Genomic DNA, 59,526 nt, shown 5'->3' with positions numbered 1-59,526 from the left:
CTTCGTGCCAATCGGATACTGTCTCAGCCACCCGGCTCTGTGTGCGTCCTTTGGCGATGCTACAACACTAAGTGATACATGTTGTGAATTACTATGATAAACAAGAAAACAAACAGATGGGTCAAAGAGCAGTCTTGAATGTAACTTGTAATTATGACTAATACATTAAAATACGTTTGTAGATAAATCTGAAATGTAATCAGATTAGTGGGTAACAAGTGGACCAAGATTGATTTTCTTACTTCATTGCATTTGATATGAAAGACTGAGCCGACGATCTAACAGTAGATGCTTAGTCGACTTCATACACACGTAATAACAACTCGGATGGGCGTAGTGAAGCCTGCGAAGCGTGGAAGTACTAGGGACAGCTTGGCCTTCATCCTGCAGTACATGAGGAAAATGATGGTGACTTTACCTGTGTTAATGAAGCAAAAAAGTAATTATTACAGCGCAGTCCCATTCCCTAGAAGAGATTTCCAGATTGAAAAAAAAATATAGCTTAAGTTAATTTTGAACACAGCTCGAAAGCAATCTTACCCCCTTCACGAAGTGGAAGAAATGTATGAAAAATAAAGAGATGGACGATTGTATGCTTGTGCATGAATATATTTCCAACCACAATAAAGCGTCAGCGCACCGTAATGGTTTTAAGAAATAATTTTATGTAAACAGTGTGTTAATAAGTAAATGAACCACACAATGTATCGATAACATTACGTCGCTACAGCATAGTCGAGGCTCACGAGAAAGACTGGCGGTGGCGCTTACGTCACAGCACGTGACACTGCAGCCGTCTCCGGCGCGGAGCGAGTAACTCTTTCAGACGAGTTTAATTTCTTGCCTGGGTGTTTAAATGCATGCCAGTTCTCGATAGCATACGACAAAATTAAGACCTTTATTGGGTACCTTTTCAATCAAATATTGATTTCCCATAGGCCCCGCACGAAGCCGAGCGCTCAGGAAGTATGGCGGACATGCCGCCTAGTGTGACGCCACACATTCTTGCAGAGCCCTTGAGCCTCGTTAGATCCACGAGCGGAGTTCGAAATCCCAGTCATGATATAAATAAATGAGATTTCATCATCACAGTCGTTGTGCTCGTTGCTGAGCATCACAAGTACTTTGCGACTGCTGGTCTGAACATAGTGACGAATAAGTACTATTGGAGGCCCCTGGAGGAAAAGATGTGGTTTTAAAAATCATTTCACATAAAATTTTACATTCGGTTGTGGCAGGGTGGTACAGCAACCGGTTTTAAATTATTTCAGAATAAAAACAGCCTTCGTCGCAAAGTTATATCAACAGCGCGTTTCACCCTTTTGGGGCATCATCAGATTGTCTACAAACCACGAAACCAATCAATTAGACTGCTCAAGTAAAATAAACTAAAAGAAAAAGAAGATTACGGAAATGTAGTTGGATATGTAAACCACCTAGCATAAAGCCATATAAAATAGAAACCGTACTAAAAAGTAAATACACCGAGCGAGGTGGCGCAGTGGGTACCACACTGGACTTGCTTTCGAGAGGGCGACGGTTCAAACCCCCGTCCGGCCATCCTGATATAGGTTTTCCGTGGTTTCCCTAAACCGCTTCAAGCAAATGCTGGGATGGTTCCTATGAAAGGGCATGGCCAAGTTCCTTACCCATCCTTCCCTAATCCGATGGGACCGATGGCCTCGGTTTTTGGTATCCTCCCCCAAAAAAGCGAACCAACCAAAGGAACAGTAAATATATGTAACCCATCCACCATAAAAACACGTAAAGTGGGAATGGGTCTAGTTAAGAGAGAAAGAAAACCGCCAGTGTATCATCAAGAAGGTACAAGACGTTGGAGGAAAAATTTTAACGGCTATCGCACGTTACCTTAAGCACACGGGGTGACTTTGCCATAGCAGCAAAGACTAGGGCCAAACTTAGAAAATAAACACATTTACGAAATACAAAAACTATGTAGTACAAAGAAATTAAGATGCATGTATGCAAAGAATTGCAATCACGTAAACCAAAAGTATATTAAGAGAACCCTATATAAGGCAGAAAAATAGTTAAAATAATATGGAAGCAGCGGTTCAAAATATGTCATCAAACCTCTGTCAAACCGAGTAAAACGGATAAATTTTAATGCACAGCGTATGCGATCAAGATCAGAAAACCCAAACATCAAGGTATCGGGATCATGGGAAGTCCTAAATTTTGTAAACTACAGACAAACAGCAATTTTTAGTAATTCAAATAAAGAAATGTCATACATAGGCCAGACTCTCTGAATGTTAGAGAATGGATTCAGTCAGCACATTCTTACTGGTAAACAACAGGTTCAACAGAATTACGCGTCTGCTGAGCGTCTAAAGTCAAGCGGGCACCAGTCTCCCACACTAGAACACTTGAGAATACTACACCTTTCTCGGGAAGGAAAAAACCTGAATCTGCTCGAGGAGTTGAAAATTGTTAAACATATATGTTGATAAAGACGAGGTGCAAAACTATATGATTAGCACAAATCATGTTTAGAATGTTACTGCGATGACACCTTTCATTCGATGTCGACAGTATTATTTTTTAACTTGTTCGTTCTGTTGTGAGGGAAGTTAGCAGAATTATTTTTGGATAGGGGCTTCTAAATGGAGTTATTTTGTTACAGACGATTTCACTTTTTTATAGTCTATAGCTGAAATGTATTTTAATAACTAAAAATAGTTCTTTGTCTCTAGTTTGCAATATTTACGACTCCCCTGATCCTAATACCTTGACACTTGGGTTTGTTGATCTTGAATTCAAACGCTGTGCATGCAGTTTAAAATTTAGTTATCTTGCTCCGTACGACAGAAGTTTGATAACATTCTTTGAATCTATCTTTTTCATATCATTTTACCTATTTCTCTGCTCCTTAGAGGGGTATTTTAGTGTACATTTAGTTTTATGTGATTGGAATGGTTTGCGTACGTGCATCTTACGTAAACGTGCCTTACGCCGGTCTTTCACGCCACCTGTGCACCTGATGCCGCACTCTACGGGCTCTTTTCTTCCTGATATGCAATGTTGGTGTGCGCACCAAATGGGCATTGTGCTATACGCGGTTCATATCGCGTTTATTTTGTGAGGGTGGTCATATTCTGTGCTGCTATGGCGAAGTCAGCTCGCCTACTTAAGAAATTTTTCCGCCAACGTCTTCACCTACTTGAGGATACACGGGTGGTTTTATTTTCTTTTAACCGGGTCCACTTTCCATTTTAAGTGGACCATGCCCTTCATTGTTTCACTTTTTTTGCGCTATTCTAAAAGCTAGTCTACCCTGTGACATTCTGGTCGCCTCTGCATATATATACACACTTGAAGCTCTTAATCTTAGCCGAGCCTTGGTCTCGTTCTTCAGTTTTTTTACTCCCTACGATTTCCTGCACTGCCTTATTAGCTACTATCGACGCCTTACGATATGTCCTATCAATCTACCTTCTTTTAGTCAAACTGTGCCACAAATTTCTTTTCTCCTCCTTCGATTTAGTACCTCTTCGTTAGTTAGCCGACCTATCCATCTTATGTGCAGCGTTCTCCTTTGACGTCACATATCAAAAGCTTCCATTCTCGTTTTGTCTGTACTGTTCGTCGTTCACGTTTAACTTGCACACTGAAACCAATATCTGACGTTATCAAATTTCCCTTTTTAAAAAACGCTTCAGTTTCTCTTGCTAGTCTCCATTTCACATCCTCTTTGCTTTTGTGATCGCCAGTTACTTTGCCGCCAGAACAGCAAAACGCATCCACTTTGTTCAATGTCCCATTTCCTAATCTAATTCCCGAAACGTCATATGTATGAAATCCACTTCACCCCATTGTCTTTATTTTCCTTTCTCCAGGCGCTATCCATTCCGATCAAATGATCTTTTTTTACTGTCTCTATAACATGTAAAATCCTATAGCATGCTCGCCAGGCTACCTTTCCTAATCGCTGGTGACACTTTAATTGTTTAAAAAAGAAATTAATTCGAGATACTATAGCTGCTATTGGCAGCTGCTGTTTCGGACTTTTCAGTTAATTGTTGAAACGAAATTTAAGTACTCATTTAATTAAACATCAAGGTACAACACCTTTCATGATAATCTCAGCGATGTTTTGTGCGTTGCTTTCATTATTTTTTGTTCCTTGATGGATGTCAAAGTTCCTTTCATTCTCGAGATCATCATGTCAGGCATACATCGCAAATATTGTTGAGCTGATACTGAAAATGATGATGATATTTGGTTTGTGGGGCGCTGAACTGTGTAGTTATCCGAGTCCGTAAAAATCCCCAACTTTTCACTGTCCCGCCTCACCACTTTCACTAATGATGACGAAATGATGAGGACAGCACAAACACTTGCCGCGTTGTTTGAGGCGAAATGTCGCGGATTGCACGGCCCCTCCCGCCGTAGGGTCGAGTCCTCCCTCGGACATGGGTGTGTCTGTTGTTCTTAGCATAAGTTAGTTTAAGTAGTGTGTAAGTTTAGGGACCGATGACTTAAGCAGTTCGGTCCCTCAGGAATTTACACACGAGTGTGTATATACACTTACTATTGTGATACATAAACAGAAAAATATTTTAAGGTGCACTACGGTTTAAAATGTAATGTAATTCAATAAAACGCAGTAGCTAGATACGTAGTCGGTTCGATACGTGGATGGAAGAGGAAAAACAGAGCAATATTGTTCCACTGGCTTTTGTGGATGAAGTGTCATGAAGAGGAATAGATTGTCTCGTTACGTCTCATTGACTTCTAGATTGACTTCAAAGTATCGGTAGCAGGTGCAAACAGTTTCTGTAAAGAAGGCTGCTAAGAACTATACGGGTGAGTAAGGGAAGGAGTAAAGAAGAGCTATGAGGAATTGGAAATGAAAAGTCATGAGATACTTAACAAGAAGAAGCGACTTGCCCATCCTCGAGACTTTCATAAAAGTATCGCCTGTTAATGTGGCTATGGCGTAGCAAACCAGGACAAACTATGATTTTCTTCTGGATTACATTAAATGATTCAAATGGCTCTAAGCACTATGGAACTTAACAGCTGAGGTCGTCAGTCCCCTAGACTTAGAACTACTTAAACCTAACTAACATAAGGATGTCACACACATCTACGCCCGAGGCAGGATTTGAACCTGCGACCTAAGCAGCAGCGTTGTTCGGGACTGAAGCGTCTAGAACCGCTCGGCCATAGCAGCCTGCAGGATTACATTAGACTAGGAACATAAACACGATTTTGTTACAAAGAGAACTTCGAGAAGTGGTAGAGAAAAAGAGAATTTCCCTTTCTCCTGTCCTTGATATTTATAGTTTTATTAACCGTCCAAGAGAAAATTTGCTATGGCACGTCAACAGACATTAAGGACAAACAGACTGACAGTTGGAGAATTAGTGCAGTTTCTTCGATTCCATAAATAGATGCACTGTGTCTAAGGTAGCGCAGCAGATAGGTAAGAATGTAACACCGTGGACAATTTAAGGAAGAATCATGTACCCATATTCAATAGATGTGAGTTATACGCCTTTGAAGAAAGTGCCTACTAGATATTCAAGGAAGAAAAAGCTTCCAAGAACATTTACTTCGGAGGTAGTAACAAACTAGCAAACGCCTGTAGGAAATTTCCTTAAACGAAACTGTGCAATCTGGTACCGCACGAAGTACGTCTGTTCCTCCTCAACCATCCTCTGAAATACGCTCACACTCTCTAAGATGACTCGGAGACGAAACTAGAACAGGAACAACAGTAGCAACTGGGGTGTTCCGGTTCCACCGCTTTCTGATGCCATCACGCTTTCACTTCGTGGGTTAGCAGACTGTTTGTCTACGTTTGTGTCACTTGCAGCCCAGGCAAGAGCACATAGGAGCAGGTGGGGAGGCGTATAAAAGCTCCATCATAGTCGTAGCTCAGTATACCTGTTACTGCCTTAGAGGTGGACAACTGTACCATCATCTCGCTGGTAAGTTTAAGACGTGTTATTCTAAAGCTAAGCCCCTCTGGTCTGTACTCGGGACTGCTGGATAAGGGCGAAGTCTGTGGTTTCCCGGTGCTGCCTTTCTGCCAACTCTCGACGGACCGGACACCGAGATTTCACTTGCCCTCAATGAGCAACGTCTTAACGGCACAGGGCCACCGGAAGCATCAGTCGGCTATTTCTGCGTGCGTGCCCTATAGCCGAATACGTTGATTACTTGTTATACATATGTTTTTCGCAGGTAGCAACCACGCACAGTAATGCTTTCATGTTTGAGCCAGACTGTGTATGCGTTTGTGTGTCGTATCAGACATCGTAGTTTTCTTTTATTATTGCTGGATACGTAATGTGGCGACGACAAATGTAAAATATATCGCACTGACAATTAGTTTCTGTTTTTGGCCCTTTATAGTTCGAAGATATCGGTATGTGATACGCCTGTCCGAGTATTGAAATAGTTCTCGATTAAACATTGTGGACTCACAGAGGAACCCGCAAGTGATAGTTGCTTTAGGATACCGGTACTGTCAAAAATCACTCGGATTTTTCTTACGTCTTTTACGAGATAGTGCAATGCATTCTAGTAGTACTTAAAAAAAAGTTAGAACTATCGTCAACTCTGAATGCTATTACGAAAGTGATAGGATTAGAATCTTAACTCCAGAAAAGGACATTTACTTTTTTAATGCGCGGATAGCAGCCCGAAAATTATATTTGCTTCAGAGAAATCGCAGTCAGTTACACAAAAAGGAATACTATTATTATTATTATATAAAACATTCTATTGTTATCATCAAATTTCTTTTGTATCTGATTACTTATTGGTGATGTTGCTTGATATTTTGTATTCATTTAAATATATGTTTCCTGGCGAAATACTACGACATTAAAATTGCATTCGTGGTAATAATCATAAATTTATGTAGCTACAGACATTGTACACGGTATATTAGACCGTCATTGATTTATTCATCAGAATTAGTTCTTAGGTTGGTGTGGTGTTGAATCAAAAAATAATCTTATAATCAGACTAATTCTCTTGCATTTCCTGCTTATGCTCCCTACACGTAAAGTACAAAACAAAAATTGGAGAAAATCCAACACAACTCTGCCACATTCACATCTTAAATAAAAGTTCCCATTTCAGGCGTTGCTTCGACCCTGCATTCAGCTCTCTTCGTTTTTTTAACATCATCAATCCTCTGACAGGTTTGATACAGCCAGACACGAATTCCTCCACTGCGCCAACCTTTCATATCAAACAGCACCTGCACGCTACGTCCTCTACTATTTGCTAGATGTGTGCCTATTTCTTTCTTTCCTACAGTGTTTAACCTCTACAGCTCCCTCTAGTACCATGTAGGTTATTCGCCGATGCCTCAACACACGTCCAGTGGTTCTGTCCCTTCTTCTTGTCGGTGTTTCCCACGTGTTCCTTCTTAGACGAGTCTGCAGAGATCCCCTCATCCCTTACCCTATCAGCTCATTTGATCTTTAACATTTTTCTGTAGTACCATATCTCAAACATTTCAATCTCTTTTGTTCTGATTTTCCCATTCTCCTTGATTCACTACTATATAATGCTGCGCTCAAAACGTACATTCTTAGAAAATTTTTCCTCGGATTAAGAGCTATTTTTGACATGTCCCCCTTGTTTCGTCCGTCATGGGTTATTTTGCTTCCAAGGTAGCAGAATTCTTAAATTTGTCTACTTCATGATCATCACTTCTTATGTTAACGTCCTCATTATTCCCTTTTCTACTACTTATCATTACTTTTATAATTTTATGGTTTACTCTCAATCCATATTCTGTACTCATTTGACTGTTCATTCCATTGAACAGCTCTTGTATTTATTCTTCACTTTCACTGAAGACAGCAATGTTAGAACAGAATTAAATCAGTGATATCCTTCCACCCTGAATTTCTATGCCACTCTTCGACCTTTCTTTGGTTTCCGTTTTTGCTTCTTCGATGCATAGATTAATCCGAGCACTTCGTTCTTGGTTTTGTTTCCTCTTGGTTCCTGTACATACTGCATGTCACCCATCTTCCGCTCTAGCTTAGTCCGATTTTTCTCATAATTTCCCACACCTTGCACCGTTTCACTCCGTCAAACAGTTTTTCTGGAGAGAAAAATCATATGTGCGTGTCTTGATTTTTCTTCAGTCTTGCGTCGAAAATAAAGCGCAGTGCTAGAACTGCTTCTCTAGTTCCTTTACCTTTCCTAAAGCCAAACCGATCGGCATCTAACAGCACCTCAACTGCTTCCCTATCCCTCTGTATGTTATTCCTGGCAGCAGCTGGGATGCATGAGATGTTCAGCTGACTGTGTGATAACTCTCGCACTCAACTGCGCTTGCTATCATGGGAATTTTGTACGATATTTTTCGGAAAGTCTCATGTTACGTCGCCAGTATTATACAACATACACATTAAGTTGAATAATCATTTGGATGCCACTTCCCCCAACGATTTTACAAATTCCGATGGAATGTTACCCATCCCTTCTGCCTTATTGGATCTCGAGTCTTCCAGAGCCCTTTTACATTCTGACTCTAATTCTGTGTCATGGTGTTTTCCTTGCCGACTCAGTTTCTCCTCATATCACGTCGTGAGACAAGTGCTGCCCCATATAGAGGCCTTCAATGTACTCTTTCCACCTATCCGTTCGCTTCCCAGGGTTTAACAGTTGAATTCCCTTTGCGCTCTTAATATTACCACCATCGATTTTACTTTAACAGAAAGTTTTTTTTTAATTTTCTCTATGATGAATCAGACCTACCAACGGTCATTTCTTTTTAGATTTCTTCGCTTTTCCCTGGAGCATTTTCGCTTTTGCTGCCCTTCGCTACTTGCAATTTATTTCATTCTTAAGTGATTTACAAAGCAATATTCCTATCTTTTCCTGAACAAACAACTTAAGTCGGCTGCTCAGATTGTCTCCCAAATCGTTTATGTAGATAAGGAACAGCAAAGGGCCTTTAACACTACCTTGGGGAACGCCAGAAATCAGTTCTGTTTTACTCGATGACTTTCCATCAATTACTACAAACTGTGACCTCTCTGACAGGAATCACGAATCCAGTCACATAACTGAGACGATATTCCATAGCCACGCAATTTCACTACAAGCCGCTTACATGGTGCATTGTCAAAAACCTTCCGGAGATCCAGAAATATGCAATCAATTTGAAATCCCTTGTCGACACCAGTCAACACTTCGTGCGAGTAAAGAACTAGTTGTGTTTCACAAGAACGATGTTTTCTAAATCCTTGTTAACCGTTTTATTCAAGATAATTCACAATGTTCGAACTCAATGTATGTTCCAAAGTCCTGCTGCAAATCGACGTTAATGATATGGGCCTGTAATTTAGTGAATTACTGCTTCTACCTTTTTTGAGTATTGCCGTGACCTGTGAAACTTTGCATTCTTTGGGCACGGATCTTTTGTCGAGCGAACGGTTGTATATGATAGTTAAGTATGAAACTATGGCATCAGCATACACTGAAAGGAACCTAATTGGTGTACAGACTGGGCCTTATCATACCAAAAACACGATAACATTATAAAAGTATGTAGCACTAGCTAGCCCCGCTATTTGCAAAGAAAACATTAACTCAGAAAGTATACGAGAGTCACTCCAAAAGAAGTGCACCAAGTTTTTTAAAACATCCAATTTATTTTCCGTACCTTCGATATTTTTTCACTATGTTGATACACTCTTGAGAGACAAAATTTCATTTTTCCACATAAACTCCCTCGCTATCAACTGCCTTCGCACCGTAGAACTAAGACATGCATATATGCAAGGTAGGAGCCAGGACCAATACGTTTGCGCCACTGTTTAGGAGTCTTCACAGGGGAGGCATCATCTTGAAGTCTCGTTCTGCGAGGATTCATCCAATTTGCCGTACAGGTGGTAATCACGGGATGCTAGATCAAATCTGTAGTGCGGGAGTATAAATGTTTCTAGGGATCAGTCACATTATCACAAATCAAACAGGCACAAACCTTTTTTTTACGTTCAACTGTCTCAGTATTCTGCACAGACTAACTCCTCCGCTTCTCCTACTCCCACTAGGATTGCCAGTTTGTTCACAGTTAATACAGCTGACACTCACATTCAGGTTGTCAATACCCTGCACATTGTCAGCAGTCTATGCAGTTTTCGGCGTGCGGCTCCGGGGAAGGTCCCGAGTATTGGCGTGTCCACTTTCACTAGACAGTCTGTTTGCCCAACGACTAACTGTACTCCGACCAACAGCGTCAGCGTCATACACCTACCACAATCTCTCGCGGATGTTTGCCACGGCTTCGTCCTCACGGTAAAATCTTATAAAACAATGCTGCTTCCGACGAACATCAAGCGCAGCAATCTTCTTGACGGAGTGCTACGAAAGCACAACTTCCGGAATGAGATTGAACTAACTTTTAGCACAAGCGGGAAGAATGCTTCTATGATCTCCGGGCATAGCAAAGACGTGCAACGAAAACTGGATTTTTTAAAATACTTTTGTGCATTTCTTTGGGGGTCACCCTCGTATACACCAAGCAAACAAGTATTTTCTCTATATTTATCTTCCAAATACGAAAATTCAAATGAAAGGACTTCTGAGACTGAACAATAAGTACTGAAAGAAAGTACAAAGTACTTGAAACAGTACTTATCTATCGGCAACCGTCAGTGACAGCCCGCCCTGTCCTACAGGTTGAAGTACACAAACAGACGCATTTATACGTATTCCTACCTCTCAGCAGTCGTGAATTGTGTTAAAATAGATTACCGCAATATTCGTAATATCAATGTCATACAGAAAGTGTTAAAGATAGACAAACAAAATATCACAATTAAAACAATAGCGGCGTTCTCAACAGTGAGCACACCATAGTCAAGACGACAGTTTCCTTCATCCTTTTCAGTCAGCAGAAAAGCTGCTGAAATATTTAATTATTTGATTGGTGCACGTCTACCTAAAAACATTCTCTTGCTGGAATAATATTGGAATTTCTCTCTTTTGGGGCAGATTTGGAGAGAGTTCAGTCACATTAATTTCGAATACGTGGTTATGCAACAGATAAGCTCTCCAGTGTAAATATTGTCCATGAATTTACTAACTTGCACCACACATGAATACTGAGTGTACCAAGAAAAAGGAAGCTCCTAATGAATTCATTTTTAATTCTTAATGTTCGTCGTTGATCTTCTTCTAGGAGATAACTACTCAATTATCTCCTGGGGATTAATTTATCATTCATTTAACGTTCAAATTTTTCTACGAATTAATCACACAATTAACAAAAACACGCAGACACGTCACGTATCTTTATTTCGTAAGGTGTTGGGAAAATTTTATTCTGAGGTTATTATTAAGATGAGTTTCGGAGATACCTTCGTAATATCTAATGTTTATTTCAACACTTTAACGTGTACAATAATACAGACAAAAATCTTTGTTCCAGCAACGCTTCTCAAGAGGTCATGAGTATCTTCCTGAGGCTGTGCTTTGTGCTGTTCGTGTTGTCAACTGTTGCTGCAAATTGTGGCGAAGTAATAGACCTATCACATCTGGTGAGAACAACGATTGGCTTCGTGCCAAAATTATATTCGCTAAAACTCAATAATTCTTTATGTATTTGTTTATTTAACATGGCAAGGTTAGGACCACACTCACCCTACATTAATTCATCAACACAAGCATCGTGTAAGTTACATCGGAATCCAATATTTCTGAGACATAAGTAGTGCAGAGAAAAAGAGTGTATATTCCTTCATTACAGGGGAAAAAGAGAAATTACGTGCAGATGGATCTAAGCAGTGAACTCTGGCAGCGATGGATGTGAGAGAAGAGAGCAGAACGTGATAAAGAACAAGTCGTGCAAAAAGGAGATAAGTGATGTGACTGGTTGAGAAATAAAAAGAGAGGAGCGAACTCTGAGAAGGTGGAAGTAATATTTGCTTTGTTTGACAAAGGGAAAAACCGCTCACATATGTTGACTGTTGGTGAAATGTAATGAAGTTGACAGTGGCAGTGAATATTGTGTAAAGTGCAGCGTAGCAGCAAAATGGTTCAAATGGCTCTGAGCACTAGGTCATCTGTCCCCTAGAATTTAGAACTACATAAACCTAACTAACCTAAGGACATCACACACATCCATGACCGAGGCAGGATTCGAACCTGCGACCGCAGCAGGCATGCGGTTCCGGACTGAAGCACCTAGAACCGCTCGGCCACAGCGGCCGGCGCGGACAACAGCAGCAGAAAAGCAGTCTGCCAATAGTTTTTGTTTGTGGATAGGCACGGGTAGGATACTAGACAAGGGAGGCCGTGTGTTTACTTTGGGATGGCGAATGCTTAACCCTAGAAAGGACGGGCGAAAAAAAGTAACACAAACGGACGGGCTGTGTCTGACAAACCCACCGTTCTGTTTACGTTCCATAAGAAGTAAGACTTAAATTTTCAACACCAATGCTACTATACTTCTTTTACTGTTTATTAATATTTAAAATTTACCATACTTTTCTTTGAAAATAACGTTGTATTTCTCCGAAAATCTGAAAGTAAAAGTATTCAGTATTTAAAAACGTTCTTCAACATTTAAAACAGTTTTATTTTATTTTTGACAGTTCACTTCCTCAGAAGTTACGAAATTAAGATTCTGAAGCACGCTGTTACAGAATATTATACATTTTAGTGCATAGCATAATCTAATAAAAATGGTTTCTGTTGTTACGATATACATATTACTGATCTGCATTTTATACACAGTCTTCACATAACTTTACAGAATGGGAGAGACACAGCCACTTTCCACAACTTTTGCAAAAATATTTTGTTTTATTGTCTTTGCATTTATAACAACGACCTCGTTTTATTTCTGGAACAACTTCCTTGTCAATGGTAATCCCAGATAGACGTGGTGCCAGCTGTCGAATGTTGCTCGGGAGATTCTTCTGGTTAGCTCTCTGTGCCATGTGTAGTTTTATGAATCCCAAACTGAGTTACTTGAGAAATATCTTTCTTGAAATACCAGCAATGTTCAAAATGGCATAAAATATGCACAATGGCCAGCGTCTTGTTTGCCTTCCGACGTTATATTCTGAACACATGGCATCAACCATGTCCACTCCACTCTTTGTTGAATTGTAGAATGTAATAATTTCTGGCTTCTTCATATTACCAGTTTCTTCATTGATTTTATTATTTGTATGCATTGAAGACAGCAAAAATAACACATTTATTTTTCTTTGGCACATATGACACCAATGTGAAATTCTTGCAAAATGCGAATATGGACGAATGTGTTTCTGTTTTCTTGTGAGGCAACAATTCCAATGGTATTTCTCTTTTATTTTTGCGCAGTGTTCCGACGAGTTTAAGGTTACAGTCTGTGAGCAGTTTTCTTGCGAGTGTGCAGCTTGTGAACCAGTTGTCAAGGGTAATATTCCTTCCTGTTGCCTTCACTGGCTCCACAAGTCTGAGCACAACATCGTCAGCTGCGTTACTCACATGGAAGAAACCTGGAGGTTGAATCCCTACATACACTTCCAAGTTTTCTGCCAAGATAAATATTTTGATCACATACTTTCCGGGTTTTGAAGGAATGTACATTCTGAAAGAACAACGTCCCAGAAAAGATAGTAACATCTCTTCCACTGTAAGGTATTCACTTGTTGTGTAATGCCTTGTGCAGTCTTTTTGTGAATCCTTTGATAACATCAGGTACAGGGGCCACTTTATCGCTTTTTTATGTCATCTCAGAAGAAAACGAAATTTTCGCAGTGACATACTTGAAGGGAAGATTTCTGTCCCTGTGCCACAAGTGTCCCAAAATTCTTCCGTATCCATTTTGCCTCCATGAAGAACGCCAGAAATGTACAAAAGACCCAAAAATGCCTGGAACTCCTCTTTGTTTCAAGTTCTTTACAGTATTTGGGTCACTTTTATAAAGTAGTTTTACGTGATCTATGTAAGTATTTGTGCCAAATCGAGCAGATCGTCGTCAATGAACAGCTTCCAGGCCTCGACAATGTTGTTAGTATTTCTGGCTTCCCCTCTGACTCCAGGCAAATGCGTAGTTGCATTGTGTGATCTGGTACGTACATTTTTGTTGGGAATCTTTTCTGCCATTTAGTTCATCCATCTCTCGACAAATAGTAAGGTGATGATTAACTGGAAGAGGAACCGGGACCAACCACACTAATTGATTCAGAATCTCGAGATGTCTTAGAGAGTGTACTCACGTTTCTCGCAGGAATAACGACGTTATCTTCGCTGTCCAGCTGTTCGTCGCTCATTTCACTTTCTGTGTTGTGATCACTTTCGGGAATAAAATCAGGATCTACATCCGAATCATCATTATCAATTTCTAATAACAGTTTTTTTCGGTTTATTCATCACTCAGAGGACGCTGCCAGGCCATTTTCGATCAGTTTTATTGCTCGCAGTCAGTATAACAAGAAGTGTGCATAAGCAGAAAAAGCTAACGCAATCGGACGGGCTGGGTCTCTCCAACCCGCAACTCGCTTCCCTTCACGTCAAAAATCAACAAGCGAACAAAGCAAAATGATGACACAAGTAGCGCTCCCTAGGAACACTAACTGAAAGCTACAGTGGATGGCTGACTCGCAAGCGGTGCAGTCTTGTATCAACTGGCGACCAAAGCAAAATGATGACACAAGTAGCGCTCCCTAGGAACAGTAACTGAAAGCTACAATGGATGGCTGACTCGCAAGTGGTGCAGTCTTGTTGATACCCGCTTGGGTCTGAGAGAGACCGCCCTTCCGGCCCAGGGCCAATCGCTGATGCGAGGTGTTGGGGTTCATGAGCACCGAGGAGCCGCTGAAGTACACATAGCATGTGGCAGTTACGTATGTTGTCTTGCCGCAATCATCCTAACTGGACGTATGAAGCACCCACGTGCTCGCATATACGGATGTTGCAGGTGTAACGCCAATGATGGCAGGCGTGTCGAAAATATAACCTAAATCTGAATATTTGTGACACTTACTTGTTGAATAAAATCTGTGCACGTCGCAATTTGTAACTATTTTACATTTCCTTTTCATACAGTTCAATAATTTTACTCTGTACGTTCCTCCTACGTACGTGAGCAGGCTGCAAGTAATTGCTCCGAATTTTTATGTGAAAACTTCTAAAACGTTTTTTTTAAATAACCTCATTTATTTCTAAATAATTACTCTGACGACGAACACGTTTCTCCCAACTAGAGACCAGTTCGTTGATGCCATCACTGTAGAATCTTTAACTTTGACAGAGGTGCAACCTTACCTCTTCTTGTAACGCTTCATCGCTATTAAAGTTCCCAAAGCTGTTCTTTAAGTTTTGGAAGGACATGGACGTCGGTTGTGGCCAAGCCGGTACTGTAAAGAGGATGAACCCAGGGCGTCGGACTGTTGCAGACGTCGCAGAGCTGGTGTGTGGTCCGGCAGTGTCATGATGAACGAGACGGTGCTCCATCTGTGGACGAACTGTTAGAAGTCAAACCTCGATAACAGCACGCTGCTTGTCACTCACCGCTTACACTCCCACATGTTACACGCTACAATTCCGAGCCCTCTAGCGGCAAAGGGCTGCAAATGTGTAGACACGAAGAATAAAGATATAGATTGTTGAAAACCTTTGTTTTAGTTTAAAAGCTTTGAGTTTTCATCTAAAAAATTTGGATATATTACTTTTGAGAACGCCCACATATATCTCGCGAAAGGACATGAAGAGGAAGTAAGAGAGATTGATGCCCATATGCAGGCTTACCGGAGAACTATTCGTGACTGGAACAGGAAAGAGAGAGAGAGAGAGAGGGGGAGGGGGGAGTGACAGTGGTACGCAAAGTACCCTCTACCACTCACCGCAAGTTGGCTGACGGAGTACAGATACAGATGTAGATGCGTATCTGTCTCCATACGCGCGTTAGACGCAGACTGATTCACACCTGTGGCCTGGACTGTGCTGGCCATCATCGGCTTGTCTTTCAGTGTTTCGTCCTACTGTCAAAGGATAAGGCAAACTGTTGGAGATGTCCAAATGTTCCACTTCTGCACTGACGTTTACAGGGCCCTTACAAAGCTCGAAATCCTCCACCTGATGTTAATTTAAATTGACGAATAACTATGGGACAAATTTCTAAGCACTTTTTAGCTATCACGGCTTTCGCTGAAACTGATAATGCTTGAAATCTTACTCTTTCTCTTGCCCTGCGCATGCCTTGAGATGAGTGCAACGGATATGCAAGACTCGAGAATACAGCACTTCCCCCAATACACGCAGCCGACATTATTTCCGTCCTTAATGAAAATCTCTCCCGAACACTGGTACGACCACCGTCTCGCACTAAAGATACATTGTTTCGAATTAAGTTTCGCCTTCTCATTCTCTTTCGTCTCACGATCACGCGCCATGATCCAGCGGTGGGCGACTGAGCGGCATTTGGGTAAGGAGCATCTGCTGCTCGGGCCATTCGAGCATGAGACGCTCAAATGAGAATGGAGAAGTCGACGGCAGTTGCTCTAAGCATCCCAGGCGGTTGTACTGACGTCTACCGGCTTCTGTGGAGCTTCATATGCTGAGTAGTTCGAACGAATATAAATGCCAAATGCAGACCTCTACCATACACACCATATTGCTGTTGTGGTGGTTCAAAATGAATAACTGAAACAGGTTTCTAGTGGTGAAGTATTCGCTAATGCTTTCGTTTATCGATGAAGACCTTTCGCGAGACTTTTGCCACACTGACTGCTGCACATCGCAGCCAGTGTCTGCATTATACAGCTGTTTCCCTCAATAAGAGGTAGTAAAGTTTTTTTACTCCCACAGCACTTTCATACATAAATGAGCCGTGTATATATCGGCGTAGGGCGTAGGCTTTCCCGGCCTAATAAGTCATTAAAGTCTCTTCGGGTTTGCTGCCGGATCCTAAAATCAACTTGATGTTGTCTCTCTGTTTAGACCCTGAAAGAGTCCCTTAGTTTCATTAGTGAAAAACTGGATGAAGAGTTGGTGAAGCTTTGTCGGCATGTGCTGGCATCCACGTATCTTTTACTTAACGGCAATATTTTTTAACAGAACGACGGAGTGGCAATGGGTAGTCCTTTATCTCCCATAGTCGCCAGTTTATTTATGGAGGACTTCGAGGATATGGCACTGAGGACTTCGGATTTGCAAACAAACGTGCTTCTGGAGATATTTGGATGATATCTATTTTTGGCTGGCCGCATGGACGTGATGCTCTTTGTAGATTTTTGGTCCACTTCAACTGTCTTCATCCCGGCATTAAATTTACTATGGAGGTTGATGCTTCCATTTTTAGGTGTTATGGTTTATTAAAAAAAAAAGCAGATGGTACTTTGGGACATAGTGTTCACCGAAAGCCCACGCACACAGCTCGGTATCTGCTTTCTATGAATTGTCATCCACCATACCAACGCAGTGACGTCCTTAAGACTTTGGTACGCAGAGCATATGCCATTTCCGATGCACACAGCTTAACCCAAGAACTTGCGCATTTGATGCCTGTTTTGAAGGAAAATGGATACTTCGAGCTATGGAGTGTGGACCATCACTGGAGGTGTATGAAGAAGAACATAGATCGGTGGCCTTCCTTTCGTTATGCTGGAGGCATATCGTTTAAGATTGGACGATTTTTAAGGAATTTTAACATCCGTCCACCTTCTAAAATTAGGCCACTACCCGGCTCTGTGAAAGATGATTTGGGGGTTAGAAAACCCGGTGCATACAAAATTCCTTGTCATTGTGGGAAGGTTTACATTGGCCGTTCGATTCGCACAGTTCATTACAGGCGTGTGGAACATCGCCCTCATACGAGGCTACAACAACCGGAAAAATCGGCAGTTGCAGAACACAGCTTAAATGAGGGACACAGTATGAAATTTGACGAAACTGTGATAGTGACAACATTTCCGGTTTTTGGAACAGTGTCTATAAAGAGCCGATTGAAATTAGGTTGACAGATAATTTATTTAACAGAGACAATGGGTTTCCTCTTAGCAGAACGTGGAATACTGTACTATCCCGCATCAAAATTGAACGTTCTTCGGTACGGCTCTGAGTGCGATATATCGTTACCGCCGGTGTTCTACAAAAGGCGGCGCCACCTACCAGTCTTGGAGACAGCAACGTTGATGGGCGGCGCATGTCTATATAGGACGTCGATTTGCAGCTTGGCGTCAGTTCTCAGCTAGAGCCATCAGCGAAGCAACGTTCTCCTGAAGATAGTGACCAGTTGGATCGCCGAAATATCGAGTGAAGTTGATTTTAGGATCCGGCAGCAAACCTGAAGAGACTTTCAGGAGTAGAGCACCTCGGATAAGTGGCGGTGGACGGGAAGTGTATGTCCCCTCTCTGCACTCTGCTTTCAGGAGCTTCCGGTTACTTTCTAGATGAGAGACCTTGCTTGCCTTTCCTTCCCTGTCTCCCTCTCTTCTCTTGCCTCTCCCTTACCTTAGCTTCGCTGACATCGGTAGATTCAAAATTGTTCAAATGGCTCTGAGCACTATGGGACTTAACATCTGTGGTCATCAGTCCCCTAGAACTTAGAACTACTTAAACCTAACTAACCGAAGGACATCACACACATCCATGCCCGAGGCAGGATTCGAACCTGCGACCGTAGCAGTCGAGCGGTTCCAGACTGGAGCGCCTATAACTGCTTGGCCATCATCGGTAGATCTTGGTGTCTTCACCCCGTGGGTTTTGCTTGGTAGGATCTCTCTGATCTACAGTCATATAGACCTGCCTGTTCGAGGACAAGGGGACTGATAACCTAGTAGTTTGGATCCTTAAAGAATCCAAGCAACCAACCAACAACCCACGAATATACCAAAGGTACTGCTGACACACTCCTGCCGGCTACTGCTGCTTCTGTTGTTGTTCTCGCTGGGGCAGAATGGGATGACCATATTCTGCATGGTGATATGGCAGTAGCTCCGGAGAAATCAGTTGCTGCTGGTGTGACTGTTGCCCCCATTGGTGATTACTTACAGCTTCACGTAACTAGTCGTGCAGCACCTCACAGAGTTGTTGAAATTGTTGTCGACGACTGATGATTGGGCTGCATCTATACGTCCTCTGGCTATGTTGCGCTTTGCATCTGAAAAATTTCGTAACGTTAGACACGCCCGACAGTCTTCGCGTGCTCCCACCATTCCTCACATGTAGGAATGCGTTTTTCTGTGCTGATAGGCTGAAATCAGCATATTATACTGGCATGGAAATACTGGAGTATCAATTCGGTAGCGTTCAGTCAGGTTATTCATGGTGTAGCACATTCATGTTTCGTCAGTATAGTTTCGTTGGTGTTATTTGGAACACAGAACTTGAGTACTACAAGGTAGACGACGAACCATTTGCGTGAGATATTGATGACTGAAGAAGAGGGAAGGGCCAAGAAGTGTCAGAAATGTTGCAACGACCTCAAATTGTGCAATAAATTAAATCGATTAGGTTTTCATTTGTGTGTGTAAACAACTAAGAAGCAAAACTGTGATGGTAAAAAGATCTGCGTGAACACGTCCACCATTTAGACTTCGTAAGTGATGAATGAATTTAGTCGCTAAGGACGTATGACAGTTTTAGATTAGAGATAGCATCACTGAGAAATCATAACATTACCAAGTTTGTTTGCGTGGCCATCGTCCGCATCAAGCATAGAAACACTTGTTTTGTAAGTAAAACCGCCTCTTCCGCTGCCACTTAATTTATTTATCCCAGACGCCTTCCGCCTTTTTCTTGTTCTAAGGCATCATCAGTAGTGAGAGGAAACAAAGATCAGCAAATCGTAAGTAACTACTGTTGTACATAAATAATCGTGACGTGAACTGGTTAATAATCTGAAACTAACAAAACTGTTTCGTTATATATCCCACTGATGATGCTTAAGAACAAGAAAAAGACAAAACGTGTCTGGGATAAATAAATTAAGTGGCAGCAGGAAGAGGCGGTTTTATCTACAAAACAAGTATTCATAACAATGCATTTATTGGGGGCATCCTGAGGGGTTGACACATGATCTTCAACGTCGGATAAATGCTCCAGGGAGAGGAAATATCTGCCAGAAACTTGAATTACACTGACGGAAAAAATCGCAGCACCGAAAAATAATTAATGTAGAGTAATGATGTATCGGAAACAAGCCCGAAACACGCCACTGCAAATGTGAAATGCTGGTACATTAATAACCATTGTAATCGCCGGAATGTTGAATGCAAGAATACAAACGAGCATGCACTGTATTGTACAGGTCCCGGATGTCAGTTTGTGAGTTGGATTTCTATGCCTCTTGCACTTGGCCAGTCAATACAGGAACGCTTAATGCTGTTTTTGTATGACGCTAGAGTTGTCGTCCGATGATGTAAGTGCTCGATTGGAGAGAGTCGTGGTGATCGAGCAGGCCAAGGCAACATGTGGCCCTTCATGTTGGTTTATAATCGCTGGATGTGTGAGAGTGTTACCCCGTTGGAAAACACTCCCTGGAGTGCTGTTCATGTATGGAGGTACAACAGGTCTCGCTACCAGACAGACGTACAAATTTGCAGTCAGGGTGCGTGGGACAGCAACAAGTGTGCTCCTGGTCCCATTCGAAATCACTCCTCAGTCCGTATCTCCAGCTGGAGGTCCAGTGTGCCAAGCACATACGCGGGTTACTATCAGGCCCTCACCTGACGTCCTTCTAACCAATGCATGGCCATTACTGACAGCCAGGCAAAACCAGCTCTCATCAGAGATCACACTAGACCTCCGCCCTGCTGTCCAATTACACTACTGGCCATTAAAATTGCTTCACCACGAAGATAACGTGCTACAGACGCGAAATTTAACCGACCAGAAGAAGATGCTGTGATATGCAAATGATTAGCTTTTCAGAGCATTCACACCAGGTTGGCGCATGTGGCGACACCTACAACGTGCTGTCATGAGGAATGTTTCCAACCGATTTCTCATACACAAACAGCAGTTGACCGGCGTTGCGTGGTGAAACGTTGTTGTGATGCCTCGTGTAAGGAGGAGAAATGCCCACCATCACGTTTCCGACATTGATAAAGGTCGGATTGTAGCCTATCGCGATTGTGGTTTATAGTATCGCTACATTGCTGCTCGCGTTGGTCGAGATCCAATGATTGTTAGCAGAAAATAGAAGCGGTAGGTTCAGGAGGGTAATACGGAACGCCGTGCTGCATCCCAACGGCCCTTATCACCAGCAGTCGAGATGACAGGCATCTTATCCGCATTGCTGTAACGGATCTGCAGCTACGTCTCGGTCCCTGAGTCAACAGATGGAAACGTTTGCAAGACAACAATCATCTGCACGAACAGTTCGAGGACGTTTGCAGCAGCATGGACTTTCAGCTCGGAGACCGTGGCTGCGGTTACCCGTGACGCTGCATCACAAACAGGAGCGCCTGCGATGGTGTACTCAACGACGAACCTGGGTGCACGAATGGAAAAACGTGATTCTTTCGGATGAATCGAGGTTCTGTTTAGAGCATCATGATGGTCGCAACCGTGTTTCGCGACATCGCGGTGAACGCACATTGGAAGCGTGTATTCGTCATCGCCATACTGGAGTATCACTCGGCGTGATTGTATGGGGTGCCATTGGTTACACGTCTCGGTCACCTCTTGTCCGCACTGAAGGCACTTTGAACAGTGGACGTTACATTTCAGATGTGTTACGACCCGTGGCTCTACCCTTTATTCGATCCCTGTGAGACCCTACATTTCAACAGGATACTGCACGACCACCTGTTGCAGGACCTGTACGGGCCTTTATGGATACAGAAAATGTTCGACTGCTGCACTGGCCAGCACATTCTCAAGATCTCTCACTAATTGAAAACGTCTGGTCACTGGTGGCCGAGCAACTGGCTCGTCACAATACGCCAGTCACTACTCTTGATGACCTGTGGTACCGTGTTGAAGCTGCATGGGTAGCTGTAGCTGTTCACGCCATCCAAGCTCTGTTTGACTCAATGTCCAGGCGTATCAAGGCCGTTATTACGGCGAGAGATGGTTATTCTGGGTACTGATTACTGAGGATCTATGCACACAAAATGCGTGAAAATGTAATCACATGTCAGTTGTAGTAAAATATATTTGTCCAATGGATACCCGTTCATCATCTGCATTTGTTTTTGGTGTAGCAATTTTAATGGCCAGCAGTGTAGCTCTCGCTTCTCGCCCCTGAAGTCGTAAATGGCAGTGGTTTCAGCTCAGTGGGATGCACATCACAGGGCATCTGAATCGGAACTGTCCTTGAAGTAAATCGATTTGCAACAGTTCGTAGTGTCAGCGTGGCGCATACTGCTGCTCGAACTGTTGCTGCAGATGCAGTACGATGCCTCAGAGCCATACGTCGAACACGATGTTTCCTTTTCGGTTGTGCCACGTGGGCATCCGGAGCCCGAGCGAAAATTCTCGTGACCACTGCTGCCAGCAATCATGTAGATTGGCTACATTCCTGCTAAGGGTTTGTGCAGTCTGTCAGGAGGAACATTCAGTCCCTCGTAGCCCAATGACACGACCCCGTTCCAACTGAGTGAGGTGTTGATAACGGCGTCTTTGTTGTCTAATTCTTCACTAACATCAGCTCACTGCGTCCAACCTCAAAGGTAACTTAACGCTCAGATTGTTACAGCACGTATTTAACCCTTTCGTGAGCCGTGGGAAACATGCTTCCCACTACAATGAACTCGCTCCTAATCCCGTGGGATTCACAGTTCCCACCTCTGTATGGTGCTACCACCTAGTGAACAGTATAGGGTACTACTTCCAATCTGAAGTTCACGCCGTTCTTGCTGTACCTTCGCGCAGAGGCATTGTATAGCTGAGTGTTGCTCTGTAGAGGAGCCTTCCAGTGCTGATTGCGTGACATTTTGTAATTTTTTCCTCAAAGCTATAGTACAAGGTAAATACTTTTGATTTATCCAAATTTATGAAGGAAAACGTAAAACTGGATGGAGGAGAGTTCCAGTTTGAAACAAAAGGAGTCATTTCTGCAGTAAAATAGATGGATAACTGTCCAGTCACTTTCCTGTCCTCAATTCATGACCCAAGAGAAACAGCCACAGTGAACAGAAAAAACAAGGATGGTGCTAGTACAGGGATTTCTTGTCCCGAAGTAGTGGCAGAATACAACAAAATAATGGGTGGTGTCTATAAGTTTGATCAATTACGAGAAAGGTATGCTATTGGCAGACGTTCTGTACAATGTTGGCACAGAATATTTTATTTCCTGGTGGGCGTTGCTGCAGTGAACAGTTTTATCCTGTGGAAAATAAGTACAACAGAAAGTAGACAGCATGATTAGCTCACATACAGGATGCATCTAGCCAGACAATTGATCGCTGGCTTTTCATCCCAAAAAAGGCGTGGACAAAAACCTGTCTTTTTGGCAAAAAGGGGTAAAGTACCTGAAGATTTTCGTCATGTGGCTGTAGGGGAGCATTAACCCATTTTAGGAGAAACCCACTGGACGTGCCGTCATTGTTGTACCAAAGCTGCGGAAGGGAGCACTCGCTGTGTTTGTACATATTGTCAAGTACCACTCTGCATAGACCCATGTTTCAGAAAGTTTCATGGCAAGTAATTGTGAACAATCATTGTAACAAGAGAAGTAAATTTATCAATTAAATATGATATATATTGAAAAAGTGGTTTTTGTCATTTAACTCCAAGGAAGGGCAGTGAGAAGAATAGTTCCCACCTTGTTGTGTGACCTCACTTTCACAGTTGGAGCAAATTTGATATTGTATATGATATATATACCTATCTGTTAACCACTATCTGCTCTCCATTCATTTAAAAAAAAGTGCTCAATAATTTTGCCCACGAAAGGGTTAAAGCAAACCTGCTTTTCGTCCTCATAGTGGTGCTGCTAGCGCGACAGGCGCAAAATTTGATTAGATATCTTTCAGATGTGGAAACACGCCTAGCAGCTTTCATTTATGTCCAACACCTTCTTGAGGTTGCGTTTTATTTGTTTTGTTTTCTGTTTTTGTTTTTTCAATCAGTATATTTACTTGAGTGAGCACTTGTTTATCTACCAGCGTTCTGACCTTATCCCTTGAGGGTCCCGCAGTAAGTGTCTGAATCTTGTGAATTCGATGTAAACTGACGCTGCTACCTGAAAATTCGATGAAGATTATTGACAAAACAAAGATATTTTGGAACTCAAAACTAATCAAACTAATAAAGCCTGAAATCATTCCTAGCTATGTAAAGTCTGAAGATTCATCTTGAGCGTCACTCTGTCTGTTTCTGTTGCAGTGTCCGGATCCTTGCGAAGAGTCTCCCTGTAAGCCACACCAGCGCTGCGTGCCGCAAAAGGTGGTGTGCATCAACTCGTACTGCTGCGACATTGCGAAGTGCGTGGCTGCCGACAAGTCTGAAAAAAAGAGCCGGCCGAAAGATTCTACTAACCCATCTGTATACTAAATAAACTGCTAATAACGCTGTATTACCATCTCGTTCTTTCCTCTAACTCAACCCATTCATTTGTGTCCATATTGACAGCAAAAATTATCAGATGATAAATGAAAAATCTGTCTCATAGCAATGACGTTCGTTTTATCTCTCGTAAAGACAGCTACTAACATGATGGTTCTTTGGGTTAGTTCTAAAAGCATCTTCAAAATGTATCACAATGAACCGCCTCCAGTTAAATTAAATGCATTATACGGAAATTATGTAACACAGTAATGAACTAAATTTCAGTTTGACTTGACTGTAGGTCTCAACCACGTCAAACATGGACATTTCACTAAATTAGTTAGAATGCGTAGTAATACCGGACAGATTTTGTGGTGTCTTGCCCACATGTGCCTAAAGGGTGCAGCGCTCTCAGAATGCTATACAAGAATTCAAACAAATAACGTTAATATTTTTATTTCTATAAAGCAACTGAAAATACGTAACTTTGATTACAGGAAGTGTCGCTAGAGAGAGGCGACATGAAAACAGTAAAGTTATACACAAAGTCCTAGTAAGCACATGATACGCATCACGATAATTTGATAGCAAAGCACTAATCTCCGTTGCAGATTGGGCCGATCTGAGGGGCCGAAGTTGGCAGCAGCGGTGCTTATATTCACTTCTTGAAGGGGGCGCTCCTGACGCGGTCCAATTCCGCACACCATGGGCCGACGTTTCCACACCACCTTCTCTGGTCTTGCGTTCCGCATCTTCGAACCCACGCTTGTGCTTATGTCAGAACAGATTTCATCGCGTAATTGACGTACTGATATTCGCGAGTGCGTTCGCTAATTCCGAAATTCCAGCCATGAACTAAATCAGTTTTCGAAATGTTTTAAGGTGTTATTTTTATATAATTTATATCGCCTTTAGTTTACAAAGCCATTGACAAAGAAGCATACACATACTCTCTCCTAATCAGCGCTCCAACTAAAAATTGATAACTAAAGACTGACAACTAAAGATAAATAAAATGATCTAAACATCACATGTGTTCAGACACTTCTCGTGAAGGCGTTTAAAAATGTCATCGACACACGAGTAGTAGTGCTCCGTGTCGAATAGTCTTTGACTCTGATCTTCAGCATCTTCTGTACTCCACAGAGAGACTCTTAGATGTGCTTTGAGCTGAGGAACTGACATTTGTAAAGACTTTCCAATTAATCTGAAGGTTATTCAGTCTTCCACTGCTAAAAATGTGTTGTGTTTCAACGAATGAATTCAAGACAGCCATACTGTACAGCTGCTTCAGGCACTTGTCTCTCTTCACTTTCTTCAGTGAGGAACCAAGAACCATGTCCTCCACCTCTCCGCATTCCCAATTGGGCATTCATTTTGTGTTCATTCTGTTTAGGTATAGTCCGAAACAACCATGATTAAATTTGATTCGAGTAATAATTATGTATAACTTTATTCAAACACCCCTCTTAGTCTCCAAATTAACAAAACAGTTCATTAGTCACCGAAAACAACAGGAAATTCGAAAGATATAAATAAATTTAACAACACGTACGTTAGACAACAAACGATCGCAACGCTGTGTAGGAACAGTGGCCGCTCCAATAAATCTCGCGGAAATACGTAAGAGAAAGAAGTTCAAAAAGATGATCACAAAAACATTCTTACCAAAAACATTCTTACCATTCGGCAGCACATTTAGGTATAATCACCCACAATACAAGATATTAGTGCGCTGTATCGAGCTTAAACATGCAACTATTCGCGAAACCTTTCAATATGTGGAAACTAGGTTAATCACTTCACAATAAAATAGCTTCAGTGCAATGCACTACTGAATAATTAAAGCAGTTTGAACGAAAAATCATTCTGGTTAAGTATGGACATCACCGCCGGAAGGGTCTTTCTGTAAACTACATCCTGCAATGTTATTTTATTCGTGTTGGTCCCTCCAAATCTTAGACGTTAACTATTCTTGGTGAAGAACGCAGTCACAGATACTAGAAAAAAGATTTTATTTTAATGCTATAACCAGTTTCGGGCTATTATGCCCATCTTCAAATGGCTGACCTTTCCAATTACATTAATAGTTTCATCATCAGCAAGTCAGATCCTGTATCGTAAAATAGTATTGAACATGTAGCGCCACACTACATGTTGTTTAGATAGCAAAATCATGTTAATGTGCCTGCATTTTACTAGACATAAGATGAAACAGTCTAAAACATTAAATGATTTGGCTTCACAGCCATCGTTTATAGGAATACTCTTTATTGTGTCCAGTTATACTGATAATTTAGAAACACACACACACACACACACACACACACACACACACACCACACAAACACACACACACACAGACTCAGACAACGAAATGTCACGCTAAGAAAGAAGATAAAATACTTTCCAGTACTAAAATCTTCATTTACTTATTCTTCTCAACGAAAACTCGAATGACTGTTTTCACTTTTACTACTGTTCAATCGGAATAAATAGGAAATAAGCAATGCTACGTCTCTATCTATTCGTTGCAATGTCTCAGATCTTCAGTTGTAAATATAGCCAATACATACTAAAGCACACTTCCACTTACACCATAGAGCTGAATATAAAGACGCAGTTATAAATACAACAGTGTTAAGTTCTCAGGTAAGTGAAATGGATAGCGTTTCAATTCAAGCAGAGCCACAACACATTAGTGTTGCTAAAGCAAATCTTCCTAACTTTAAGATATACATCTACATCTACATGACTACTCTGCAATTCACATTTAAGTGCTTGGCAGAGGGTTCATCGAACCACAATCATACTATCTCTCTACTATTCCACTCCCGAACAGCGAGCGGGAAAAACGAACACCTAAACCTTTCTGTACGAGCTCTGATTTCTCTTATTTTATTTTGATGATCATTCCTACCTATGTAGGTTGGGCTCAACAAAATATTTTCGCATTCGGAAGAGAAAGTTGGTGACTGAAATTTCGTAAAAAGGTCTCGCCGCGACGAAAAACGTCTATGCTGTAATGACTTCCATCCCAACTCGTGTATCATATCTGCCACACTCTCTCCCCTATAACGCGATAATACAAAACGAGCTGCCCTTTTTTGCACCCTTTCGATGTCCTCCGTCAATCCCACCTGGTAAGGATCCCACACCGCGCAGCAATATTCTAACAGAGGACGAACGAGTGTAGTGTAAGCTGTCTCTTTAGTGGACTTGTTGCATCTTCTAAGTGTCCTGCCAATGAAACGCAACCTTTGGCTCGCCTTCCCGACAATATTATCTATGTGGTCCTTCCAACTGAAGTTGTTCGTAATTTTAAGACCCAGGTATTTAGTTGAATTGACTGCCTTGAGAATTGTACTATTTATCGAGTAATCGAATTCCAATGGATTTCTTTTGGAACTCATGTGGATCATCTCACACTTTTCGTTATTTAGCGTCAACTGCCACCTGACACACCATACAGCAATCTTTTGTAAATCGCTTTGCAGCTGATACTGGTCTTCGGATGACCTTACTAGACGGTAAATTACAGCATCATCTGCGAACAGTCTAAGAGAACTGCTCAGATTGTCACCCAGGTCATTTATATAGATCAGGAACAGTAGAGGTCCCAGGACGCTTCCCTGGGGAACACCTGATATCACTTCAGTTTTACTCGATGATTTGCCGTCTATTACTACGAACTGCGACCTTCCTGACAGGAAATCACGAATCCAGTCGCACAACTGAGACAAGTGTTCGATATGTTATGAATTTGCTAAAATTTTACAAAACAATCTGTGGGTACTTAATTGTACCTGAACTGAAACCGTATGTGTAATAAACACAAGGAAGCTCTACTGTCATTCCCACCATTGCTTGTATCTTATAAGTTATAGAGTGCAACAATCAGTCGTCCTTTTTCAGATTCTATTACTCAAATCCAGATTTGGTGTAGTAGCATTCTCGATGCACTATTTTCTATTCCCAATGCATGTAAGTCCCTGATATGCGGGCGTCAGTCGCAGTCTCTCAGTATAGATACTATAATAACATGACTGTCATCTTAATTACCATACTTTATGACGTAAAATGCCTATCACTTATACTCGTATTTATGGACGACTAATCTTAATTACATAATTTGATCCAGAACTACCCACATTCCCGTTCCCACTCCAACTAATTCACGTACACTCATATTTATGCAATTCTGGTCTTCAGTACCATGATTTATTGTCCATAAATGTCCACCTCCTCTCTCCTGCTTTATAAGGCCAGTCAGGTGCACTACAAATGTCAGGTCGGACTGAACTATCTAACTTTACATAATTTACAAATAAAAAATTATGTCAGGCACTTTGACACTATGATTGATATTAAGTTATATTTGAAATTTCGTTTTTGCAATTTGCACTGGAGTCTGTGCCAAATGGTATTCTCTGCAAGCACATCAGTGTATGACCAACTCCCACTGGTATTTACGGTTTTGACGCTATGTGTTACAATTTTGCTTATTTTCTCCCTCTACTTCAAATAGCCACTTTCGAGTAATTTTCAACAAGACATACACACATAAGAAACTTTAAAGGTTTAAAATTTAGAGCCGCAGCGCATTATTTAAACGAGTACACTGATACTCTAGTAGTTTACTATTCAACAGTTTCCACATTTGCAACACATATACTCTTAGTTCGTACTAAGTCCATGTTTCACTATAAGTATCACGGCTTTGCATTATTAGTGGGTTAATAAGGATGGCTGAGGCTTTAACGTCATTAACAAGATGTGTTGCAGTAGTCTGGTGGTATGAGACAGGCCTTGCAAAGAATGGCTTGCCAGCCATTCTCCTCTAGCCATCACTCCCACCTCCCCCCCCCCCCCCCTCTCTCTCTCTCTCTCTCTCTCTCTCTCTCTCTCTCTCTCTAGGCGTGGTGACGTCACAGCCTCGCCACAGCCTACGGTTTGCTTATCAGCACTCGTCTCAGGAAAACTATTTCCTCCGGCTCGACCATTGGCTATCTGATTTTGAAGAGGCTTCACTGTTCCATTTGTTCGCTTGCTCTCGGTGTTTTGTTCAGATTTACAGAACTGTCATTTTGAATCATTACTGTGGCTACTATTGTAATTATTGTGGACAGTTTTCTATTAGAGTTCTCAACAGTGTCAAAAGAAACAATAATGAGAACAAAGTTTTCAATGTGGAGTGAGAGACTGTTTCTTTGTACACAGTCCCGATGAAAAAGCCAAATGTCTAATACGTAAAAAACCGTTAAGTCAAAAAAAGATAATGACCTTGTTCGACATTCTTCTTCGCTCCATGAAGCAACACATGGACGTTTCTCTCAAGATGGACGATGCACTTTAGTGGATAAGTTAAAGAAAGAGATACAAGAGTTACCAGAACCATCCAGTCTTAAGGAAGAGACTTTAATAGCACCGTATGTGGTGCGCTTAAAATTAGCAGAAGCTCAAAAATACTTCAGCGACAGCGCACTCGTCAACGAATGTAGAGTAGAAATTGCAAAAGCGTTTGTCTTTGACAATGCCGCTGAGCACTTTATGACAGGTGCTTTGTCACGTAGCACAATAAAAAGTCAAATTCTTGACATGAGACATATTACAGTTTAATTACAAACTCTCCTTATTAATTGTTGCATCAGTGTATTGATCTAACAGGTCTTAGTCAACTACAAATTTTTATTCGCCTTGTAAGGGACGACTTTTCTGTTGATTAAGAGTTACTCGCTTTAGTTATTGCTAAGAACAAAAGTTTTGGATATTTTTAAAACAGATAAAAAGAGTGCTGACAAAATTTGTGGCTTTAAAAAGTGTTTTGTAATTTGCACTGAAGGTGCACCAGCTGTGGGCGGTAGCAAAACTGACTTCATTGGTCAATAAAGAAAAAACGGAGTAAAGTTTCTTTTCATTGTATTACACAACAGGAAACACTGTTTAGGAAAAGTGTCAGAATGCCATCAACAGCGAAAATTACAAACGCAGTACAAGTTTCATTGTATTATACATCAGGAAGCATCGTCTGGAAAAAGTGTCGGAATTCTGTCCGCAACGAAAATTACGAATATAATACAAGAAAGAAATGAATTACTTTCATATAAAATTTAAATAGTTTTGGAAGAAACTGATGCGGAATAAGGACACATACTTTTTCATTCCGAAATGCGGTGGTTACGTTTTACGAAATTTCTCAAAAATTTTACTAATCACGAAAATAATTTGAATTTTTATATGCAAGGAAAGGGATGCACTATTTCTGGTGTTTTTACGGACGTTAATGGATTCCTGAGTAAACTTTCCTTGTTTAAATTGCACCTAAACAAGGTAAATTTATGTTATGACCTGAGTTGCTGCTAACAGAAACAAGGACACATGGAAGTAAAAGTTTCAAGATTTCCCTCCAATATTCATGAAGTCTCCTCTGAGTCGTTTTGTAGATTTTGAATATCTAGAGCTGTATACAATTTTCTTTAATAATCTAATGAAAATTGTTGATGAACGTATTAGAAGTGATCTTCAAGAAGGAGTGTGCAGTTTACAAAATGATCCATTCATACTATCCAAAAAAGAAAAAGATGGAGCGATATTTGAAGTTGTGTCACAATATCAGTACACAAAGCTCGCACGATTTGCTCTTCAAATATAATCTTTTTTCGCATGAGCATACATTCGTAAAAGTACATTTTCTCTATTGAAGTACTTTACAGCCGCCCAGCGCAGTGCAGCGACCACTGAGTCGTAGGAACATCAGCTTCGTCTCACTACAAGACAAACAATTGGGTCGATATTGCAGAACTTGTCGAGATCAAGTTAAATATAATGTAAATATTTCATTTCTCATTAACGTAAATACAAAAATTTGAGACAGATAAACAAATAAAAATCAATGTTTTAGGAGTTTATGTCTTGCCCAATTTTCCCATAAGGAGTAGGTAGGGCTCACAATACATGGCTGTTCACAGTCGATCCTACAGCTGGGCGGCGTGAACATGATGGGGCCATAATGGCACCGCATGACGCAAGTTGGAGAGAGATGCACTCACTGTAGGGTAATGGGTCGCATGTTATGCATTGCCAGGCGTGCTATAACTAATGGAGTTGTAAATAATGATTGTTGTTGTTGTGGTCTTCAGTCCTGAGACTGGATTGATGCAGCTCTTCATGCTACTCTATCCTGTGCAAGCTTCTTCATCTACCAGAACCTACTGCAGCCTACATCATTCTAAATCTGCTTAGTGTATTCATCTCTTGGTCTCCCTCTTGGTTTTTACCCTCCACGCTGCCCTCCAGTACTAAATTGGTGATCCCTTGATGCCTCAGAACGTGTCCTACCAACCAATCCCTTCTTCTAGTCAACTTCTGCCACCAACTCCTCTTCTCCCCAATTCTATTCAATACATCCTCATTAGCTATGTGATCTACCCATCTAATCTTCGGCATTCTTCTGTAGCACCACATTCCAAAAGCTTCTATTCTCTTCTTGTCCAAACTATTTATCATCCACGTTTCACTTCCATACATGGCTACACTCCATACAAATACTTTCAGAAATGATTTCCTGACACTTAAATCTATACTCGATGTTAACAAATTTCTCTTCTTCAGAAACGCTTTCCTTGCCATTTCCAGTCTACATTTTATATCCTCTCTACTTCGACCATCATCAGTTATTTTGCTCCCCAAATAGCAAAACTCCTTTACTACTTTAAGTGTCTCATTTCCTAACCTAATTCCCTCAGCATCACCCGACTTAATTCGACTACATTCCATTATCCTCGTTTTGCTTTTGTTGATGTTCATCTTTTATCCTCCTTTCAAGACACTGTCTATTCTGTTCAACTTCAGTTCCAAGTCCTTCGCTGTCTCTGACATAATTACAATGTCATCGGCCAACCTCGAAGTTTTTATTTCTTCTCCACGGATTTTAATATCTACTCCGAATTTTTCTTTTGTTTCCTTTACTGCTTGCTCAATATACAGATTGAATAGCATCGGCAAGGGCTACAACCCTGTCTCACTCCCTTCCCAACCACTGCTTCCCTTTCACGTCCGTCGACTCTTATAACTGCCATCTGGTTCCTGTACAAATTGTAAATAGCCTTTCGCTCCCTGTATTTTACCCGTGCCACCTTCAGAATTTGAAAGAGACTATTCCAATCAACATTGTCAAAAGCTTTCTCTAAGTCTGCAAATGCTAGAAACGTAGGTTTGCCTTTCCTTAATTTAGCTTCTAAGATAAGTCGTAAGATCAGTATCGCCTCACGTGTTCCAACATTTCTACGGAATCCAAACTCATCTGACCCGAGGTTGGCTTCTACCAGTTTTTCCATTCGTCTGTAAAGAATTCGCGTTAGTATTTAGCAGCCGTGACTTATTAAACTGATAGTTTGGTAATTTTCACACCTGTCAACGCCTGGTATCTTTGGGATTGGAATTATTATATTCTTCTTTAAGTCTGAGGGAATTTGGCCTGTCTCATACATCGTGCTCACCAGATGGTACAGTTTTGTCAGGACTGGCTCTGCCATGGCTGTCAGTAGTAAATAATGATGGGAAACAAAAATTCCATATGCGAAAGTTTCTACAGACAAGTATGTACAGTAAAAACACACACAGGACATCGCTGAACTACACTGTAAACAATTTAGCACAACTGCGCCACAACCATTGGGATAGGATGGAGACTTTTACCTCGTTATTTAAAAACACACACAATATGGGATGGCTCCTCTGCAGTCCATGTGTAGCGTGCCCCAGCAGTTCACTCGACCGGCGTTGCCACCAGCCACGGCCACCGCCACCGCCGCCGTGTGAGCCCAGTCGCTTCCACAGCTGATTCACATCTGAGGGTGGCAACCATGGCCAACAAGCAGAAGCAGCAGCCACACCTAAGATGGAGTCTGGCGTTATTTTAATGGAGCAACGAGAGGCGAGGTGCGGGCTGAGGACTACAAGCAGCCACGAATATAAACAAGCAGTGAATAATTATGAATGACAATGCTGGAAAAACTCTTATATTATTTGATTTTCAAACAGCTGAGCTAAACTCAAAGTACTCATGCAGTTTTCCCTTCACTTATTCTGATCATCACTAAACAGACACACAATTTTCTTGGAGCAATGCAATCTGTCTTTCAATAATCCCTACAAAATAATGGCCCTGACTAACAATAACCTTTACCTTTCATGAACCATTTACCTCACAAAAATCTTTGAACTGCTGCAATACAGCGAGCGCCTATACTTCCAGCTAAATGAAAGATTCTAACTACTGAAGGCACTAATTACTGATGGACATAGTTAGCAAATGAAAGATTTTGATGGAGAAGAAACAGTCTATTTGCCTTAATGGTGTTCAAAAGTCATCGTATATATATGTATCAATTGATGACATCCATCTTTACAAATTTCCTTTTTCTGGCGGACACACGCCCAGATCGTTTGCTTATAATAACTTCTCAAAATTCTGGCATCTCTCTCTCCACATTCACCACTGCCTGCGGCTCAGCTCCCACATCACAACGCTACACGCTGTTGACATCCAACTGCCCATCACTACACAAGCAAATATTCCAACAATGAGACCAACCAGTCACATATTGCACACAGTGCAGTCAGCGATTTTCATACAGAGCACTACGTGGCGTTACCAGCAGTGCTTCAAACAGATACATCGTTGTTCCAGGACTGACACATGGACCAGCACGCGGCGGCGCAGTGCGGTCCTGTTACGAATAAAGTTCCGCACTTTTGTAAAAACTCGTCGCCAGTTTTTGTGAAGGCCTCGTCGCTACTGCTGTGGAAGTTGCCACTGTCGTTACGGTAGGCCGAGTTGGTGAGTTCGTGAAACGGCTTCTGGTGCCACTGTTACACAGCTATGCCCCAGGGTCAGGTAAAAGAACTGGAAAATGAAGGTTCTACAACACTCCTACAGATCAGGAACGAAGTCACACAAACGAGTTAAAAGGTTTACATATCTTTGTGACTAGCTAAATCATGAAGTCCGCAACACTACTTGTAAAATAACACAAAAAGGCCCTCAATGGCTGAGTGCAAATAATCGTAGGTACACTTCACAGTACATAGCAAATACAATTTACAACTGTCTGCTCAGAACTAAGAGTTCACTAAACGGCGTTCCCCGATTAAGTCAGCCCTGGACGATGAGCTATAACAAAGTCTGTCTTCCGAGTAGGCTTCTGTCCGTTGTTGTCCGGTCATCGGCGGATTGTACTCGGCTGGCAATTGGCCGAGGCGAAGTCGACGTCTTCATCCTCAGAGCCGGCCGTGGCGCTGGAGGAACTCTTGCAGGTGCAGAGTCTGTATGGCACTGGCGTTAGCTCGCAGCTTTGCCCCTGTGGTGCTTTTGCCCTGACTGTGTAATGTTCGGATGACGCAGCACACACATCTTGTGGTGAATCTCTTCTCACACTCATGCCTCCTTGAAGTTACTGAAATACAGTTCTCAGATGAAAAAAGCTACAGAAAAAACAACTGTACACCTCGTAACCACAAGTCGCATTAAAAATAGTTTTGTCGATGGAAGATTAATAAAAGTTAAATGAAAGTATTTACGGTAAGCTTGGCCACATCGGTTGTTACGAAGGCTTACTCTAAGCTGTACAAAGTCTGAAAAGTCCACATGCACACATCATTCATAACCATAGCCAGTTTACGGTAATTATGAGTTATCCTTCACAGAAAGTTCACAAACGGATTGTTTATTTTACAGTAATTAGCTCAGATGCTGCTATAATCAGTCTCGCATAAAAAAAAATGCTGATGTTCGCGAGTAAGCAACGTGCCACGCGGATTTTTTTTTAAATGTCACCAAAAGTTCTGCATTTCACAACGTGCGTTATATCGAACTGTCTTCCATACTTTACGGCACTTCTCAAACACTTTGGTACCGAAATATCACAACCTTAATAATTTGCATCGGAGCACCTGTCAACAGGTGTGATCACTATGAGATCCAAGGCCCGACTCTACTCATCTCGCTACACAAAAGAACTTTCTAGTTCCCAAAGTACGCACGATTGTGCTAATTTCTTATTGGCAGAGAAACATCGCAGCTACTTGGAAAAGCAGCATCAAGCCCGCTCATCTGTCTCATGTATACAGAACCAATCAAAATTTGTCACTAAATCAGAACAGTAAATTAACATAAATAAATTCTGAAAATTCATAAATATAAAATTAGCTCCTTCATAACAAATCCACTTTATCGAAATCATAATCTCATTTCCCCAGTACCATAAACTGAAGAAATAGTTTATAACAGATTCCCCGGTACGACTCAGTAACAAACATGTCACTTTCGAACATTCCACATGAGACCAGCTACTTCAACGTATTATATAAAAACTTCATATAAAATATTGTTTCACATTCACATCTTCATTCACTCTCATAACTAAACACAATGATAATTGTAATTAATAAACAATTACAAAATTAAAGAAACAGAACTGCAGATAAAAATGACAATATTTTGACTGCAGCTCAAACAGTGTCTGTCAACAAGCGAGCTCTACTACATCGCATAGAAACTATATACACTCCGACTATGACATCACCAGTCCCGTACTTCTCATAGTGCACATCTGTTCACCTCGCGTCATGTCCGATCTCAATAGGCACGATATAAGGCACTACACCTCAAGCAGTCTTAATTCACATGCTAATACTCAGAGAGAACGATAAATATATAACACTGAACAATAATGTGTTTAATTATAAAACTTATTCGAGCAGAGTACATGTGTGAATATCCTACACTCTTAGCAGTGTGTAATCTACACTCCTGGAAATGGAAAAAAGAACACATTGACACCGGTGTGTCAGACCCACCATACTTGCTCCGGACACTGCGAGAGGGCTGTACAAGCAATGATCACACGCACGGCACAGCGGACACACCAGGAACCGCGGTGTTGGCCGTCGAATGGCGCTAGCTGCGCAGCATTTGTGCACCGCCGCCGTCAGTGTCAGCCAGTTTGCCGTGGCATACGGAGCTCCATCGCAGTCTTTAACACTGATAGCATGCCGCGACAGCGTGGACGTGAACCGTATGTGCAGTTGACGGACTTTGAGCGAGGGCGTCTAGTGGGCATGCGGGAGGCCGGGTGGACGTACCGCCGAATTGCTCAACACGTGGGGCGTGAGGTCTCCACAGTACATCGACGTTGTCGCCAGTGGTCGGCGGAAGGTGCACGTGCCCGTCGACCTGGGACCGGACCGCAGCGACGCACGGATGCACGCCAAGACCGTAGGATCCTACGCAGTGCCGTAGGGGACCGCACCGCCACTTCCCAGCACATTAGGGACACTGTTGCTCCTGGGGTATCGGCGAGGACCATTCGCAACCGTCTCCATGAAGCTGGGCTACGGTCCCGCACACCGTTAGGCCGTCTTCCGCTCACGCCCCAACATCGTGCAGCCCGCCTCCAGTGGTGTCGCGACAGGCGTGAATGGAGGGACGAATGGAGACGTGTCGTCTTCAGCAATGAGAGTCGCTTCTGCCTTGGTGCCAATGATGGTCGTATGCGTGTTTGGCGCCGTGCAGGTGAGCGCAACAATCAGGACTGCATACGACCGAGGCACACAGGGCCAACACCCGGCATCATGCTGTGGGGAGCGATCTCCTACACTGGCCGTACACCTCTGGTGATCGTCGAGGGGACACTGAATAGTGCACGGTACATCCAAACCGTCATCGAACCCACAGTTCTACCATTCCTAGACCGGCAAGGGAACTTGCTGTTCCAACAGGACAATGCACGTCCGCATGTATCCCGTGCCACCCAACGTGCTCTAGAAGGTGTAAGTCAACTACCCTGGCCAGCAAGATCTCCGGATATGTCCCCCATTGAGCATGTTTGGGACTGGATGAAGCGTCGTCTCACGCGGTCTGCACGTCCAGCACGAACGCTGGTCCAACTGAGGCGCCAGGTGGAAATGGCATGGCAAGCCGTTCCACAGGACTACATCCAGCATCTCTACGATCGTCTCCATGGGAGAATAGCAGCCTGCATTGCTGCGAAAGGTGGATATACACTGTACTAGTGCCGACATTGTGCTTGCTCTGTTGCCTGTGTCTATGTGCCTGTGGTTCTGTCAGTGTGATCATGTGATGTATCTGACCCCAGGAATGTGTCAATAAAGTTTTCCCTTCCTGGGACAATGAATTCAAGGTGTTCTTATTTCAATTTCCAGGAGTGTATATTTTGTATACGCTATCTGATCAAAAGCATCCGTACGCCTACTATTAACAGTGCAACTACCGTAGCAACTAGAGATAAAGCCTCTCCCTCCTAAGATAAGGCGCTAATAACATTTCATCTGCCGGCCGGAGTGGCCGAGCGGTTCTAGGCGCTACAGTCTGGAGCTGCGCGACCGCTACGGTCGCAGGCTCGAATCCTGCCTCGGGCGTGGATGTGTGTGATGTCCTTAGCTTAGTTTGGTTTAAATTGTTCTAAGTTCTAGGGGACTGATGACCTCAGAAGTTAAGTCCCATAGTGCTCAGAGCCATTTGAACCATTTTGAAAATTTCATCTCCCTGACATACGTTCTTCCACAACAAAATCAGTAAGTAATCGCTTTTATATAGGCTATACTGAATTGAAACAAGTAGTGATGGCTATGCCAATGTCATTGCTGTAGCACACTGCACAGAGATAGGGGTGCTCTGGCTTCAAACACTGTCAGGTGTAATTAATCTTTTCTCAGCACACCTAATATACAATACACATTAAGCTGCGGCCTCCCCCCCCCCCCTCCCCCGTATAGAGTAAAACACACACACACACACAAATTTTGTAAACTTTAAAAAATAATCCTGCCTAGTAATGACACAAAGATTAAATGGGTAACACTACGTTCATGCGGCTCCCATTACGTTGCTCGCTGGCCGTTCCTTTGCTGATTAGGCGTATCTTCGATTGCCAGCAAGTGTGCAAAAAAGTTATTTTCTGAATAATTCCATTACCTACACCTCATTCCAAGATAGCTCTTCTGTTACTACCGTCATTCAGTATCTGTCCGTATTCTCTTCATGAATGCCACATGGAAAAGTCTTTCGGTAAACCTCCTTGTTAGGTCCAATTTATCACTGCAGTAATGTCACAGGATGTGTGTGGGAAGAAGCAGCATCTTACACACAACTCATCCCATCCGACTTTTACCACACTAAACCACTCAGTGATGTCATACCCTTACTTATGTATACTACTGAAGTTGTTACGAAAAATCTCGAGAGGTTCTTGAGCAATGTTCGTGTGTTTGTGCTCGTGGCGAAACTGTTGATACGCTCATAGGCTCAGACTTCACTCTGACGGACGCTCCTGTCCTGTGTGGCGACATTAAAAGAGGTTAGTGTAGTCGTAACACCTCGTAACTACAGGAGGCGTGTCATGCTTTCTTTTTCACTGTCGCCTGACAATGCGACTTTAACATACAGGGGGTATATAAAGTGTGTCAGGAGGATGTGAAAATCAGTAAAGACGTTGTCGTAATGCAGAAAGGGAGCGATTTGTCTGACATTCAAAAGAGCATGATCATTGGCTTTCGAGTCAGTTTTGGAATCAACTGCGGAAGCATTTCCGATATGTATGTATGTATGGATTAAGCCGGGGACTTAGGAACGACTGAGAGGCTTCGTCCTGCCGTAGCGCTCAGTGGTTCACAACCCCTCAACAGGCCACAGCAGTCCGCCCACCCCACCGACCCCCCACACAGAACCCAGGGTTATTGTGCGGTTCGGCCCCCGGTGGACCCCCTCGGTAATGTCTCATATCTAACGAGTGTAACCCCCATGTATGCGTGATAGAATAATTATGGTATACGTAAACGTGGAAATGGTGTTTACGCAGCAATCGCCGACTCAGTGTAACTGAGCCAGAATAAGGGGAACCAGCCCGCATTGAGGTAGATGGAAAAACGCCTTAAAAAATTTCCACAGGCTGACCGGCACACCGGACTTCGACACCAATCCGCAGGTCGGATTCTTGCTGGAGAGCGCCATGCCTTCCCGCTCGGAAAGCAGCGCGTTAGACCGCGAGGCTAGCCGGGCGGGCTGTTTCCGAAATGGCTAAGTATGTACACTGCTCGCATGCTGCCATGTTTAAAGTATGCCATGCATGACAAAACAGTGCTATCCAAAAGCGATGCTGCACTATGGACCTCTGATAACAAGTGTGAGCGACGGCTGTGAAGGTGTGTACGGAGGAATAGACGTAGAAGTATTGAGCAACAGACGGTGCAGGTGAACCAATGGGGCACCAACAGTGTCTCCTCAACGACCGTTCAGTGATCGTTGTGTAGGGGCCTCACCAGGCGACGTCTTGCTCATGCACCCATGCTGAATCTATTCTTGGGGATCACATCCACCCCTACATGGCTTCTGATAGCAACGCCACCACGTTCAATAATCCTTTTCTAGTGGCCACAGGACGTCGTAATACGACTCAAACTGTGGGCAATAAACTGCATGATGCGCAACTTCGCTCCCTACGTCCATGGCGAGGTCCATCTTTGCAGCCACGACACCATGCAGCGCGGTACAGATGGGACCAAAAACATGCCGACAGGACCGCTCAGGACTGGGATCATCTTCTCTCCAACGATGAGTGTCGCATATGCCTTCAATCAGACAATCGTTGGAGACGTGTTGGAGGCAACCCGGCCGTTGTGGCCGAGCCGTTCCCGGCGCTTTAGTCTGGAACCGATCGCAGGTCCGAATCCTGCCTCAGGCATGGATGTGTGTGATGTCCTTAGGTTAGTTAGGTTTAAGTAGTTCTAAGTTCTAGGGGACTGATGACCTCAGATGTTAAGTGGTGGTGGTGGTGGTTAGTGTTTAACGTCCCGTCGACAACGAGGTCATTAGAGACGGAGCGCAAGCTCGGGTGAGGGAAGGATTGGGAAGGAAATCGGCCGTGCCCTTTCAAAGGAACCATCCCGGCATTTGCCTGAAACGATTTAGGGAAATCACGGAAAACCTAAATCAGGATGGCCGGAGACGGGATTGAACCGTCGTCCTCCCGAATGCGAGTCCAGTGTCAGATGTTAAGTCCCATAGTGTTCAGAGCCATCTGAACCATTCGGGCCCCCATCATGCACATCTTGTGAATGACTTCCTTTAGGATAACATCACTCGACTAGAGTGCCGAGCATGTTCTCCAGACATAAACGCTATCGAACATGCCTGTGATAAATTGAAAAGGGCTGTTTATGGACTATGTGACCCACCCAACTACTCAAAGGGACCTACAATCTGGACCAACAGCGCCTTGATGAACTTGTGGATAGTATACCACGAAGAATACAGCCATCCAACAATGCAAGAGGATGTGCTACTGGGTATTAGAGGTACCGCTATGTACAGCAATCTGGACCAGCACCTCTGAATATCCCGCTGTATGGTGGTACAACATGCAGTGTGTTGTTTTCATGAGCAATAAAAAGGGCAGAAATGGTGTCTACGTTCATCTCTATTCCGATGTCCGTCCCTGTAGCTGAGTGGTCAGCGCGACAGAATGTCGCCCGGATTCGATTCCCGGCAGGGTCGGTGATGTTCCCAGCTCAGGGACTGGGTGTTGTGTTGTGCTAATCATCATTGTTTCATCCCCATCGACGCGTAAGTCGCCGAAGTGGCGTCAAATCGTAAGACTTGGGCGCGGCGAGCGGTCTACCCGACGGGAGGCCCTAGTCAAACGGCATTTACATTTTATTTCTGTTCCAATTATCTTTACAGGGTCCGAAACTCTCGGAACCGAGCTCATTCAAAACTTTTTTTGGTATGTTTGTATATCGAACAGACTTAAACTATTCCCCAGCAAGGGAATCACACTTTTAAGTGCACCTAATGTGTTACGCAAACGCAAAAGAAAAACTGAAAACTGTAATTGAAACTCCGCCATAGCCGGTCCCAAGCCCGGTTGACAACGGAGGAGGGGGAGGAGTAACACCTCGTTAAAAAACCTTGCCAGGGATACTATTCTCAGATGAGGATGTAGTTTATACACAACATTATAGAATTTATAAAGGGAAACCAACAGTGTGAATAACGGAAAACATGCCAATGTTTGGAACAGCATTGTATGTAAACAAAAATATCGTAGATAGTGTAACAGAAATTAGATCGAATTCAGAAACGATGTCCATGTTAACAATGAAATGCAAGAATAAAAGTTACACCCTCATAAACTGTCATGCACCTATTAACGCTGACAATAGAAGAGAATCTGAAATTTCAATCATACCTAAAAAGAACGTTAAAATACTTATTGGTGACTTCAATGCGTAAATTGGGAGGGAAAATATATTTAGAACTATTGCAGGTGAATATTCAGCACACTCAAGAACAAATAGAAATGGTGAGAGACTGATCAACATGTGTAAAATGTTCCACTTAAAACTCTTGTCCACACATTTCCGCAAACTGACAAGAAAAGCCAAAACCTGGAGACAGCCAAATCCAAACCTAGGTGAATTTCAACTGGATCACGTAGCCATATCTAAAAGGTACATCATGGAAATTATGAATGTTGAAATAGTCAGAAATGGAGAATTCGATTCAGATCATTATCTCTCTAAAATTAAAATAAAATTTATCCTATCTAAACCAAAAAAGGCGACCAAGAACAACACCACTACAGCTAATATGACAAAAGAAAGTATAGAAAAATTTAGAGACGAAATTGAGAGAAGTAAAGAAGGTGATTGGCGTGAACTCAAGATGAAAACAACTCAACCAACAGAGAAAACTTTAGGATTAACCAAGAACAAAACGAAGAGCTCAAAAATGGAGAAAATGGAGATGTTCGATAAAAGAGGAAGAACTTGAATAATTCAGGCAACAAAGTAAAGAAACACCAAAAATAATCCGGAAAATCAAAAGGAACTTTGAAAATTGTCAGCTTATTGAAATAGAAGAAAATTTCACCAAAAATAATTCTAGACATTTTTACCAAACCTTTAATCACATACTTAAAAGATATCAGGCACCAAGTATTTGTTTCAAAGATGAAATGCCAAAATAGGATGAAATAATAAAGAAAATTGTGAACCTATCCAGTTCCAGAATTTCCAGTGACACCTCAAAATCTAGAAGAAGATTTCTCGCCAACAGAGCTAGAAATTCATGAAGCCATCAAAACACTCAAAAACAATAAAGCAAGTGATGAAGACTCCATTACAGCAGAATTATTGAAGTGGTCAGAACCAAAAATCATAAAGGATCTACAGCTCCTTTTTGAGAACATTTGGAAAGCTGAAAAGATTCCAGCTGAATGGAAAACAGCATTAATCCACCTGCTACATAAAAAGGGAGACAAACAAAATGTCAGTAATTACAGAGGAGTGTTACTTCTGCCAGTGGCATACAAAATATTATCAAAAAATCGCCTCAACAGAGTGGTAGATACTTTAGATAAACAACTAGGAGAATATCAGGGTGGTTTTCGAAAGAGAAGATCCTGTGCAGAACAAATTTTTAACTTAAAGTCAATAATTCGCCATAGAATGTTAACCAGCAAACCAATACTAGTGTCATTTATAGATCTCAAGAAAGCATTTGATTGTATAGACAGATAAACGATAGATAAGATCATTAGAGAATTTGGTGTTAAATCAAAACTAGCAAACTTAATTCGTGAAACACTAATAGGTACAGTATCTAAAGTCAAATTTATGGGAGAAGTATCTCAGCCTTTTGGAATAGAAACTGGTGTTAGACAAGGTGATGGTTTATCACCTTTACTGTTTAACTGTGTTCTAGAAAAAATTGTAAGGATCTGGAATTCAGAGCTAAAAAATCACAAAAGTGAACCAATAACTCTGGGAAGGAAAACAAATGGAATTAAGGAAAACCGCTTGGCTTTTGCGGATGATTTCGCAATACTTTCAGAAAACCTGACAGAAGCAGTTACTCAAATAAACATTCTGGAAAAATTAGCAAATGGAACTGTTCTCAAAATTTCAGCTGAAAAACAAAATTCATGACAAGTATAAAAAATGCACCAAAATATATAGAAACACAAATAGGTAAAATAGAGGGAGTAAATAAATTTAAATATCTTGGAGAAACTATAGAACAGAATGGACTAGAAAAATGTACAATAGATGTAAGAATTAACAAAATGGAAAGAGCATATGGTTTGACCAAAAATGTTTACAACAAGAAATGTATAACTAGAAAAACAAAACTAAAACACTACACCACAGTGGTACGACCAGAATGTTTATATGGATCTGAATGCCTAACGATGAACTATAAGATGGACAAACTAGAGGTACTGGAAAGAAGAATTATTAGAAAAATAAAAGGTGCAATGAAAACTGCAGATGGTGGAAAATAAGAAGTAATGAGGAGATCTGCAAAAATATAGAGAAAATATCTCATGTAATGGCCAAACGAAGATTAACCTTTTTTGGACGTCTCTACTGAATGGATGGAAATAGACTAACAAAACAAATACTCCAATATTTATGGAAGAAGAAATCGACAATAGCATGGATTACAGAAGTAAGAACAGATATCAAAAGAAACAACATCAAAGAATTAGAAATAGCAGAAAGAAACCGTTTTAAAAACAAAATACTAAATTTGGAAGGCTTTCAAAGCAGAAGAAATAAAAAATCGGGAACAACATGGACAGAAGAAAGGAAGAGACTTCATGGGGAGAAAATAATTGAATACTGGAAAAATAGGAAACAACAACAAATGAAGAAGAAGAACTGAAGTTGTTAACGTGATCATAGTTTGTCAATACGATTGTAAAAAAAAAAAAATTGAAAGAGATGGAAGTCGAAAACCAACAACCGGAATATCTGGCGAAAACAGCTACCATAAAAGAAGAATATAAACAGCTACTGGAAAAAGGAGAAGCTATTTCAACTGTTAACATATTGCTTTAAACACGTCATACAGATAAATCTATCTATGACTTGATTATATAAAATACATGCATTTACAGTAAACAACAATGGAGATTGGTCACATATTGGAGCACTGGCCGAAATAAACAGAATTTTGCAAAATTAATTTTTTTTAAATTTATCTTTCAAGCTTAAAATTGCGGTCTTCTGCCGTTAAAAGATTGTGGTAACATATTTTAAAATTTTGAAGTTTAATCGGGGCCCTCAGCTATTGGTATTGCACTTTGCATATGTTGCCTTTTTTAAAATGAGTCATAGAAGAAATCTTTTGTTCTTTCGAAGGGCGATGCTGCTCCGACTGCTTCACCGACTACTCCAAATTAATGTGATAAAACTTCTTCCAGCAAGAAACTTTATGACAGAAAAGAAAAATCTGGAAACTATAAAAGTGTCAATAACGCTGTGAATGAAATAATTAACGTTTCCTTGCTCTCTAATATTTCGAAACATAACGTATAATGCCAAGTTTTCAAAGAAAGTGGACTGGAATTGAAAATAATTTAACACATTGGTTTGGCATGTAAAATGTTATTGAAGTGTAACAAATGTGGTTCAGAAGTTTCGTTTGCTAATTCTAACAGTATTTCTCATAGTGGTAATAGTGGAAAGAAGGTGTATGATATAAACGTTAGGCTAGTGTACGGCTTGCGTTGCATTGCCAAGGGCAGTGCTGCAGGGACAATGTTATGTGGAATTATGAACTTGCCAAAACCATAAACCAAGTTTGGATTTTATTATGAATTGGTGGAATCTTCTGCTAAAGATATTGGTGAAGCAGCAATGAAGAAAGCAGTTGAACAAGATGTGGTAGATAATGGGAATTGTAGGGATTTAACTGTTGCTTTAGATCGATCATGGCAACATAGAGGTCATAAATCTCTAAATGGAGTTGTGACAGCTACCAGTGGAGACAGTTGCAAAGTAATTGATGTTGCTATTCTCTCAAAACATTGCAGATGTAAGGGCAATACCAAGGACGGACATAGTGAAAGTTTTGAAGCAAATTTTCACGGCACGAGTGGAGCGATGGAAATAGAGGGAGTGAAAGCAATTTTTTCCAGATCACAGAAGTGGTATAGTGTATGATACACTAACTATCTAGGAGATGATGGTTCTAAGGGATATAAAGCTGTAGAGGAACTCAAACCTTATGGCAATGAAACTCACATTAAAAAAACAGGAGTGCATTGGACATGTGCAGAAGTGGATGGGGGCTCGCTTGCACAAACTAAAGCTAGGATTCCAGAAACTTAGTGATGGAAAGACCCTTGGAGGAAGAGGAAGTTTGACAAATGAAGCAATTGGTAGATTGCAGAGGTATTATGGGTGTACAATTAGGCAAGATACAAGAAACATTGAGCATATGAGGAGAACAGTATGGGCATTATTTTTCATACTGCATCAACAAATGAGCACCCACAACATGCACTGTGCTCCACATGTGATGACTCATGGTGTAAGTACCAATCAGGAAAGGAATTTTCCCATAATAACAGTTTTCCAAATGCTGTAATTGATGTAATTAAGCCTATATTCAGAGATTTATCACAGCCAAGTTTACTGGAAAAGTGTTTACATGGGAAAACACAAAATCCAAATGAAAGTGTAAGTAATTTAATTTGGATTAGGATTCTCAAAAGAGTGTCTGTACAGGTAAAAAAATCATTGGATTTTGGAGTGTATGATGCAGTGGCAACATACAATGAAGGAAACATTAACAAATGTGATGTGCTGAAACATTTAGGTTTCCAACCAGGACGCAACACCATTTCCACAATGTGCCTAATTGATGAAGAAAGACTAAGAGGTGCAGAAAGAAGAGACAAAAGCCTACAATGTGCAATAAAAGGGAAGAAAAACCAGTGTAAAGGAAACTTAACACTGGAAAAAGAGGAGGATGCTGATAAGCCATCATATGGGGCAGGGATGTATTAAAAAACTTCGGAAGCCATTTTCTGTAAGTTTAAAATTTTCTATTTTGAGGAACATTTTCTCAAAAACTGCTAACGGTATATCAATAAAATTTATACACAATATTTTTCACTTCTTTTCCTTCATTTTTTAACAAATTGTAAAAAAATATTGTATAATTCAATAGATATAGAAGAAAAAGTGCAAAATTTTAGAAAAAAATAAGCATCTCTTCAAAATAATTGTAAAACAAAAACTAATAAATATTTTTTAAAATGGTTCATGGTGTGGGTTCCTGTAGTCATGTCCTAGTTCATGAACCACGGGCAACATATGAGTGGCTAAGTAAGTGGTCCTGACAGTTGGGATACCAGTTACTTTGGAATAAGGCTGGGCATCTCGGACATATTCTGAGTCTTGGTCACCTTTGTGCTCATACAGCAAAGACTACCAAATCCACCAGTTAGTCCCTCGACCGTTAGGGGTGAAACTCAATGGGACTTGGGGCAAGTAAGGCTAGCAACCTGCTTCCCTGGTACTTTAAATATGATGCTGGCAACAATCAGAGCAAAATGCCTCGGACCTTTGGAGGTGATGGAGTCCCACCTCTAACTGACAAATCAAGGACTCTTAAGATACGAATTGGCAAACAAATGGTAATGAGATGGGGAGCTATTAATATCAATGGGGGCTACGCTGGGAAGAAGGTAGAGCTAGCAGAGGCTGCAAGTAAGATGGGGCTGGACGTTTTAGCTGTTAGTGACATTCACGTAAGGGGTGAGAAAGAAGAGGAAGTGGGAGAATACAAGATCTACCTGTCAGGAATCAAAGTAGGAATAGCACAATGGGGTGTAGGGCTTTACATCAGGAAAGAAAAGGACCCCAGTGTAGTTGCAAAAAGGTATGTTAACGAACGACTGATGTGGATAGATTTGACAGTGTCTAGCAAGAAAATTAGGATTGTGTCAGTATATTCGCATTGTGAAGGGACAGATCAAGATAAGATGGATAGTTTTTATCAGGCACTCAGTGATGTAGTTATTAGAGTAAAGGACAAGGACAGTGTTCTGCTCATGAGTGATTTTAATACCAGGATTGGGAATCGAACAGAAGGGTATGAAAAGATTATGGGTAAATTTGGAGAGGATATGGAGGCCAACAGGAACGGGAAACAGCTCTTGGATTTCTGTGCCAATATGGGCTTAGTAATCTCAAACTCCTTTTTTAAACATAAGAACATTCACCAGTATACTTGGGAAGGCAGGGGAACCAGATCTGTCATTGACTATATAATAACAGATCAGGAATTCAGGAAGGCTGTGAGGGACACACGTGTATTCAGGGGATTCTTTGATGACACTGATCATTATTTAATCCGCAGTGAAATTGGGATTGTGAGGCCGAAAGTTCAGGAGGTCAGGTCCATTTGTAGAAGGATAAGAGTGGAGAAAGTTCAGGATAAGGAAATCATTCACAAGTACATAACAGCGATCTCAGAAAGGTACCAGTTAGTTGAATGTAGTCAATTACAGTCATTGGAAAAGGAATGGACAAGGTACAGGGAAACAGTACTAGAAGTGGCTAAAGAATGTCTTGGAACTGTAGTGTGTAAAAGTAGGATGAAGCAAACAGCTTGGTGGAATGACACAGTCAAGGCAGCCTGTAAGAGGAAAAAGAAGGCGTATCAAAAATGGCTATATACTAGAACTCAGGTAGACAGAGAAAGTTTGTTGAAGAAAGAAACAAAGCTAAACAGATAATTGCAACATCCAAGAAGGAATCTTCGGAAGATTTTGGAAACAGGTTGGAGACTATGGGTCAAGCTGCTGGAAAACCATTCTGGAGTGTAATTAGCAGTCTTCAAGAGGGAGGTAAGAAGGAAATGACAAGTATTTTGGACAGGTCAGGATAACTGCTAGTGAATGCTGTTGATGCCTTGGGCACATGGTGGGAATATTTTGAAGAGTTGCTCAATGTAGGTGAAAATACGATCAGTAATGTCTCAGATTTTGAGATAGAATGGGATAGGAATGATGATGGAAATAGGATCACATTTGAGAAAATGGTAAATAGGTTGCAGTGAAATAAAGCAGCTGGAGTGGATGAAATTAAGTCGGAACTCATCAAATACAGTGGAATGTCAGGTCTTAAAATGGTTACACAGGATAACTGAAATGGCCTGTGAGTCGGTACAGGTTCCCTCAGACTGGACAAAAACAGTAATCACACCAATCTTTAAACATGGAAGCAGAAAAGATTGTAACAACTACAGAGTTATCTCTTTAATCAGCGTTGAGAGTAAAATCTTCTCAGGTATTGTTGAAAGGAAAGTGCGAGTGTTAGTTGAGGACCAATTGGATGAAAATCAGTGTGGGTTTAGGCCTCTTGGAGGTTGTCAGGACCAGATCTTTAGCTTACGGCAAATAATGGAGAAGTGTTATGAGTGGAACACGGAACTGTATCTATGCTTTATAGATCTAGAAAAGGCATATGACCAGGTTCCTAGGTGGAAGTTATTATCTGTTCTACGAGATTATGGAATAGGAGTCAAAATTTGCAAGCAATTAAAGGTCTTTACATGGATAGTCAGGCAGCAGTTAGAGTTGACAGTAAATTGAGTTCATGGTTCAGAGTAGTTTCAGGGTTAAGACAAGGCTGCAACCTGTCTCCACTGTTGTTCATATTATTTATGAATAATATGTTGAAAACAATAGACTGGCTGGGTGAGATTAAGATATGTGAACACAAAATAAGCAGTCTTGCATATGCGGATGACTTAGTTGTGATGGCAGATTCGATTGAAAGTTTGCAAAGTAATATTTCAGAGCTAGATCAGAAATGTAAGGACTATCGTATGAAGATTAGCATCTCCAAAACGAAAGTAATGTCAGTGGGAAAGAAATATAAACGGATTGAGTGCCAAATACGAGGAACAAAGTTAGAACAGGTGGACGGTTTCGAGTACTTAGGATGCATAATATTCTCACAGGATGGCAACACAGTGAAATAACTGGAAGCGAGGTATAGCAAAGCTAATGCAGTGAGCGTCAGCTACAATCTACTGTCTTCTGCAAGAAGGAAGTCTGTACCAAGACTAAGTTATCTGTGCACCGTTCAATCTTTTGACCAATGTTGTGGTAAGGGAGCGAAAGCTGGGTGGATTCAGGTTACCTCATCAACAAGGTTGAGGTTACGGATATTAAAGTAGCTAGGATGATTGCCGGTACTAGTAGATGGGAACAATGGCAGGAGGGTGTCCACAATGAGGAAATCAAAGAAAAACTGGGAATGAACTCTATAAATGTAGCAGTCAGGGCGAACAGGCTTAGATGGTGGGGTCATGTTACACGCATGGGAGAAGCAAGGTTACCCAAGAGACTCATGGGTTCAGCAGTAGAGGGTAGGAGGAGTCGGGGCAGACCAAGGAGAAGGTACCTGGATTCGGTTAAGAATGATTTTGAAGTAATAGGTTTAACATCAGAAGAGGCACCAATGTTAGCACTGAGTAGAGGATCATGGAGGAATTTTATAAGGGGGCTATGCTCCAGACTGACGGCTGAAAGGCATAATCATTCTTAAATGATGATGATGATGATGGCATTATAGCTTTGTAGAGAAATATTCACTGAACATACAGTCCAAATTTCAGAGCAAAATGTTTAATGGTTTTAGAAAAAAATGTTCCTTCTATTTGTTAAAATTAACATGGAGGAGATGGATCGTCCGGCTCCCCTTAATGGGAAGTTGTTCGTAATTTTAACACCCAGGTACTTAGTTGAATTGACAGCCTTGAGAATTGTACTATTTATCGAGTAATCGAATTCCAACGGAGTTCTTTTGGAACTCATGTGGATCATCTCACACTTTTCGTTATTTAGCGTCAACTGCCACCTGACACACCATACAGCAATCTTTTCTAAATCGCTTTGCAGCTGATACTGGTCTTCGGATGACCTTACTAGACGGTAAATTACAGCATCATCTGCGAACAGTCTAAGAGAACTGCTCAGATTGTCACCCAGGTCATTTATATAGATCAGGAACAGTAGAGGTCCCAGGACGCTTCCCTGGGGAACACCTGATATCACTTCAGTTTTACTCGATGATTTGCCGTCTATTACTACGAACTGCGACCTTCCTGACAGGAAATCAGTCGCACAAAAGTTGTAAACGTTGAGTTCTATACGGAAATTCCCCAATAATGTGCAGCAGAAGATATGGCAGCAGAAAGATGTGGAGTGTTACAACAATAGCGTCATTCAGGAAATAGATGTAAAATTAAACAACCCAAATGTTCTCAGCGATAGGATTTTCAGAAAGAACAGAACTAATGTTTAAACCAATAAAGCAGACATTTTACAGAAAAAAATTAGTAGCCTATTACAATTCTCTGTATTTCTCTGATTACTGCTTGGGAGAAGAATTACAATATTCCATTGTAGATTTAAATTGAACCTTAAAATTGGTCTGGATTTTATTAAAACGATATTAGACAAACTTAAGGACAGGTTTGTTTCCTCTATATAAATTTATACGCACAAATTAATAACGGTTTTGTATGAAAATATATAATTAACTCATTTGCTAACCTGCCAAAACTTCTAGGACATTACCTATTTACAAAGGTCTATGTGAGTATTTTTTGGATGGGAGAAGTGGGTAGTTTGGTGAAATAGAAAAGTAGCTGAAACTAAGTAGCCGAAAGCGTAACGACCCCCTTTCTTAACTATATGACGTCTTTCCGATTATGAGCCTCTAAATTTTGGAACATAGCAACTTTCGCATCTACACCGACATATCTGTATGTTATACAGAGTAGCATCGCTTTAACACATGTTGAGGCATTTGTTTAGCGTGTATAGCAATGGAGAATAATCATACAATGTCCTGCGTTAGGCTTATTAGATTGGCTCATTGTGATGCTTGAAAGGTGCAAAAAATCTTAGAGACAATACAATTTTAGCTTTGCTCGAATTGTAACGGGGATCTGGCGCATTTCACGAGAAGCATAAATTTTAATGAGTCACACTTTTTTTGAGCTTCATTGCGATTGCAAATGTGAGGTTTTTCACTATAAGTGATAGGTAATTGCATTTATTTCCGAGATATTGACTCTGACGTTGTCTTTGGAAATGTCACATCCCTCATTGCTACCGTGTTTGGTCCTCTTTCTCGCATGTTTACGTCCAGTTTCAGTGACGTACCGTAATAAAGCACCTTATTCCTTCCTCTCTAAATAAGACAATTGTGTGTGTGTGTGTGTGTGTGTGTGTGTGTGTGTGTGTGTGTGTGTGTGTGTGTGTGTGTTGTAGTTGATTAGCGGCTTTCCGTGAGCCACAGTTACCCAAAATGCAACTACAAAGACTGAATACACGCTTTACCTCTGCAACGTACACGTACATCTTCCAACCCATACCTAGAATTTGTGACACCATAGGTGGGGTAATGAAATTGATTTGAAAGATACAGAGACTTTTCTTATACTGAATCTCAATTAGGTAGTAGAAAATCAATGTAAACATCGTACTTTTCACATTACCAATGTGTTTTGCAAACATTTTAGAATATTGTGACATCGTAGGTGTGGAAAATAATACAATCTATAAAACGTTTGGAAAGCCTTGACACTATAGTTCTGGTGGAAAACCTCGTCAAAAGTAGGCATGTGTTATTTGTAATAATAGCAATAATTAGAAATCAATTATATTTTTAGTGAATAAGAAGATTAGATAATGCATTCCCTTTGTCCGTCCTAAAGTGGTGTTCGGGAACAATTTCAGAGCGGAAATATTAGAGTGTGTATTGTGGCTTACTTCAAGAGTAGGCCAAATTACGTACATTTAGACTGACAGTTCCCTTGCATCCTTATTTGCTTGGCATAATATTTTAGCTGACACCGGGGCCGTCCGGAATGGCCGTGCGGTTCTAGGCGTTACAGTCTGGAACCGAGAAACCGCTACGGTCGCAGGTTCGAATCCTGTCTCGGGCATGGATCTACATCTACATCTACATCATCTACATCACTACTCTGCAATTCACATTTAAGTGCTTGGCAGAGGGTTCATCGAACCACAATCATACTATCTCTCTACTATTCCACTCCCGAACAGCGAGCGGGAAAAACGAACACCTAAACCTTTCTGTTCGAGCTCTTATTTCTCTTATTTTATTTTGATGATCATTCCTACCTATGTAGGTTGGGCTCAACAAAATATTTTCGCATTTGGAAGAGAAAGTTGGTGACTGAAATTTCGTAAAAAGGTCTCGCCGCGACGAAAAACGTCTATGCTGTAATGACTTCCATCCCAACTCGTGTATCATATCTGCCACACTCTCTCCCCTATAACGCGATAATACAAAACGAGCTGCCCTTTTTTGCACCCTTTCGATGTCCTCCGTCAATCCCACCTGGTAAGGATCCCACACCGCGCAGCAATATTCTAACAGAGGACGAACGAGTGTAGTGTAAGCTGTCTCTTTAGTGGACTTGTTGCATCTGCTAAGTGTCCTGCCAATGAAACGCAACCTTTGGCTCGCCTTCCCGACAATATCATCTATGTGGTCCTTCCAACCGAAGTTGTTCGTAATTTTAACACCCAGGTACTTAGTTGAATTGACAGCCTTGAGAATTGTACTATTTATCGAGTAATCGAATTCCAACGGAGTTCTTTTGGAACTCATGTGGATCATCTCACACTTTTCGTTATTTAGCGTCAACTGCCACCTGACACACCATACAGCAATCTTTTCTAAATCGCTTTGCAGCTGATACTGGTCTTCGGATGACCTTACTAGACGGTAAATTACAGCATCATCTGCGAACAGTCTAAGAGAACTGCTCAGATTGTCACCCAGGTCATTTATATAGATCAGGAACAGTAGAGGTCCCAGGACGCTTCCCTGGGGAACACCTGATATCACTTCAGTTTTACTCGATGATTTGCCGTCTATTACTACGAACTGCGACCTTCCTGACAGGAAATCAGTCGCACAACTGAGACGATACCCCATAGCTCCGCAACTTGATTAGAAGTCGCTTGTGAGGAACGGTGTCAAAAGCTTTCCGGAAATCTAGAAATACGGAATCAACTTGAGATCCTCTGTCGATAGCGGCCATTACTTCGTGCGAATAAAGAGCTAGCTGCGTTGCACAAGAGCGATGTTTTCTGAAGCCATGCTGATTACGTGTCAATAGATCGTTCCCTTCGAGGTGGTTCATAATGTTTGAATACAGTATATGCTCCAAAACCCTACTGCAAACCGACGTCAATGATATAGGTCTGTAGTTAAATGGATTACTCCTACTACCCTTCTTGAACACTGGTGCGACCTGCGCAATTTTCCAATCTGTAGGTACAGATCTATCGGTGAGCGAGCGGTTGTATATGAGTGCTAAGTAGGGAGCAATAGTATCAGCGTAATCTGAAAGGAACCTAATCGGTATACAATCTGGACCTGAAGACTTGCCCGTGTCAGGCGATTTGAGTTGCTTCGCAACCCCTAAGGTATCTACTTCTAAGAAACTCATGCTAGCGGATGTTCGTGTTTCAAATTCTGGAATATTCCATTCGTCTTCCCTGGTGAAGGAATTTCGGAAAACTGCGTTCAATAACTCCGCTTTAGCGGCACAGTCGGCGATAACAGTACCATCGGCACTGCGCAGCGAAGGTATTGACTGCGTCTTGCCGCTTCTGTACTTTACATACGACCAGAATTTCTTCGGATTTTCTACCAAATTTCGAGACAATGTTTCGTTGTGGAACCTATTAAAGGCATCTCGCATCGAAGTACGTGCCAAATTTCGCGCGTCTGTAAATTTTAGCCCATCTTCGGGATTTCGCGTTCTTCTGAACTTCGCATGTTTTTTCCGTTGCCTCTGCAACAGCGTTCGGACCTTTTTTGTGCACCACGGGGGATCCGTTCCATCTCTTACCAATTTGTGAGGTATGAATCTCTCAATTGCTGTTGCTACTATATCTTTGAATTTGAGCCACATCTCGTCTACATTCGCATAGTCAGTTCGGAAGGAATGGAAATTGTCTTTTAGGAAGGCTTCTAGTGGCACTTTATCCGCTTTTTTAAATAAAATTATTTTGCGTTTGTTTCTGATGGGTTTGGAAGAAATGGTATTGAGCCTAGCTACAATGACCTTGTGATCACTAATCCCTGTATCAGTCATGATGCTCTCTATCAGCTCTGGATTGTTTGTGGCCAAGAGGTCAAGTGTGTTTTCGCAACCATTTACAATTCGCGTGGGTTCGTGGACTAACTGCTAGAAATAATTTTCGGAGAATGCATTTAGGACAATCTCGGAAGACGTTTTCTGCCTACCACCGGTTTTGAACAAGTATTTTTGCCAACATACCGAGGGTAGGTTGAAGTCCCCACCAACTATAACCGTATGAGTGGGGTATTTATTTGTTACGAGACTCAAACTTTTTCTGAACTGTTCTGCAACTGTATCATCGGAGTCTGGGGGTCGGTAGAAGGAGCCAATTATTAACTTAATTCGGCTGTTAAGTATAACCTCCACCCACACCAATTCGCACGGAGTATCTACTTCGACTTCACTACAAGATAAACCACTACTGACAGACACAAACACTCCACCACCAATTCTGCCTAATCTATCTTTCCTGAACACCGTCTGAGACTTCGTAAAAATTTCTGCAGAACTTATTTCAGGCTTTAGCCAGCTTTCTGTACCTATAACGATATCAGCTTCTGTGCTTTCTATTAGCGCTTGAAGCTCAGGGACTTTTCCAGCGCAACTACAACAATTTACAACTATAATTCCGACTGTTCCTTGATCCAAGCACGTCCTGTAATTGACAAGCACCCTTTGACATTGCAGCCCATCCCGCACTTTCCCGAGTCCTTCTAACCTAAAAAACCGCCCAGTCCACGCCACACAGCCTCCGCTACCCGTGTAGCCGCCAGCTGAGTGTAGTGAACTCCTGACCTATTCAGCGGAACCCGAAACCCCACCACCCTATGGCGCAAGTCAAGGAATCTGCAGCCAATACGGTCGCAAAACCGCCTGAGCCTCTGATTCAGACCCTCCACCCGGCTCTGCACCAAAGGTCCGCAGTCGGTTCTGTCAACGATGCTGCAGATGGTGAGCTCTGCCTTCATCTCGTAAGCAAGACCGGCAGCCTTCACCAAATCAGATAGCCGCTGGAATCCAGAGAGAATTTCCTCAGATCCAAAGCGACACACGTCATTAGTGCCGACATGTGCCACCACCTGCAGCTGGCTGCACCCTGTGCTCTTCATGGCATCCGGAAGGACCCTTTCCACATCAGCAATGACTCCTCCCGGAATGCACACAGAGTGCACACTGGATTTCTTCCCCTCCTTAGCCGCCGTATCCCTAAGGGGCCCCATTACGCGCCTAACATTGGAGCTCCCAACTACCAGTAAGCCCACCCTCTGCGATTGCCCGGACCTTGAAGGCTGAGAATGATCCTCTGAAACAGGGCAGGCAGCTGCATCTGGCTCAGCCAGAGACAGTGCCTGAAACCGGTTTGTCAGACGCACCGGGCAGGCTTTCTGATCAGCCTCCGGGGACGCCTTTCGCTGCCTGCCACGCCTTGGAACGACCTCCCAATCAACCACAGGCGAGGGCTCAGCCCCACTGCGGGCAGCAACCGGGGCAACCACAGCGGCAGACCGATCTGGGGACAGACGGGACGAGGTTGACATCCCCGTGATACCCAAGTCCGGCTCCCCACAGTGGTGCCCATTGGCAACAGCCTCAAGCTGCGCGACCGAAGTCAGCGCCGATTGCAGCTGTGAGCGAAGGGATGCCAAGTCAGCCCTCATCCGAACACAGCAATCGCAGTCCCTGTCCATTCTAATCGATGTTTAACAACAGTTACCGAAACACGAGTCCGTGCCTAGATAACGCAAGCGGAACACGCAAAGACTGTATCAACTAACCTGTACAAATGCCTAACGACTGCGCTACAATCTGCTAAATTTACGTTTACAGTAACTAAAACTCGAAATTGCACCTCCTATACGAAACTCACACGCAATTTAAATAAGAATCTACGAAGTAAACACTAAAGCGCGATGCTACAACTGTCAAATACTATAATACGCCCGAAATATATGAATTAAACAATGCAAGTACCCAAAAACACGCAAAGAAATTAATTAAACTAACAAATAAGTAAGCTAGGGTTATACGACTTGCTGCTGTAGCTGCTTATCCAACGGCGGCAGGGAGCACACTGACTGGCCAACCGACACTGTGTTAGTTAGGTTTAATTAGTTCTACGTTGTAGGCGACTGATGACCTCAGAAGTAAAGTCGCATAGTGCTCAGAGCCATTTAGCTAACACATATTTTTCTGCTATTATAAGCTAGGTCAAGTTACTCTTATGACTTCTATCTTCTATTACAGAGGCCTACCTACTAAAACACCAACTGTTATTAAGCATGGTAGTCTATCATTAGAGTACCCACTTTAGATTTTTCGGCTTTAATTTGTTGAATTTATGTATATGTGGAAATTAACATGCAGAGGTACTTTTTTCAGGCATTTGAGAATATTGTACCATCACATTACCATCACATTAGCAGTGCAGGCATCCGTTCTTGGCAGTGAGAACTTTTAATGGCACAAAGAATGAACTATCTATGTTTCCACAGTTCAGCCATCGGTTGGTGGTAGTAATGACCTTGAAGAACATCGTGGCACAAAGAACGAACTGCGCTCGTTTTCTATAGTATAGCCATCTGCTAGTGACGGGAACACTCGTTTTCAAAGATGAGAACGTTCTCACAGCGGTTCCACAATTGCACCTACCATACTTTTCGAAGTCCCCTCGTGCTTCTTGAAACTAAGTGGTTATTGGATATTCATAAAGACGAACGTTCTAACAACACTTATTCCAGAACGACCACTCTAGCTAATCGAAATGAAATTTTCAAGTATCCCCTTGTACCAGAGGTGACATTCTCTCTGTCTGATAGCGCACAAAAGCGGCAGCTCACGTACTGAGAGGAAACGGTATACTTTTCACGTTTGCAGGCTTGTCTTGAAAGGAAAGTCTTCCCTAAATAAGTCATGTGATGATGACTTGGAGAGAAAACTAGAACAGGAACAGCTGTTGAAACTTGTTGTTTTGATGTCGTCGCTTTCTGATCCCATCACGCTTTCACGGCGTTTACGTAAACGGTCGTTTTCCGAAGAGCGTCGACTATCAGACTGTTTATGTGTGCTTATGGCACTGCCAGTTTTACCACAAGCACTTAAGCGACAGACGAGGAGGCTTATAAAAGCTCCAAAACATTCGTCGCTTAGCATGTCTGTTGCTGCCTTAGAGGTGAACAACTGTAGTGTCACCGGGTAGGTAAGTTGTAGACATAACAGTTATTCCATCGCTAAGGCTTGTGTTCGAAGGTACTAGACAAGACAACTATTTTGGGTTTGCCGTTCTACCAGCTGTGGAGAGGGCGGTCAAACGAGACTTCATTAACCCTTAACGCGTAACATCTTGACGTTACAGCACTGACGGAGCCGTGAGTGTGCTATTCCTGTGTGTATATTCTTTGGCTGTTGTCATTACTTAGTTGTCATTTATGTATTTTTCGCAGATAACAGCCTCTCGTAGGAATACTGCAATAGAGCGCACGGGCGTGCGAGCTCGCTGGCTAGTGTGTGTGTTTGTAGTGACTATAAAACTAAAAATGTTAGGACAATATATTTATCGTAAATATAACATTAACGTGTGATAATTCATAGAAGGCAGCCAATTTATGTTTGTTACATACCATAGCCACAATTAACTTCTTGTAGGTACTATAAACATTTCGTGCAAAAATAAAAATTTACTGCCACGCCACGCCTTGTGAGTTTCAGCTGTAGAGACACAAACATCACTTGAAAACGACACACATGCTGGCTCGTGTTCCGCAACCAACGAGATGGCTAAACAGCCTAGTAATCAAATTCCGATTAAAAATGTCGGGTCATTAATATTTAAACCATATAAATGTCTTCCTGAAATATATCTTAGTATTTCTCTTTCGAAGATGCGCACCCAGAGGCCAAAGTAGCTTTCATATTTTTCCTACATTACATGATTTATACATCAGCTGCAAGAAAACAGTGCACACCGGAGTGCAAATTCAGTGAGACAGCATTGTGCCGTTAGTGTTAGTCAACGCACCTGTGAAATGAAGTAGTTTTCGACAGGTTAGATACGAATCATAGCTACACTGGTGTCTATTTGTACTTGATTTACATATATACACGTTAAAAATTTACGGTTTTCTGTGGACAGATGAATGACTTGGTGAGTCCGGACGAGGTGCTGCTTTCTTGAAAAAGAGCCTCTAAGATCTTTTGGTGTTAGGAAACACCTACGGTTCTACAGCAAATGTGTTTGGTACGGTATCTCCTGCTCGTTTTTCTGTCGCGGTAGCCTCTGCAGTTTATGAGTTCCTTTGGACAGTTTCTGAAACTCTTCACTAGTTCCAGTCATGAATAATCGAAGATAGGGCAGGGTAATAATCCAGCGTCAGCGTAACTTACCTAGGTTAGGCTGAGAGTGGAGTGATATCGGCAGAGAGTGGGAGTTCGTATGACAGCAGGAGCTCCCTGGTGTTATCCCACCTACTCTGACTGCAAATTTGTACGCCAGTCTGGTGATTAGGCCTGTCGAGCTGCCACTCAAGAACAGCATTCCTGGGTGTGTTTTCACACAGGACAACGCTAGACCACATACCAGTATTGTAACCCAACATGCTCTGCCAAGGTCACCTTGGCCTTCTCTATCACCAGATCTGTCTCCAATCGCACACATATGGGACATCATCGGACGACAGCTCCAGCCTCATCCACAACCAGCATTACACGTCCCTGTATTGACTGACGAAGTGCAACAGGCGTGGAACTCCAGTCCACAGACTGACATCCCGCACCCGTACAAGACAACGCATGCTCGTTGCATGCTTGTATTGAACAGTCTCCCGATTACACCTGTTAATAATGTACGAGGATTTCTCGCCCTTACATTAACCTGTGATGTTGCAATGCTAATCACTTAAATATGTTAACTGGACACATGTAGTCCAGAAAATTCATAATTCTACATTAATTATTTTTGCTGCTGAGATTTTTTCCATCTGTACATCTACTCCACTATACTAAAAACTCTGAATGTTCGTAAAAGTGTGTAGCTCAGCCTTCCTTGGTTGCAGAAACTACTGAAGCAT

The 59,526-nt window shown here is 41.9% G+C and overlaps 1 long non-coding RNA gene across 1 annotated transcript; it reads left to right on the top strand.

Annotated features, from left to right (window-relative positions):
* Positions 1–5,852: 5,852 nt before the first annotated feature.
* LOC126272150 (uncharacterized) lies at positions 5,853–24,469 on the top strand. The gene is made up of 3 exons (XR_007549184.1): positions 5,853–5,960; positions 11,441–11,549; positions 24,280–24,469. It is a non-coding gene; the product is annotated as an uncharacterized LOC126272150 (long non-coding RNA).
* The last annotated feature ends 35,057 nt before the right edge of the window (positions 24,470–59,526 follow it).

Source organism: Schistocerca gregaria, chromosome 5 (genome assembly GCF_023897955.1).
Source record: "Schistocerca gregaria isolate iqSchGreg1 chromosome 5, iqSchGreg1.2, whole genome shotgun sequence".
NCBI lineage: Eukaryota > Metazoa > Arthropoda > Insecta > Orthoptera > Acrididae > Schistocerca > Schistocerca gregaria.
The sequence above is the reverse complement of the archived record's forward strand: the minus strand, read 5'-3'. Positions and strand labels throughout refer to the sequence as shown.